Source organism: Chrysemys picta, chromosome 7 (assembly GCF_011386835.1).
Source record: "Chrysemys picta bellii isolate R12L10 chromosome 7, ASM1138683v2, whole genome shotgun sequence".
NCBI classification, from domain to species: Eukaryota; Metazoa; Chordata; order Testudines; family Emydidae; genus Chrysemys; species Chrysemys picta.
Window position 1 is genome coordinate 61,695,558 of NC_088797.1, and position 66,124 is coordinate 61,761,681.

Sequence of the window (66,124 nt, forward strand, 5' to 3'; positions counted from 1 at the left end):
TGACATTTTAGGTCTCAACATGACACATAGAGTGACAATCCTGGAATCTTAGGCTCTACACTACCACTTTTGTAAGTAGAACTTATGTTGCTCAGTGGTGTGAAAAAAAACCCACCCCTGAGCGAGGTAAGTTACACCAACAGAAGCGCCAATGGGGACAGCGCTATGTCTGCAGGAGAGCTTCTCCCGCCGACATAGCTACCGCCGCTCGTTGAGGGTGGTTTAATTATGTTGACAGGAGAGCTCTATCCCATCAGCATAGAGAGGCTACATGAGAGATCTTACAGTGGCACAGCTGCATTGATACAGCAAGGTGGCTGTAAACTCGCTAGTATAAACATGGCCTAATTATATACATAGCTAAGGAGGCAGATACACAGAGGACAAGATAATCCTACTGGGCAATTTTCAGCAGACAGAATGTGCTAATGAAAGTTCTGCCCTGGAGATTTGACACTCTGTGGAGTCAGCATGATCTGATGAACAGGACATAGCGCTAGAAGTTAAGGAGATCTGGATGCTAGTCCTGGTTTTGCCATAGGCGCATTGTGTGATCTTGGGAGAATGACTTAACTGCTCGGAATCTTAGGACTTGTCTGCACAAGAAAGTTCCATCTATTTAACTAGAGGTGTTATTTTACATCGACTGAGTTCAACTAGCACAGCCTCTCTGTGGATGCTCTTACTTCAGCCGAAGAGTGCCTTATTTCAGTTGTGGCTGAAGTTGATTCCTAACTGATTTAAGCTAAATCAAAATAAAACTATTGTAGATCTTAGATTTTACAATCTCCAATTTTAATTGCTAATTTAAGGGCTTGGTTAGTAGGGTGCTGGTCACTATAGAAAATGCTAAAATAGGGTATATTATAAACTCATGTGTGTGTAAGAGATATTACAAACTAAAATAGCTTAAGTGCTAAACAAATGGGGCATGTGGTCTGAAAGCTGGAATATTTTGTGGAAGAGGTGAGTTTTCAGACGATGCTTGAAGGAGAGTGTGAGGGTTTGATGAACATTAGCTTTGAGGTTGACTCAACAGAAGTGGTAGAACTGTAGAAAATGCAAAGCTGGATGTGAGTCAGGATACTGGAATTAATATCTCCTGCAAAAAGTGCCTTGATTAGAGTGGTGTAAGATTTCTACAAATATTTGAAGTCAAAAGCAAATTTCAGTTTGAGTGTGTTTGCAGTTCTTTCACGATTACATTCCATGAGCATTTGAGTACTCAAGCTTAGTGGCTCAGCGACTAAAACAAAGTGAATTTTCAGCTTCAATACTGGCAAGTGAATTTTTAATTGTGCATTTGACAGTAAAATTCACAATTCACACGCAGTTGGCTAGTTACATGCATCACCTTGTATTGATTCCAGATTAAATGAAATACGTAACTAACCAATGCAGAGCATATTGAGATTTATGAATATTTACAACTGAATATACAATCTGAAATTCACACTTTCCGTTAGATAAAGAGAAACTGCTGACTTAATAAATCACTCGGCTGTCTGAAAATGTTTTACCTCTTGTTGTTACAGTTCTTGTTAAATTACTTCATCTGAAAGCAGGGTGGATAAAAATCATGGTTTAAAACCCCCTGGTCTTTACAATTTAAATCTTGATTTTTTTCATTTAAATTGATTTTTATCTATATGTTGCTAGTTCTTTACTTTCTTGCCATTTTATAGTCTTAAATTGCTAAAGTGAAACTTTTGTAATTGTTTCTATAATTAGTTTCCTGTTAGTAGAATTTCTGATTTTACAGAGCAATTTTTTTCTATGATGAAATTTCACACTTACAATGCTCATCCATACTGACAAAGACAAGCCCAGGGCCTCATTAGCGTCCTTATTGTGGGAACAACACAAACCAAACTAAAACACTGACCTGATGAGCAAATAGGGCCTCACCAGCTCCTGTTGAAGTTTATGGGAGTGTTTCCATTGACTTTAATGGGAACTGGACCAGGCCAATAGTCCATGCTCTATTTGCAACCAATATCACAGTCCAGTATATTGAACTTCCACAAGTCAAGAAAGCTGAAATGCTTTGACAGGCTATACTCTTCATCTGGTTTTGCATTTTGAGGTCAGTGGGACTTATGGTCCTACACCACATACGGAGCTGCTTTTGAAAATCCCATCCTTAGGTGCATTCTTCTTCTTTCATATGGAAGTAGCAACACAGACAAGTTAATAGAAAGGTTTGAAATCCTTAGGAGAGCTTCAGGAGATGCAGAGTGCACCTTTGCAATATCTCCTGTAAATGAAAAGATGGGGCACACGTTCACAAAGTGTCCGATGGTTTAGAGATCTCTACATTTGCATTGTGGCAAATCCTGGATTCTCCATTTGTGTATCAGGTACATGGATCTTCCACGGTCATCTCCATTCTTCAGCAGAGCAAGAAACCTCGGGGCTCTGATGGTGGGATCATCTATGAGGTGCTTGTTGTTTACATCAGAACCTGCCCACTGCATCTGCCAGGTGTCTTCTGGGTTGAAGTTGGAGTACAGAAGAGTTTTTCCAGCCTCCCAGAATGCAGGATTTAAGGTGAGTGAGTGTAAGGTAGGTGAACAAGGTTGTCATGGAGCAGAAGCTTTTGGTTAGTGAGAACTTTCTTGTACTCGCACAAGGTAGCCATCTCCCGCCCAATGGTTGGAAGGAGAATGTTTGTGAGGACCCGAAGCCAAGGCAACAAAGCAGATTTCAGGATGCCAGTTACAAGTCTCACAGTCACATTTAAAGCGGATATCAATTAGGTCTGTTTGCAAGCTTCTTCCCCGGGTAGGTGCATAGTACTTGGCCGGAAAATAAACTAAAGCCAGTGTTGAGATGGGGAACAATGATGGCAACCTTCCTATGACCCTCTCTATTAAGTACACTTTATTGTATCTGTATGAACTAATGTCACCACTTTGGAGACCGAAGATCATTCATCGACCTCACGGTCAAAATAGCAACTTTCCAAGAAAGGCTCCTTTCAGAGCCATGCTAATCGATTAATAGGCCCGTCAGTTCATCTATGCCAATTTAAATGTTGAGGGCCTATCTCGTTCGAAGGCTTAGGTGCATAAATATGGGTTTAGGAAGCTCACTTTAGGCTCCTGTTTTTGAAAATGTTGGTGTCTGTGAGTAAAAAGTTCACAGTAACTTTGTTAATATATTGAAGTATAAATCGTGTTCCATTGTTTACACCACTGCAATTTTATTTTGTAGTGAGAAATGTTTTATGCCACTAAAAGTTTTTAACACGAATACAGGTGTAGCCCAAGGCCTTGCAAACACAAAAGCACATGCTTAACTTTAAGCACATGCAGAGTCCCCGTGAAGTCACTGATATTATTCATGTGAGTAAAAATATGTACCTGCTTCAAGGCCCAATTCCACAAACACTTCTGCACATGCTCAACTTTGTTACTATGAGTAATCCTGTGGAAGTCAATGTGATTACTCACAATAATAAAAGTAAGCACATCAGTGTTTATAGGATCAGGGCCTTCATTTGCAATATTTTGTTAATAGCTATTTTGTAAAATTCAAGTAAAAATCCTACCAGTCGTGGTATTAAAAAAAAACACCCTAGCATTTATAATTTAGTTCATTATAATTTTAATCAAAAGTTTCAATAAAACATATTTTCAAATTAGTTTTACAGAGCCCCAAATTTTTAAATCTTTTTTTTAAGTCAAGTGATTTCAATGAATGATTTAAATCATCTCAGGTGAAATTGCACAGCCCTGACTGCAAGAGATTAGAGGAAAACGGTGCTGTAGGGGGAGGTTTTCAGTGTTTTTACTTTGGCCATCCTAGACTATTGCATATAGTCAATGTCACTGTTTTCCCTGCATAGGCCCATGAGTCACTTTACTCACCAGAGTAGTCCCTGATTACTGGGAGCTCTTTAATTTAAGGAACTGAGACTTAATAATGGGGTACATAAATGATGAGCTTCATTGCGGATGCCTGTACTGCATGAGTATCCACACAGCACCAATTCACCTAGCAAAGTCCAGCTCCAGAAAAATGTGGACAGTCTCTTTTCTGTCTGCTCCAAAATCCTGGTCTGGATTCCAAACCAGATTGTCTGTAGGACAACAGCACTAGGTCTGCCTTTACAAACCCAGTTTCACATTGGCCTGTGATCAGGCCAATTTCCTTCTTTGGTAGCAACATACATTTCTATTTCCTGTCTTTTACGCAGCTGTACCTTTCTCTTCCTCCATTCTGTTCTTTCCTCCCAAGATTAATTATTGAATAATTTCCTTCTTCAGGGAAGTGAACGTGCTATCTTTCAGACCAGGTTTTCAGATGTGCTGTGCCCTTCTGTGTTTGGCTCAATTGATCTCATTAGTTGCTGATAATCTCCGTACCCTGCCATCCGTATGCTTGTTAATCTTGCATTCATGGCATTCAAATAACGGCTGTACAACAAAATGAATTTTAAAAAGGTGGGGTTCTACATTGCATTTCCTTTGGCACTGCTTCCTGGTTGACTGGATGGCAAATTCAGATTGTTTAGTGTTCTCACTGTATCATTTTGCAAAGATGCAACAAATCTTGGTTTCTCACTATTGACGCGCTATGTTTAACATTTTGCATTTCACTCTGCTAAGAGGGTGGACATAGGCTCATCAGTTTCATTTTCTGCTTCTCAGGCAGTAGCACTCATTTTTCTGGCTCTGCAGTGCATGGTATGTAGGTGTGACACTGGCATATCAGGTGCCAGCTCATGCCAAGGTCCCCATGCCTCAACTGAATCCCGACAAATTCATAGCTGGAATCAGTCTGGCTCACCTGTGTGTTATAATTCTAATACCCATTTTAACAATACTAAGAATATGTTTAGTATTTAGACTTTCTGGAATACTTGTAAATTGCTGTTCATCTCACTTACCATATCTCTATCAAATAAGGTAATATTTGAGCAGTTGTATTGTGAGCCTCTGTAACTGTGTAAATCGCCAGATGGGAGAGAGACATCAGCATTTCACACTAGTTAGTCTCCACGGGAAGGTGTTATGACCTGCCCAACAGGGAAGACCCATCAACACTAGAGAAACTATTGTGGAACATTAAAGAGGACAAAAACCGTTGTTGATTGCTCTCCCCCACCACCATGAAGAGGAGACGTGCAAGTGGATTCATCCCATCAGCTGAGCTCGGAGCTTCGAGCACAAAGGAGGAAGGGAATAAAAAACCCTAGCAAGCAGGAACTGTATCTTTATGCTGCTTGGACTCCGAGGGACAAGGATTACTAGGCATGAGCAAAAGCTCTCCAGTGCATAGCCTGGGTTAGCTCTAAAGGACATACAAAGCTTGCAGATTATAGAAGCTTCTATTACTTTTTTGAAACTTAAGATTGAAACTCATTTGTGGGTATCTATGTTTACCTGCTTTAACCTTGTAAATAAGTCTCTTGTTTCCTTTTCCTAGTTAAGCAATCAAAATGGAATTGTCCTCTGGTCAGCTCTACTCAGCAGTTACCACTTCACAACCCACAGTAAGATCCCAAGGCAAATCACAGGGTGAAAAACTGCTAAATTCAAGCAAGCTGTCCACTATTTAACAGCTCTAGTGTCTTATAATTCCCCTCCTGACTCCTACAGTGCCTTAGTGCTCTAAAGTATGCATTGCATCTGCTACGCACTGAAATGCAGCCACCTCTGGAGTGGAACTCAGCAGCTGTACAGCAACACTACACAACAGTTTGGGAGAGGGAGTGTATCTGATGAAGGGAGAATTTAGTTAACCCAATTAGATATGTGCTTCTGATGTAAAGATTGTATCAGTGGTTTTGTGGGTTAGGGGCTGAACTGTAACTCAGAAGACAGAAGTGCATGTCACTCAGTCTCTCCACTCCTCAGTTCTCCAGCAGTGAAAAACAGCAACAAACATACTTCCTCTGTCTGGTAAGACTTTGCTGTGGGACTCTCTCTGACTATGACTGTGGTCAGTGCCTAGCACAATGGAGCCCCAGTTTTGATTGGGGCTTGTAGTTCCAATAAATAAATAAATTATTATTAATTATGTATTGTTATTAATTATTAATTATTATTGTTAAGTTTTGAGCTTTTCCCAACTTTGGGGGTGTTTGGCTCTGGGAAGATAGCATCAGATCCATCTCTAAAACAAACTGGAATCTGGTGCACATGACCGGGTTATTGGCCTCGTGAAAGATGCCATGGAATCTTTAATGCCATCTGATCCTACGTGTTGTGTAAAATTCAAAGTACTGCCTGAAATGTTGAGTGAGGTGGTGATGGGAAGCAGGAACACAAAGTGCCCTGGCTGGCTCACCTTGTCTGTTGTGGAATAATACAGTGCAAAGTATTCCGAGAGAGACCATGTGACACAGCCAAGTTGACTAGCCTTCTAGCATGCTGGGCTTTCAAAACAATCTCTCATATGATTCCCTAAAAATAGTGCCTTATGTTTCCCATCACCGATGTCCAACTATTTTAATTAGCCCATAGTCTCCCCTTCTGCTCTTGCTTTGTAGTTTGTAAAGAGGAAATACTGGTTTTATACCAATAATGCTGCATTCCTCATGTCTCTTTTCCAAAATGAGGGTTTATAAAAATGCCTGGTCAAGCTGATGTTTGTAACATTTCTGGCACACTTGTTTTAACATTGGTAAATGTCACTGTCTTGTACTTAATACTTTAAAGCCTAATAACGTCTCCTAACTAATTTGGAGCGCTCACACACAGTTATTTATTTCTTATCAGATTCAGCTGTCACGTGAATGTGCCCGCTGCCTTGATTTTGAATAGAGATGCAAACTTAGTATACTATCAGGAAGCGTGATTGTGGCACATGTTAACATACCTGAGCCAGCTTTGATCTAGCTAGCTCAAGTAACAATAGCAGTGAAGCCATGGCAACACAGGCGGTCACCATTCTAATATGGACTGGGATGGGTGGATGGAACTAGCCTGTGCAGATTAAAACTAGATCGGCTATGTCTTAATTTGCTGCAGTGCAGACGTCTTTAGTGCCTGATCTTGTGAGAGGCTGTTCATTTTGTGCAAAGCGGTGAATGCCTTCAATGGCCTCTGTCTTCACTGGCAATTCAGGATGGTCAGGAGGGGCCAGGTTTTTCAAGGGTATTTAGGCCCCTAACAATGCAGATGTGCCTTTGTAAATCTGGCCTGAGGAGCTTAGCACCGCACAGTATTGCGCCTCCTTGTTGTGTGATGCAGAGAAGGAGCCCAGCTTGAGTTTCAGATCCCAGGAAGAGTTTGCGAGGCTTGAAGCTAAAGGAATCACCTCTGATTTGTGTACTTGAGCCAGTTGCATTTGGATGCTGCTGAACAAGCAGGAGTAGCTGAATCAGGCCATGTAGCAATACGTTTTACTCTAACTTATGGTGAAATCCTCCTTGGTGTGGAACCCAACACGACTAGTACCACATAAACCCCACAGTGTGGCTGTGTGGAGGGGTGGCAGCTTCTAGCAGGGGGTGTGGGCTCCACACCTGCTCTAAATAGGGTGATGAGGCATGATAGCACCAAGAAAAAGGCCACAGGATCTGAGAGTAGCCATGTCCACGTACCCAAAGCCCTGCATAACAGGTGTGGAGGAGCAACGTCCTTTCAGGCTGGGAGAGCGGCTGTGACCCAGAGTTGGCGCACTACCTACAGGCTGCATTCTGTCTCCACCCTCATCTGCTTTGTTCCCCTGTTTGTTTTGTTTAAGGAAGGGTGGATTTTGGCCAAGCAATGGATGGGTTTATTTTCTTGACTTAGTTGATTGCTTTTGTGGGGTATGCTCAGCTGAGATTGGTGCTGCTGTGTCCAGCTATTGCTCCTCACTGCTCAGGCTGCTGGTCAGGCACCCCTTATATGGAATAATTGTGCTGATTTAAGTAGCAGAGCTCAGGCTTTTTTGTTTGTTCTTTTCTTCAAGATAACCGCAAATCAAAAGGACAGCCAAGCTTCCTGGAATGTAGGCTCCCTTCCCTTGTTTACCCAGCGCTCTGCAGTGACTCCTCTCCATCACATTTCTCTTTCAGCGCATCTGCTCCCAGTTTCACAGTCCCAGTGCAACAGAATCCTTGTGTTTCTTTGTTACCCTTACCGGTTGGGGCTTATCTACTAATGAAATTAAGGCCTGATCCCCACAGACTCCTGTGTGGATAGCCTGACTCAGGAGAGGTTGGGGCTCCTTACCTGACAAGTTCGCCATGTGTATAAGTGTGAAGAGAGGTGTGGGACTTGATTTTGTGCCATGCCTCTCACAGCCCAGGACTGAAGGCTGCTCCAGGGCTTAATGTAGGCCTGGCATTTGTTAGAGCAGTGGTTTTCAAACTGAGGGTTGCGACCCAGTACTGGGTTGTGGAATGGAAGGCACTGAGTCATGGCGGCTCTGGTCAGCACCACTGACCGGGCCGTTAAAAGTCCCATTGGGAGTGCTGCCCCGGCTAAAACAGGCTAGTCCCTACCTGTTCTGACACTGCGGTGTGCCCCGGAAGCAGCCAGCAGCAGGTCTGGCTTCTAGGCAGGGGGGCCACGAGACTCTGTGCGCTGCCCCTGCCCCAAGCACCAGCTCCACGCTCCCATTGGCTGGGAATTGGCCAATGGGAGCTGGGGGGGGGGCGGGAAACAGTGCTTGCATGCATCTGCCGAGGAGCTGGACCTGCTGCTGGCCGCTTCCAGGTGCAGCACAGTCCACAGTGCCAGGACAGGCAGGAAACCTGCCTTAGCACCCCTGCTGCACCACTGACCGGGAGCCGCCCGAGGTAAGCCTATGCCCCAACCCTGCACCGCAATCCCCTACCCCAGCCCTGAGCGCCCCCGAAACCTGGAGCACCCTCCTGCACCCCAAACCCCTCATCCCTGGCCCCACCCCAGAGCCTGAACCCCCAGCCCAGAGCCCTGACCCCCTCCTACTACACCCCAAACCCTTCATCTCCAGCTCCGTTGGGTCGCGGGCATCAACGTGTTTCTTCAACTGGGTCGCCAGAAAGAAAGTTTGAAAACCACTGAGAAAGTCACAGGGACTGTTCTAATTTATGTCAGCCATATCTGCGCTGCTCTGCCAGCCATAATTGCTGGAGTCCGATCTCTGCTCCACCCCTAAAACAGCCCACTGCCAGTGGCTGCAAGGAAGTGCAGCACAGGGTCACAGATGCATATTCCCCCAGGGGGAGCTGCAGCCACTCTAATGTTACCAAAGCAGTGCAAAGGGGTTGCAGCAGTGCCCAAAATCTGACCCCTTGTCTTCCCTTTGCTCTGTAAAGCACCTAGCTTGCTTTGGGCTATGTAAACCTAAATAAATAATGCATCATACTACTATGATGTGAGAACCAAGCCTACATTACTCTACTTGATTGTGCAAAGAGATATTGTACAGATAAACAAAACTCAATATGATATTTTTAAAAAATGCTTGACTCTGTTACCATGTAGCCCCTTTGTTTATTAACACAGACAGAATTGTAAATCCTCTATGTTACCTCTCACAATGGAGGCTGTTTGTTTAATTTTTGCATTTCACTTACAGTAGAACCTCAGAGTTACGAACACCAGCGTTACGAACTGACCGGTCAACCGCACACCTCATTTGGAACTGGAAGTATGCAATCAGGCAGCAGCAGAGACCAAAAAGACAAAAAGCAAATACTGTACAGTAGTGTGTTTAATGTAAATTACATAAAAAGATTAAGGAAAAGCAGCATTTTCCTTCTGCACAGTTTCAAAGCTGTATTAAGTCAGTTGTAAACTTTTGAAAGAACAACCATAACATTTTGTTTCGAGTTATGAATATTTCAGAGTATGAATAACCTCCATTCCTGAGGTGTTCCTAACTCTGAGGTTCTACGCTAGTTTGCCTGGTGAAAAAAGACTGGTCAGTTTCCCTTTCTGTTTATAATCAGTTTCACTTCCTGGTTTCCAAGCACTGGCCCAGGGCAGTTGTGTCTAGATGCTCAACACTGTGGAGGAAGAGCTAAATAATCTAATCTAGCTATATATTATTTTAATTGAAATATTTTTATAAACTATAATAAGCTTTTATGTAACTTGAATGTGTTAGTGCAAGATCCAGTCTAACTAAATTCTCATTGCACTTTTAAAGGGATCTGTTATTGAGCCACCATCCAGTGAAATCAGCAGGAATTTTTGCCACTGATTTGTGTGCCACTGTATTGTGTTTGCTGTGTGCTGTTAAGCTGTTTCAGCCCAGAGGTGGCTTCATTTTAGCAACAGGAAAAGTTATCTCTCGATTTAGTTTATGTATTAACGTTTGTAAATGTATCTATTCATTATCCATTCATTTGCACAAATAGAATGATTAGAGCTTGGGACGAGTTTTCAGGATCTTTAGTCTGGAAAGCACATATAATCGGGGGGGGTGAGTTGTATGGACCCGTGGTGCCCAGGCTCCAGCAATATTCAGGGCCCGGGGGCCCAGCTCCACCAATGTTTGGGGCCGGGTCTCTCCCCCGGCCCCACCTGCCACCCCCACACACCTCCCCCAAGTGTCCCCCGGCCCCCACTTGCTGCCCCTATGCACCTCACCCGGACCCCAGAGCATCCCTGCCTCTCCCCTGCAGCTCCACCCTGACTCCGCTTTGCTGGCTCCTGGCATCAACTGTTGCCACAGAGTCCTAGTGCCCCCCATCCACTAGTGGCAGGGCAGGCTGCCATTACCCTGCCCTTCTGTGTCGGACCTTTCCCCTCCACCAGCACAGGGGCCCCTGCTGCCCCAGTCACCGCTCCTGCCCCATGCTGGGCAAGGGGCAGCCCCATCTCTCACCCCCAGTGAGGCTACAGTGAGGGGCAGCAGCAGGGGAGGAGGCACACATGTGATGGCAAACCCCCCCGCCTGGCACCCACCACAGGGAAGGTGAGGGGGCTTCCTGGATCTGAGAGGGGCCCTAGGAGCACGTGCAGTGACAGTGGTGCGGGGTGAGTGTGCTGCCAGGGAGAAGAGGGGGGCCCCTCCCCCCGAGCTCACCGCTGCCGGTGGGGAGAGGGCTGGGGGGAGTCCTCCTCTCTGGCCCCAGCCCCGGGGCAGCCTTCCTACATCCCAAACTCACCCCCAGCCCTGCCCCACCCCAGAGCCCGCACCCCCAGCCAGATCCCTCACCCCCCTGCACCCCAACCCTCTGCCCTAGCCCTGAGCCTCTCCAACACCCCAAACCCCTCATCCCCAGCCCCAGACAGAGCTCTCAGCCCCCCCCACACACCCATACCCTCTGTCCTAGCCCTGAGCCCCTCCCACACCCCAAACCCCTCATCCCCAGCCCCAACCAGAGCCCTCATCCCCCTGTACCCTAAACCTTTGCCCCAGCCCTGAGCCCCCTCTTGCATCATGAACCCCTCATCCCCACCCCACAGCCCTCACCCCACACCCCAGCCCTCCGTCCTAGAGCCTGCACCCCCACCCCCTTCCCACACCCCCTCTCCTGCCCCCAAACTCCCTCCCAGAGCCTGCACCACAGTCCTCCGCACCCCCTCCCAGAGCCTGCACCCCTCACCCCCTCCTGAACTCTCACCCGCTGCCCCAGCCCAGAGCCTGCACCCAGCACCCAAACTCCATCCCAGAGCCTGCACCCCAGGCCCCCTCCCCCACCCAAACTCCCTCCCAGAGCCTGCACCCTGCACCGCAATCCCCTGTCCCAGCCCAAGGCCTGCACCCCAGACCTTCCCCCCCCCAAACTCCTCCCAGAGCCTTAGGCAGGTAGGGTGGAGTTTGCGGGGCGGGGGCGGTACATGTTCTGGGCACCACCAAAATTTCTACAAAGCTGCCACTCCTGCATATAATATTTTTATTAGTCCACAGTAATTTGACAGTGCCTTTTTCAGATAACAGGCCATCCTGGGTTTTTCCTGCTTTTCTTCCCAATAATGCACTGCACTTGAACAACATGCCATCCCCTTTGCATAAAACAATCAGCTGCTCCTTCCAGCACTCGAAGGCCATGGTTAATTTCCACAGGGACCTTTTCAGCTGTGATTCAGTCACCTATACAGAGGGGTCACCAGCAGTTGGCAGAGACTAGGCTGTACCTGACTCTCTGCACAGACAGTGTGACTCTTCTATCTCTAGCAGAGACATTGCAGAGCTTTTCAGAGCTGTGCGTGAAAGAGACAGTTTCCCCTTCATCAGTGTCTGTGGGTGCCTAAAGGTCACCTGGCTGCCTTTCATTTTCACCCCAGATCTGAGGGGAAGATCTCCTTTTCACCCTCATTCTGCAACAAGCATGAATTCTCACAAGGTGAGGGTGTTTCCATACTCCAGTTCTCATGGTGTATGTGATCAGGGGCTGGGGTGCAACTAGCACTTGGAAATATGAGCAATATCAGGCCACATGTTGGCATCACAAGGGGGAAATGCCATGGAGTTAAATAGGACCTGGAATTGGCCCGTAATCTACAAAGAAGACATGGTTTAGTTCAGGGGTCAGCAACCTTTCAGAAGTGGAGTGCCGAGTCTTCATTTATTCACTCTAATTTAAGGTTTCGCGTGCCAGTCATACATTTTAACATTTTTAGGTCTCTTTCTAGAAGTCTATAATATATAACTAAACTATTGTTGCATGTAAAATAAATAAGGTTTTTAAAATGTTTGAGAAGCTTCATTTAAAATTAAATTAAAATGCAGAGCCCCCCGGACCGGTGGCCAGGACCCAGGCAGTGTGAGTGCCACTGAAAATCAGCTCACGTGCCGCCTTCGGCACACGTGCCATAGGTTGCCTACCCCTTGTCTAGTGGTTAAAGCACAGACCTGGCACTACTAGAGACTCTGGGTGAATCATTTCGTTGACTAAAGTTGGGTATCCGTAAGTAAAGGCCACCTTTGAAAACATGAGTCTTGGCTAATCCGTGCCTCAGTTTCTCCATGGGTTAAATGGAAGTAATGATTCTGACCTACTGCATGGTAAGGATTAGTTCATTAATGCCTGCAGAGTGTTTTGAGTTCCTCAGACAGAGGGTGCTATATTACTATGATTATTATTCACCTTGCCGTGACTTGTTAATTTCATCTGTAGCTAAAACCTTTTTATAATGCAAACAAGCCCAGGGCCCAGTCCCACTCCCAGCAAAGTCAGTGAGAGCTTTGCCATTGACCTCAGTGGGAGCAGGCGTGTAATCAAGAAGGTTCTGCCTCTTATTTTTGCTACAGTAAGTGTGCCAAGTCCAGATTGCTGCTGAGCAGCCACCGCTCCCAGTGACTTCAGCGGGGAGCTGGGCAGACTCAGCGCTGCTCAGAATACATCCCGTTGTTTATATTTCTGAGACCAAAACTTAGCTTGCTGACTTCCTGGCGTATTCCCCCTATTATTTAATACCCTATTGCAATTCTCTTCATGAACAACCTGACAGCGCCCCTCTCACGATGGCTGCTCATGCCAATGACAGCAAAGCAGGGTCTTTACACTAAGAATGCAGGATACATTTGGCCAGGCCTGATGATGAAATGACTAATGAGCTATTTCGGAACTGGCATATTGGAACAATCATGTGTTACTCATGAGCTCATGTTTTAGATATTGTCTTTAATGATCACTGTAATGAACATTTTCACCCACCACCTAGAGACCTAAAAATGCAATGCTTTAAGGTTTGAATCATTGGCAGCGGCCGGCCAATCACATTACATTTTCTGCCAAGTATCTCTGAAGCATTACCACTGGCAATGTAAAAATAGCTGATGAGTGAGTATGTCTGTTACTTGACACCGCATGGTTATTCTAATACGTATGTTTGCTTCTTCCCCAGCATGAACTCCATTTGGTTTCCCCTTGCCTGATATCTATTTAAGTACATTTTAGTAACTTTGAATTTCTTGCTCACTTCATTTCACCTGACTAGGCAGGTCTGTGAGGGCTCAGAGCTTGGTCTCCTCTACTTTTTTTTGTTTTGTTTTCAATTCTTATTCCGATTAAAGAGTCATGTTAAAAAGGGTATCCTGGAGCATATAAATAATGGGAAGTGTTAGCAGTAAGCTAACTGTTCTATACAGTGGGGTAAGGTTTTGGCTTAACTGAAGAAAGCACAATGCTGTACTATTTCTGATCAGGAAACTGGATCACAGAAGGTAAGGGGCAAAATTACATGGACTGTTTAAAATAGGGAAATGTTGATGCTGTGTGTGTGTGTGTGTATATGAGCGCGTGCGCACTTGAATATCAGCTGTGAAACTGATCAGACGAGAAACATTAAGCAGCATTTATATTTTTTCCTACAGTAATTAGAGGTGAAAAGACTCTTTGGTTACCCTTGTCCATCTCCTCCCACTCTGGAGAATGCAAGATTGTCCTTAGAGTCTCCAGACGGAAAGTTGTTGGGTTTTTGTTATTTTTTATGGGCATAATGTTTATGCAATAAAATGTAATGTTATATGGAAAATTAGCTCGATCCTTTAAAAAGATTACTAAGTTGTTATGAATGTCTCTTTCAGTGTGTTGTTTAACTGTATATTGTGCTGTAAACAACTTTAAGCAATACAAATAGATTTTGTTTTCCAGCTGGTTACTGCATAAACAAAAGAGTTCTAAAACTCGGGGGGGGGGGGGAGGGATATGTGTACGGTTTGGGGGGAGATTTTTCCTTTTTTTGACAAATGGAAAAATTCTATGCAATGAGCGTGCTATGAGTTCATGAAAAAGCAAAGTAGTTCAAATGTGTAGGCAATGCAAAGGGGCTGATATAAATGACCAGGACTATGACATGTATCCAATTGTAATCGCTGGAAAATTTCTTAAATGACATGAGCTTTTGGAGGGCAGTTGTTGCAGGAATGTCTCAATCTGCCAACGTAGGGAACCGTGTTTTATTATCCCAGCTGCAAAGCTCATCAGCAAAAAAAAATAAAGAAAAGTCCAAATAATTCAAATGGATCTTGAGAGTCCAGACTGATTATGCTTAGTTCATTGGTCTATAATTAGACAGCCCTTTAAGAGAGCTGAGGAGGAAAGAGGATTCAAACCCTGGGCCTATGGAAGCTGAATTTACCATTGAGATGTTTAATTTTGTACTGGTATTGGTCAGAGGGACACTGCACTCGTTTACCACCATTGCCAAGACACAGGCTGGAAAGAGAGAATGGGGGAAATAGAGAAGGGGTGTAAAGGAATAGAAAAGAAGTAGTAATCATGAGGTCAAACGCTGAAGCCCATATACTTTTTTTCTTAGTCCTGACTGAGTCAATGGGATTTTTATCTGCACAAAGACCAAAACTCCTGAGTAAGGACCTGAAGGTTTAGCCTACAGAAAATACCGATAGGTAAAATTGATCCCGTTGTATTTTGGACTACACACAATTAAATCTATCTATCCACCATGTTTGTCGCTGTGGTATCCGAGTGTTTTCAAATTATGTACACACGTTATGCCTCCCATTCCCAACTTGGTTCGCAAACTATTTGTAACAGGGGCTTATCTACTGAATTTGAAGGCCACAACAAAGAGTGGTTGGTTTCAGAGTAGCAGCCGTGTTAGTCTGTATCTGCAAAAAGAACAGGAGTACTTGTGGCATGTTAGAGACTAACAAATTTATTTCAGCATAAGCTTTCGTGGGCTAAAACCCACTTCATCGGATGCATGCAGTGGAAAATACAGTAGGAAGGTGTGTGTATATATACACACAGAGAACATGAACAATGGGTGTTACCATACACACTATAACGAGAGTGATCAGTTAAGGTGAGCTATTACCAGCAGGAGAGTGGGTAAGAAATAGCTATATCCCTGCAGTGTGAGCCAGAAATTGATTACCTTAATCCTTCATTCCCACCCATTGCTCTGAACTGTTTGCCTTGTCTGCTCTCGGGATTTGATTTTCTGTGCTGGTGTTACCAGAGCTGAGCAAGGGTGCAGATTAAAAAGAAATCAGAGCCAGAACCAGAGAAATTCCACTTGCCTGAAATGCAGTTTTGTTTGTTCACGTTATACAGGTTTATTGATACATTGGGAGTTGCTTGATCAGGCAAATGCAGCTGCTGGGTTTTTTTGATCTATTTAGGATTTTGTTCTCTGCATATAATGCAGTGGAGTGTCGCATGCAAGATGACACGTGAAGTTTTGTGTATCTTACATGTCCTCTATGTATGCCATTGTGAGAGGTGTTTGAGGAAGCTGTGGGTTTCCAGGGTTTGTGTGTTGCGCCGTGAGGTGGTGTGTGTTTCAGGATCCGGGTGTGTGAAATATTTACCAGACACAGATGGCATATGTAACCGAGAGCATGTATCTTGGGGTGTGAGTGTGTGAGCTGTGCACTGGTGGTGGACAAACTTTGCCCAGAGGCAAGTGGTTGTAACTCCACTTACTTCAGTGAAGTTGTGCCATCTGCATTTGGCCCAAGTTGGTTGTATGCCATGAACTGGCTTGTGCAAACTGTGTGATTTGGTGCACATTTGTCAGGATTTGTATCTAGGTACGATGAGATCAGATGGTGAGTGTTGTGCCATTTGTCAGGTTCATGTGCGCTGCTTGCGTGTCCATGTGTTTTGGGGGTGATTGCCACTTGCATAAAGTTCTGGCCCTGTATGAAGTGAGTGGTTCAGATCTTTACTTCCTTCCAGAATCCATTTGAATCCATTCGTTAGATCATCAGAGGGTGCCCTCTCCCCTTAGACTTAGAATAATGGCTTCCCCTTCTCTCAGAATCCCCTTGCTGTCCTCCCACATGGTCATGGTTGGACATGGGGTGTGTTTCTTTAATTGAGTTCCCTGTTGCCTGTCTCCTGGGCTTGCTAATAGTGATGTATGCAGAGGCACTAATTGGGAGTGATTAATCTAAATTATGCAGTGATGGAATCCAAGTAATCTAGCCACAAATAGAAGAGGCCGGGTGGTGGTGCAGACTCATTTCCAAGTCTCTCACCTAGCTACATCCCAGCAGCGCTTCCTTTACATCACCCCCTCCCCCCCGTCCTTTTCCTTGCCTTGTGTGTGCTCTCAAGTGTTACTTCTGGAGCTATTTGGAACAATGTACTAGAGATTTGGATCAGAACAATGCTTGCAAACTTCATATCTTATGTTCTGCACTTAGATGGGGGGAAAAGCCCTTTAATTTGTTAGAAAAGTCTCTAAAGAAGCTTAACAAGATTAACTCTGGCCATGCATCAAATTAATGTGTGGAGTCAGCAAAGAGCAGAATCTGCCAGTTCACAGCTACTGTAGATCCTGCCTCTCCAGCTCTGCCTCTGTCATCAGCTTTAGTTGGATCACACATGGGTTGCCATACCTGACAGTCAGTTCTGCTTTGGTATCAGCTTTATTTTAGATTGCATCCAAATTAGCTCATTTTGATGTCCCACTTTGCCCTGGCCATGGTATATTTCAGCTGTGGGCCATGCCCTTGTTTTTTTCCCCACTGTACAAGACATCGTGTTCCAATGCACGATCTAGGAAGAAATGCCACACAACATGATGTAGCATCCACACAAAGTAGCGTACATATGTATACTGCATCATGCCAAGGGAAAACATAGAACTGATCCTGCACCTATGGAAAATAATGGGAGTTTTGCTATTGATTTTTGTTAGGGGAGGCTTGGGATTTTAGTGGAGAATGGATCAGCTCCTGTAACTGTTATCCGGGCAAATCTGTCAATCCTTTTGTTTGAGCCATTGTGGAATGATTTAGGATTTATGGGATGTTTCTACAAAACGGTTGGATTGAGAAGTAATTTCATTTATCTACGTGGTCTGAGTTCTTGAGTGTGCCTTTGAATTGCATGTAGAGATGTGCACATAGGTAGTAGAGTGGGCCTTTGGGGCCCAGCAACTCCTGGGCCCAAAAGGGTCCTGATTGGAGGGCGACCCTCTGCTCAGCAGGACCGTGGAGTCTGCTGCTGCCTGTTTGCACTGGGCGGTGCTGTTAGCAACACACAGTGTCCAGCAGTTAGTCAAGCACACCTCTGGGAAACAACCTGGTTTAAGGCCTTTTCCATCCTCTCAGCCAGGCAGGTAGGAGAGCAAGGAGTGAGGAGATCTGGGAAATAGGGAAGGAGGATAAAATGAGAGAATGAGTATCTTACATTAATGTCTTGCTGGGGAGCTCCAAAAGTCCACGTTTGACCCTGGATTTCTGGAACCTCTCCAGTGAGCAAAACACCTGCTGTGGCAACGGATGCACAGAGAAGGAATTGGCCTTACCGAGGCGACAGCGAGTTATGCGGTATACAGGATGGGTGACAACAAACTCATCTATGAGCAGGACTAGATTCTGGATAGAACTAGATGCTTGTCATTTTTCTTTGTTGTTATAATAAATCTCTATAATCATAAGCAACCGACTGTCAAGGTCTCAGAGCGCTGCCTTAAAACAGAGCACAGAAACTAGGACATAGGCACAACAGTGCTGAGAACAAATAATCAAATCTGGTTCCCAAAGCGGAACAGTAAATCCTAGGAGCCCATCAACCATCACCCAGAAAGAGGCCCACGTCAAACGCAGCCAAAGAGGAAACAGGTCATACAGAAGTGGGCCGCCAGTGGGTTGCTCATTAAGAGGAAGAGAATCCAAGATCACAGATCCCTCAAGAAAGAGACAATAAAAGAGAGAGAGAAAGAGAAAAGGCCCTGTGTTCTGTCCTCTGAAGGTTATTTCATGGATGAGCACCTGTTCCACACACATCTCCAGTGCTATGTAGGCAGATGGGGCCCTGTCCTCCACTAGACTGGTTCTGTACTCATTTCATATGATTACAGAAGAGGCAGGGGACAAATTCTGAGAAGCAGGATATAATCATAGGGAAGATATTATTATGTCAAATTGATTCCTTTGTATTTTGGATCACACACACTGGCATGTATATGAAGCTTTAGTTCCTTCCCCACCCTCCCCCCACTTGGTTGGCAAAACACTTGTGACAGGGACTAATCTACTGAGCTTTGATGGCTACAGCAGGGAGTCAGTATGAAATAGCTGTATTCCTGCAGCATGCGCAAGAAACCTTGGAAATTGAATCTCCCAGCCATGTATCCCTATCGGGTCTGAGCTGTTTGCCCTGCCAGCTCTCAGCTCAGCTCTCGGTCTAATCTCAGTTGTTGGGCTAGTGTGTGGGTGCAGGGTGGTGTCGGTGGCCTGTGATAGACAGGAGGTCAGACTGGATGATATGATTGTCCCGTCTGGCCTTAAGTTCTATGATTATGTCTGTACTGGTGTTAACTAGCGCTGAGCATGGGGTGCATGGAAATGCAGAATCACTGGAGAACAAGAAATAGTGAGTTGGATCCAGACTAACCGTAAAAGGCCTAAAGTTTAGTTGCTTTTTTCTGACACTGGTTATTAGTAATGACTCAAATCCCAAGGCCTCTACTCAGGCTCAAATTCTGCTCCCACGTACCTTGCTGTGACTCTGCCATAACTCCAGTGGAGTTGATGAAATTACACAGGTGTGAATCTACAATAAAGGAAGAATTTGGCCCTCAGTTTCTGTCAGGCCTTACCCTGGGTTTGAGTAATAACTGAGTCTCTATCCCGTAAGTGCATAAAGAGGGGCAGGATTTGGGGAAACTGGTTCTTGGTTTTTATCTGCTTATGGCCTAATTCTCCACGGATTTATATTCCCCTGAGCCCAATGAAGTTGCAGGGGATGCAGGTCAAGCTAGAATCTGACCTGGTGTGTAGGACGTGGCCTGGAAGTGCTGCGCCTGGTGCCTGTTTAAGAAGGATGTTCGATGGTTTATGATCGTGCTGCTGAGACATTTTCTGATGCATCACTCACACCTGTCTGACAAGCCAGACTTCCTATTTGCAGATAGGGTATGTTTTTCCAGGATGCATTTTGTATGAAGCCTCTGAATTGCATTCAGTGATGGAGGATCAGGAACGGGTCCTCAATAAGTAAAAGTGTTACACTGTTTTCGATAAAAACTGAAACTCAAGCGTCAAACCTTGATGTCCATTTTGTGTGTGAAGGAGTTTGGTTTAATAAACCCTGCGATGTTCTGGATTTCACAGGATCTTTAGAAAGTTCTGTATGGTTCACAAATCATCCTAGACTCATCCAAAATGTTTCCTTGGAAATACTAGACACAGCCCTGCAGTAGGAGCTAAATGTACTTAGAAATGTATTGGCTGCACTCAACACCTTAGAGGATCCAGAAATATGATTTTTCCTCTCCCCAAGAAAAATAAGGGCAATAAAGTACCCTACTTCAACAATCAAAAAGTGCAAAGTAGGGACAAAGAGGGGGAGCCAGCAAAAACCAAGTGATTGCAGCACATGTCTGGTCAATGGTGCCAATTCAGATATTTCTGAGTGAGGGTAGCAAATTCTGGTCCCAACCCCCACCAGCACAGACGCTGTTCTAGTTCCTGCTTGCCCCCCGCAGGGACCCTGGGTCTTTCTTGACTAGGCAGTCTCCTCTCTCTCTTACCACACAGTCATGAGCCGGGGTGGCCGGGAGTCAAGTTCTCAGAAGATGCCCCCGTATTCTGACATACTGGAACAGACTCCCCAGGCCGCACACCATTGGGCAATTTGGTCTGGACAGAGTGGTGGCTGGGCCAAAATTCAGTAGCGTTGTGACCACCACAGCAGGAGTGATGCTCTGGCCTGCTTGGGCAGCAGTTGTACTGATTTAGTACAGGACCACAGCTTAACAGCGGTCGGGCAATGGTGGTTGGGCCCTAACTCCATGGCCTACGAAACTTTGAGCAAGAGCAAAAACCTCAAGGGGGGCCACATTCACCCTCCCCAGTGCTTCCCTCGACTGACGCCACTGCATCTTGTTAGTTCCTCAGGGTGTGTTTGTGCGTGGGTGGGTCTGAACTTCCTTCCGGGGTGGACTGGAGTTCAGACACTTCAGTGACCTAAGGATGGACTTGAAGGAGGAGAGGGCGGAGGTGTATGCGGTCAGGCTCAGGTGGATGTCAGTCTTATATTCCCCGCCCAGGATGGATAAATCTACCAAGGTCAGATGATTGCTGCAGATACTCTTGTGTAAGCGACAGGGGAAAGTGCCACAGGGTCCCCGTCCTCTGCTTCTCATTTTCCAGAGTTCAATAGCATTGCAGTCTCCCCATGACTGCAGCTGCCACTATGCCTGTCTGAGTCTCTCCTTCCAGGGCCTTCTCTATCTCTGCTTCTTGGCCTCTATCTACCTTTGCTTCCAAGCCCTATTTCTTTCTTTTGTCACTTCCCTCTCCGTGGGAACTTGTTTTCCACTCGTGTCTAGCTCCAGCGCCTTCTGCTGTGGGTTTTGTGTCTTTTGACCTACTGCAGACCATGCTAGCACTCTGCTCTGGGATCTTTTGCTTTCCTCCGTTCTTTCTCTGGGAAATTTCATCCTTTTCCTTTTACGGAAGAGGGGAAGACAGGAGATGAAAACCTGCTTCTTCAGCCTAAATTTTGTCACTAGAAAGGAGGTTTGAACCCACGCATCTGACTCTGGGGAAGCTCTTCCACAGGCTTGAGGGTGGAGCATGAATCTGCTGTTTCAGAGAGGGACAGAACTGAGGGGAATCCTCAACTTACCCAGGGTGGTGGTGGATTCTCAATCATGGACAATTTGTAAATCATAGTTGGATTTTTTTCCTGTTCTAGGAATTATTGGGGGGCAGTTCTCTAGTCTGGGTTATACAGGAGGTCAGACTAGATGATCCCAGTGGCCCCTCCTGGCCTGGGAATCTACGAATCCTGGTCTCTGTGGGATCATCCCCCTGCAGAGCCAAAAGGATTTCTCTATACAAGATAATACTGGCCTTTGGATTTCTAATCTGTGCTGTTAACTCTGATCCTAGGGATCACATGGAACTCAGTGGCTCTCCATTACCCTATGCCACTGCAGAGATCCACCATGGCATACCCCTCCTCCAGTTAGTTATTTAATAGCAAGAAATGCCCTGCTCTTCAGTCTCTAATGCTTAAATATCATTTGCTTGTGTCAGTCACAGAGCAGTGCACACAGCCCCTGTCCTGTGGTTCTGTAGGACCCTGATGCTCTGCTCTCTGCCTTTCTGCTCTGTACCTTGCCATGTTCCCCACACTGGTTTTGCCACTTCATTTTTGCACTTCATAGGATCTTACTTGCTTCAAAGGCGATGGGCAGGGCACCGGTTCTGGGCTGGCATAAACAGAAGGAGCAAAAAAGCTTTCCCTGTAACATGCATTGTGTTGCAAGCAAATCTTTTCCTCCTTCCGAACGAAACAGGCCACTTGCTAGGATTTCCTTCATTGAGGGACATTCAGGGGGTGCTAAATACAATGTGGCACCAACCTCTACCACTTGGGCTAAATAGCCTGGCTCAATAGCATGGGGCTGTATAGACCCACCTCCTCTGTGGATCAGGTGCCACAGGAGACATATAACACACACAATGAGAATTATGCTTATCTTTCACGTCACACTCAAACTTCCTCATAAGCAGTGTTGCCATCTCTCTTGAATTTATCCTGAGTAATGGGACTTTGGCCACTGCTGGTGGCAGTCTTGTGATGATGTGAAAAGCTGCAGCCTTCACGTGCATTTTGGGAAACGAAACCAGGGTGCAGCACTTCCCATCACAATGCCCTGTGGGCTACAGAGCATGCACCGATCTCCAGCCATGACTTCCAGTGCTAACTTTTCTTCTGACCGCTGTCAATATTTCTGGGCCCGTATTATTAGTCAACATTTTATATTTTGAGGGGAATTTATACAGCAGATTCACAGCTGAGACAAAGGAGGACGTGCACAAGATCACTTCGGGCAGAGCTGGGAGTTGAAACCATGTTTTTAATAAAACAGATCTAACTCTCATCCACTTTGCAGTCTTTCAAAAGGAGCATGTCAGACAGATTAGGTGTGTGTATAACTCATGCTACTACAACCACTAGACCACATTCTACTCCAAGAGCCAGGAATAGAAACCAAAAATCCCAATGCCCAGTGTTTTACTTATGTCTCACAAATACTTGTGTAACCCACTGGCAATGCATGTGTTGCATCTCCCTGTATGGGCCCATCCAGGCAGAGAATAACACAGTAGTCACTGCTGTAGTTGAAGCAGATGAGGTCTGTACAGTGACTGGGAAGCTTTTGTATTTAGAAAAGTGGGTTTGGATCTTGTGCTAACAGTTTGTTTTACTGTCGCATTTTTATTATTTGCATTTGACGCTCAGGAGCGGTCCCTTTCTGAATAGAGTGTGGCAGACTTAGCATGCACTTGCCCCCTTAATCCATGCTAACTTTCGAGTGCAGAGAAGCCCTAAGAACAGCGTGTGAGATTTTTGTCTGTCGGGGCAGAGAATGGCACGCCCTGGGGGTGTCAGCTCCAATGGTCAGAACTTGATGTAATAAACCTTTCTTTCCAGAAAGCAGCCTCAGTCCCAACAGTGTCAGCTTATTATTGAGTTATTAATGAGTACTGAACGCTTGCACCCGTAGATCACCTGTTCGGAGCCTGCCCAGCTCAGCAGGGATCAAAAGCCATTCCCATCTAATGGAGGTTTGGTGGCCCCTATATAACAGTAGTTTAGTAAATCCCAGCTGCAGATCCCATATCACAAACTTCCCCCCGCCCCTCCCAGGCTTTGCACTAAGCTCTTAGGGTGTGTCTACACTGCAGCTGGAAGCAAGTGTCCCCACCTGTGCAGACAGGCTTGTGGTAGTGGGGTTTAAGCTACTGCGTTAAAAAGAGCTGTGTGGCTGTTACAGCAGTGGCAGAGACTCAGCTAGCCACTGGAGCTTGGATCCCAGGGGTAGGGTGGACTTGAGCTCGGTGGCTAGCCTTAGCCTCTGCCAGTGCCCAATGTCCACACAGCTATCTTCAGTGCACTAGGGCCAGCCCTGCTACCACAAGTCTGTCTACCCAGGCTGGGAGGCTCAGTCCCATTTGCGATGTAGACCTGCCCTGAAGGGCGGGAACCGTTTCTTATTATGTGCGGGGCCAGTCCCTAGTGTAATGGTGCCCTGCTCTCAGTAAGTGCTCCTGCGTGGGGGAGCAAAGTCGCCTTACTCACTATAAACCTGCAAGAACTGGCAACATAAATTGTCACAGACGATTGGTAAGGAGAGTTGTTAAAAATCAGAAGAGTGACCAAAAAGCATGATTTAATTATTTCTTTTTAAAGCTCATGATTTTGGTGGGGGTCTGACTCATGATTTTAAAATTCTGGGGTTTAGCAATACTGGACAGATTTAAAATCCCTCGGCTTGATATGTTAGTCACAACACCACATCGTGGCTATGTTCCCCCTACAAGGAAGTTGAACTTTACTATGTTACAATCACAGTTACTTAGCCAGTCCCCTTCACATAACACAAGAACAAGAGGTCACCCAATGGAATTAATAGGCAGCAGGACGCACAGTCAACCTGTGGAACTTGTTGCCAAGAGATATTGTGAAGACCACAAGAATAACTGGTTCAAAAGGAATTAGATAAGTTTATGGAGACGGGTGTATCAATGGCTATTAGCCAAGATGGGCAGGGATGCAACCCCATGCTCCGGGTGTCCCTAACCCTGCAACTGCCAGAAGCTGGGACTGGGCGACAGGGGATGAATCACTCAAAATTGCCCTGTCCTATTCATTCCATCTGAAGCACCTGGCAGTGGCCACGGTCAGAAACAGGACATTAGGCTAGATGGACCATTGGTCTGACCCAGTCTGGCTGTTCTCACGTTCTTATGAGTAACACACGGGAGTTGGCCGTGGAGGTAAATGTAGTTTGAGTCACACTGGGCCAAATTCTGCTCTCAGTTACACTAATGTAAATCCAAAATAACTTTTCTAATGTCAGTATAGTTACTCTAGATTTATACCAGTTTAACTGATAAGAGAAGTTGGCTTGAAGTCAAGAAGAGCCTCTGCTACAGTCCAGAGCAAGCTGTCGAAGATACTGTTGTTGGAGCAGATCTTCAGCTGACATGGAGCTACATCCATTTATACCAGTTGAGGATTTGGCCCAGGATTTTTCCAAATCATCTCCCACTGCAACATTCAACCACACTATACTTGGGTAGTTGGAAGGCGCCCGGGCTAGTTCTTACATCGCCGTTGCCGCCCTGATCAATCTCTGCATTCACAATCATTGTTCTGGTCTGGAGGGAATCACTGAAATACCTCAGACCTGATTCTCCATGGTCTTGCACCTTGTGTAGTCATACATACCTCAGCAATGTCGGTGCAACATGCTAACTCCCTCCCATCCCCAGATTGGAGAAATCCAATTGGTTCCCATTGACAACCACTTTGTGCTCACTTTGCATAACTGAAAATGACCCCACAGGGGGCGGGACAGGGTACAGGCCTGCTCACATATTGCGCCTTATGGTCATCTCCACCCAGAAATTCTCTCTCTGCAGAGCCGATGGAATCCTGTCTATGTGGCACCCACCCTTCCGCCATGCCTCGGCCTGTCATTGCTGGAGATGTCAGAGCTAGGAAATACACCCCACCCCATGCCCTGTGGTTATTATCTGATCCCAGCTTACTTCAAAACACTTCTGAGGCAGTTTTAAGTTACACTGTGGGCTGACCCAGTCCCCAGCCAGCCCAGGCATTGGGAAGCACAAAGATGGCTTTTGATTCCCTACTCTCTGTTGCGGTGAGCAGCGCTCTGATTGAGCTGAGGCTGTGGCCCGTTATGTTCAGGGGGGTCTCTTCATTCCAACAAGCATCCCAGCTCTCCCACTGTTGGGTTGAGACTTCCCACGCCAGAGTAGAGGTGTCTGTGATTTTCTATGTACAGAAACTTTGGGTTCTTGTCTCAACCCTTGGCAGTGACTCACTGGGTGACCTTTAGCAAGTCACTGAAGCATCTTTGGCCCAGATCCTCAAAAGGTATTTAGATGCCTGACTCCCACTAAAATCAATGGGGGCTAGGTGCCTAAACAGCTTTCAGGAGCTGGGCCCACATGCCTCAGTTTCCCAATCTGCAAAATGAAGATGATGATACTGTAATAAATGACTGACCACACAGGACTTCCTAGTGGTCACCATGCTGAATAGCATGGCCATGTGGAATTATCCCTGCAGTTGCCAGGAAGAACTCTGATCCTCCTGCTCCAAAGAAACAGGCCACTGGTACTTGAGCCAAAAGAGAACAGCCATTAGCTGTAAGCAATGGAAACCTCTGACACATGGGGGAGCAGTTCTGCTCCCACCCAACGGAGGGTTGCGGTGCAGGTGTCTGCACAAGCAATGGCCAGTTCATTAGAGACTGATCTGCTTCACCCGGGTGTGTGAGAATTAATTGCTACTTGCAAAGAACTTAGGAATCCTCTGATGAGAGGCTCTGGGGAAGTAGTAAGTGCAAGCAAAGCACTCCCTTAAATAAACCTTGCCCAGTATTCACCCTGTGGATGCACATTTTGGGATTCTTTGCAGACTAATATCATACAGCAAGTGCCACATGGAAAAATCATCACATAAAAATAAAAAGATACCCACCCCCCCAGGGCAAGGCTGGGTTGATGACTACAGGCTGCAATGTAACACACAGAGTCCCTGCCAAAATGCCACAGTGATGCATCATGGTGCGACATTTCAACCAAACGCCGACCCTAAGGAGAAAAATAAAAACCTGTCTTCACAGATTGCAGCAACGGTGACATCACAAGCCTTCAGTCAAGTATACTGCTTACCTAGCCCCTGCCCAAAAGCTGACATTCAATCCCTGCCAGAACAGGAATAGCCTGCGTAACCTTATCTCCTAATCGCAACGGGCTAGGCATGGAAGAGCTCCACTGAAAACCTGTGATAAGTCCGTTAGGAAAGAAACTCATCCTTTTTTTCAGTTAGCTCCCTTAAATATTCACATTTATACAAGGGCTTTAATTATTTCAGATCAGAGACGAGCCTACACTGAAAACTCAGTGCTTTAGAGTATTGCCAATCCACCTCCAAACTTTATCCCTTGCCGCAGCCTCTATCATAGGCCAAACGCAAAGTCCCTTGAATGGAACAATTTGAATTCTGATCCACGCCTGAATTTTACAGCTATTTCAAATGTAATTCCAGGGCCTCACTGGGTGCAGCTGGCTGCCATGTATGTCCGAAAGGGTAGAGGAATGTGGCTTCACCAGGTTACTCAGTGGGTTATAAACAGCTTCTTTGTCCAATATTTCAGCTGTTGTATCATGCTGGTGGCTTTGGGTTGCTGACATTCTGTTCCTCTAATACTGTATTCTTAAAATGCTTAACCCTTTATTTCAGTTTTGCCGCTTTAGAGGGCTTTCAGTTACATTGCAATGATGATTGAGCCAGTGTGAACACTCGGTTGCTACCGCTGTTACTACTTCACTTCTGTATAGAGAGCACCCCACATTTGACACCACCTGTGCGCCCACTTAAAGTGTGTTTCACGGCAACCAAAAGGCAGCTTGGCCCCAAAAAACAGCAGATCAGGTATTTAGTCCACCCCAGCCATACAGGACTCAGTCTAGAGGTCCTTATACATGCAACATTCCCACTGAAGTCAGTGGGAGTTTTCCCTGAGTCAAGATTAAATTGATGCTCCCCTTAAAATGAAACTACAAAGGAGGAAAACACCTTGCACCTCACCGAGCAGCAACTTTGGGGTGCTGCATTGTAGGTTCACTTGCTGGTGAAGCTCATCATCACATCGATGAAGAGCCTTTCTAGAGTTTCTAGGGTTCAGCATTGGTAAATTCCCCAAAAGTGAGGCTAGTTTTGTTTTGAGGAGAGTGTGTATCCATGGTCAGGGAGAGTCTATCAGGTAGAGCCCACATAAAGGTTTTCTGAGCCTGTTTTAGTCTAGTTGCTAGGTTCTTCATCCCAGTGCCAGGCCTGCTAATGGTTAAATCCAGTTTCGGTGCTTTTTCTAACAGTAGTTAGCTGCTGTTCTTTCCAGGTAGACGGCTTACTCTCTGAAAGGTCTTAAAATGTCAAGACTTTCTCTTCTGTTGCTTGTGCATTGGTAATGAATATTGTCTTTTTTGCCAAAGCCAACAGTGGCAAAAAAGCACATGAGCCAAACCAGGCAGGTAGATACTGAATAGATACGTGCCTGAAATCAAAGCACCAGATCCGGACCTGGCTGAACTTGGGTGAAGGTTGGATCTAGATCCAGATCCAAACTTCCCAGTTGGTCCCATCTCTATAATGGGCTGAACCAAAACCCTGGATCTGAATGCTCTGGGAATGTGCAGATCTGGATTCGCTATCTGAGGCTTGACCCCCAACTCTAATACGGAATCTGTACTGTTTTCTCTTTCTGATCTTTGCTTATCCTTTCTGGTGAATATTAATCCATGTTGGAAAGTTCAGTCTGTTTGTATTTAACTAAAACGTGCCTGAAATTCTCTGGGTTCTCTACAGCAGAGGGGCAGCACTGGAAACAGCAGCATGTTTTCCCCATACATCACTCCTCTTTTAAGTGTCTTGGCTCTAGGCACAAAGGACCACCCTTTGGAGAGGGAGGAGCACTCAGTTACCACAGCTCATTCAGTCACTGCTCTCTGCTTCAACTGCCACGTAGGGTCCGTCTACACTGCAATTAGACACCCTTGGATGGCCCATGCCAGCTGACGTGGGCTCTCAGGGATGGGGCAGTGTAGATATTTGGGCCACAGCTCAAGCTCTGGGACCCTCCAACCTCGCAGGGTCCTACAGCCTGGGTTCCAGCCCAAGCCTGAACGTCTACACCACAATCAAACAGGCCCTTAGCCCAAGCCCCGTGAGCCCGAGTCAACTGGCATGGGCCAGCCAAGGGTGTCTAATTGTAGTGTAGACATACCCTGAGTGTAGAAGGGTGGAACTGGACTAACCCTCATCTATTCATAGACTACCAAAATGCCAAGCACACGGTAACAATTCCTGGCTTTCATCAACTTGGGCTGCCATCAGATGAGCAGCCTAAAGATGAAAGGCTCCCTACCCTACTACCCTGAGGTGTTGAACCCGGCCCTCAGTAGCTTTCCTGGTGTCTGTTTTAAAAAAAATAAGCTTGTAGTGCACGTTCATAGCCCTCAACATTTTTCCCCTGCAGTTTCCTTTTTGTCAGCTGTCTGGGCGAATACCAGATTCTCCTGGCAAAAATACATGAAATACTGTTGTGTTTTAAAATTAACTAAATTTGGCTGTATGCAGTGTTGTTGTAGCTGTGTTGGTCCCAGGATGTTAGAAAGACAAGGTGGATGAGGTAATATCTTTTATTGGACCAACTTTTCTCAGTGAAATAAAGATCCAGTAAAAGATATTACCTCACCCACCTTGTCTCTCTAAATTTGGCTGGACAGACATAATTTACTTTAATTCTTCTGCATTTAATATCTGGCTAATTTCCAAGGATTTTTCTCATGAGTTGGAGAGTACAGGGCTGGGGAGAAGTAGTTTCTTGCTGCTGGGAGACTGAGAGGATTGGTACTAGCTCCCTGCCTTCCTGTTGAATAAAACATCTCTCCCCTTCGATTAGGCTGCCAATATGACCTACCTCCCCAACTGGTGCACTGGGCCAAGAACCAGCAAGGGAAAGCAGACTACACTGGGGTGTTAAGCTGAGGGCACAGAGGAACCAGTATGGAATAATTAAGCCTGTTGTCTTGAGTGCATTAAGGATTAAGGTCCAGATCCTCAAAAGGCACTTAGGTAACTTCCACTGAGAGCTGAAAAAGTGAGCAAAGAGAAATTATTGCAGCGCAGAGTTCATTGCAAATTGTGCAGATTATGGATAAAACTGAGCTAAATTGAGAATTACAGAGCAGCAGTGACAGTCTGCAATTGGCCACTAAAATGGTTATTACAGGGTGAATGTATGAATGAATAGCTCCAATACATGAGCCAGTCATACCTAATTCAGCTCACACAAACAAATGAATTTGTTTTTGAATTGCAGAGTTCACTAGAGGCCAAAAATGCTGAAGGTCGAAAACATATTACGACACCACTTCTGCCAAATCTACTTCATTGAACTATTTTTAACTCCTCACTAAAGATGGGCAGCAATGAGGCCAAATGCAAGCATGAGAGGAAGTTCTAAATACACCCAAGCACGGATGACAAAATTACACAAGAGGTTTGTGCCTGCAGTATCCACTCTCATAACAGGTAAGAGCCCCAGCAAGAATGGGATGGAATGTCATTTATGCTCTCTTTGTTTTGGCTGAACATAATTTATGCTGGGATAGGAAGGTTAAGCCATGTCAGAAAAATCCTAGACAGAGGGAAATGGAGTATCAGTAAGTATTGGGCCTGAGTGTGGGCTTATTCTGGAGTAAATCAGGAGTAGCTCCAGACAGAATCAGGTTCCACTATAGCCAGGTGAGTCTGGGAAAAGGTTGGCTGAGTTTTTAATGTGAGAAGAAAGGTAAGAAGTGTTAAATCCGAAGAAAGAACTAAATCTGAATAACCCATCTGAGCAAGACTGTTCCCTCAAATATCCCTGATATGGGCCACCCCGAGCCGTGTTTGGGGAGTTTACTGAAATCTCAGCATCCAGCTGTCAAGACATTTCTACGGGAGACCTCCTTACAGGAGAGATGGGCCAAACAGGAACCCTGAATCAAAACATAGGGGGAGTTCAGATCTGGATCCAGATTTCATATCTCAGGTCTATGATGGGCATTTTATTCAACAGCCTGGCTCATGCTATTGAATATATATACAGGGAGAATCAAAAATAGTTTAGGGCTGTACTGTGCCTATAAAACTCAGCTCTGCATTGGAAGTAGAGTGGAGCCACACCAGCCCGCCACCGGGTCCAGCATACTCCCCAACGAGCCCTGGTCCATCCCAGCAGGCTGCTGTAGAGGGGCCAAAAGCTGTTACAATGTGGCCCTTAACTTGCATAATGCCAGTGGATTAATGGGAGGCCCAGACATCCTCTGACTGAACTATTAACAATTATTGCCTTTTGTTATTGTCCCTTCTGGAAATTGAGAACAACTGTTGCTTGTGCTCCTTTAGTGGGTCTAATGGTATCCCCCTAGGCTGTCCTGCCTTCTGCTGGCTATGCTGATATTAGCAGTCTCCTCAATTTCAAGATACCAGATCCACTGCGTTCTAACATACTTGGTGAAAATATGTTGTGGCAAGAGCATTTGCCTGGGATTTGTTAATACACAATGGACTAAATTTATCTCTGGTGTAACTCTGCTTACTCAAGTGGATTTATGCTCGGGATAAATACATCCTAAAAGACCAAGTGTGATCTTGGTGAGAGCAGGTGCAACTCTATTGATGTCATTTACCAGAGGGCTGAGCTGGTACAAGAACCTGAATAGAATAGAGATAAGGTAGGTGAGGGAATATCTTTTATTGGTCTAACTTCTGTTCGTGGAAGGTACAAGCTTTTGAGCTACAGAAAGCTCTACTTCAGGGCTGGGGAAGGAAGCAGAGTGAGAACTGAAGAAGGGCTCTGTGTAGCTTGAAACCCTGAACCTTCATGTTTAAGCACCTAAATAAGTGGTCAAATGATCAAATAAACCCCTGAAATCAATGGGAATGGTTGGGTGCTCAGTTCTTTTGAAAATCTAGCCATTTAATAATAATAATAATATCCCATTTCCTAGAACTGGAAGGGACCTTGAAAGGTCATTGAGTCCAGCCCCCTGCCTTCATTAGCAGGACCAAGTACTGATTTTTGCCCCAGATCCCCAAGTGGCCCCCTCAAGAATTGAACTCACAACCCTGGGTTTAGCAGGCCAATGCTCAAACCACTGAGCTATCCCTCCCCCCATTTTAGGATTTATTAGGATCCTAACTATGGGATCACATTTTTTGAAATCTCGGCCTAATAACATCTAGATTTTACTCAATCTTTGATTATTACAGGTCTCTATAGGGTGTGTTCACTGTAGGAAAAATTAATAGTCTTACCATGTATTATTTAATATTTGTTAACTAACAAGTGGTAAAATCCTACTGAAGACAAAGCAGTTTGTAGCTTTCATACCAGTTAGGGGTGAGTAGAGATTACTTCAGTCTGCTTACATGTGTTAAACCTACAACTGTCTCTTTTCTTCTCATGTAAAAACATTGGCCCCTGTTCAGCAAAGCACTTAAGCACATGCTTAACTTTAAGTATGTGCTTAAGTCCCATTTAAATCAATGGGTTTTAAGTGCTTTGCTGAATCGAAACCCCGTCTTTCTTACGAACTCAATGGCACCTTCCAGTGATTGAATTATCCAGCGATACTCATTTAAGGTGACCAACATAAGAGTATTTTTAAATACTAATTATTTGATTCCTGATATTTTGATTTGATTAAATATAGGATCAAGTTAATGGAAGATGCTGTATGTAGAACAGGATGATTGTACAGTGTACGCTCATTTGTATTTTCATGTCTTTTGGTTTTGCAGAGGAGAAACTCCCGTTTTGTGATTCCATAAGGTGAATTAATGTAAAGCAATACGTTCTGGAAGAAGAATTCTAGGAGAAAACATTGCAAACGGTTGGGAATATCCAACAGAATCTTCTACCTATTTGACATATGCAATTAATGCTTGGGATAATTTATTCATGACTCACAAGGACAATGCAGGGAAATAAGAAACACATGGATGGACTTAGTGACTCCTCTAGTATAGGGAGCCTCCTGGATGACACAGACAGAGAGGTATGTAGCCTCACAGACCGAGCATTCAAGAGTTTGTGCGTGGCAGAACTTGAAGCATCTGACAAGGAATTGGAGCTTGTCATTTCACCGGAAATCACCCACCAATTCTCTAGTAAAATTCACCAAGGAACACTAAACCATGCCATCAAGAAAAGTAATATCTGCAATAAGTTATCATCGAAAAACAACGAGCATACAACACGGGCTTCAACATTCCAGCAGTTACCAAAACGTGTTCAAGAAGAGAAAAAAGTTGCTAAAAACAGCACCGTGGAAAGGAAAAAGCCAAATTTGCCAGTATCTGGTCCAAGGAAAAACAAACATGCCTCCAAAGTGTCCTGTTTGATTAAGACATTTGATAAGACTGAAAACCAATGCCCTGAAGGTTCCCTGGGAGCAGTCAAACAGCCAGTTAAAAATAGTTCTCAAAAATGCAAATTAATTCATGGAAATGACATGGCTTTCTGGGATGACACAGCAATTTTAAATATCCAAAGGGAACTTTCCCACTTTTCTGATGTGTGTCGAGATAACCACTGGCTCAGTGACAAACACGAGGTCCAGAAAAGACATAATAAAACTGATGGGGGCTATTGTGGTCCGGATGGTTATCATCCTGCATGGATGGACACTTCAAACATATTTAAGGCAAATCTCACCAGCTGTTCTAAAAAGACAGTCAAAAACAGGCGTGGGAAAGTTAAAGAGCCAGCCAAAAAGGGCAATTTTCTTCACAGCGAGAACAGTGCTTTTGAATCATGGAATGACCATCATAATAAACTGAGTGAAAAAGAGGAATTTGCAGATCTTATACCAAAAAAGGAGGATATTACAAGCTTTGAAGAAACACCATTGGTTAAACAATCCTACACATCTGAACATAAACCACCACCCAGAATGGTCATAGGTGCTAGAATTCAGGAAAAGGATTTTCTAATGGATCTATTTCCCCCTACAACTGAATTCCAGGACCATGTCCCACCAGCAACTGTACCTCAGGTCCTTGGCCCACTAATACCTGTACACCCTGTCCCTCCAGCAGCTGAGTTTCAGGTTCCTATTCCACCAGCACCTGTACCCCAGGTCTCTGGCCCATCAACATCTGTACCCCAGGTCTCTGGTCTACCCCTAGCACCCATATCCCTGACCCCTGCTCCCCCCACATCACCTGTATCCAAGCCCCCTGCTCCACCACCGTCTGTGTCCCAAGTCACTTGCACTCAGAAGAAGGCAACCAAGCCTGAATTGGACTATATCTGTCCACCGTGGAGGAAACAGAGGAATATAAAAGGGGTAGCGGCAAAAGCACAGGAGAGTTCAAATGAAAAGTTACAGCTCATTGGAGAAGAATTCTCTTTTTATAAAAAGCCATCTGGTGTTGAACCTTTTGCTGACACAACTGCAGTAGATAACCAAGTAAACTCCCCTGAATCCATTAGCCCCTCTTTCAACATCACAAAACTTTTAACACCAATTATACCATTAAAACAAGAGACAGAAAATCAACCAGTGCTGGTGACACCACCAACACCTGACATTGCAGCAACAAAAGAACATGAGGGAAGTGGATTTAGTGATTATCAATCTCGGGATAATTACAAGTCTAAAGCACCAAGTTTATTATTCAACCTGAAAGATGTTCGAAAACGTGTTAAAAGCACGTACAGTCCCTCTCCTCTCTTAAAAGAGAAAAATAAGACTAAGGAAAACATGAAACAAGAAAGTGTAAAAATGAAAGCTACAGTGTCCACTTTTCTAGAAGAAAGTAGCTTAGAGCTTGCAGAGAGAGATGAATTAAGCCATGGACCTTTTGTACAAACTGACAGTATCCAGGAAAAGGACAATAAAACTGATTTAGAGGGACACTTCACAGATAATTACCTATCTTTAAGTTCACCCCAAGTAACAGTAGATACTTCGTTTTACCAAAATCAGGACAATTTGCAACAGGATGATTCAAAAAACAAAGATCTATTGAAAGACACTGAGAACAGTGAAAATGTGTCTATCTCTGGACACCAGTCAAACAAACACGGTTTAAGGAAAAGTCGACATTATCCTTCACTGAAAGGCTACAGTAGAGACAATGCAGATGCAAAATCTGTGCAGCAAATGCAAATCTATAATTCCAGTGTACAAGGCCACGAAAGTGAGAGAGATGCTGAAAGCCGGAATGGAAATGATGACCCTAAAATACCCCCAAAACTTCTTTCACCAGCAGAAGATGGTGCGCCTTACAATGCAAATCAAACCAGTGTAAGAAGTAGCAATGAAAATAAAGGCAAAAGCAGCAGTAGTTCTTCTGAATACTCTTTTGTGACCACAGTAGATCAGCCGTTTCAGGAGGAGCCCTTTTCACTGATTCAGCTGTTTCAGAAAGCATGTCTTGAGGAAAGTCAGAGGAGTAGGAGTAAAATGAATGTAGATGACAAGCAAAGTAGTAAAGGGAAAGGGAAACCAGTAGGGAAAGAGGAGTTGCAGTATTATGCTTTTAGTAACTGTGACACTAGCACAGAAGAAAAGCGTGAGGGAAAGGTGGCACAGGGTGAGAGCGAGAGCATGGCAGAAGAGAGATTGATGAGTGAGAAGAAGGAAGAGGTCAGTAGTATGAATTCTGCAGCAGAAGGCAACAAGGATGCTTCCATCTCCCAGTCAGAAGAACCAGCATCACCACTTTCTTCAAATTCATTCAAACCCAGTCTGTTTCTGATTAAAGACAACACATTCAAATCATCTCCTGTGATAAAGGCAGTCAAGCTGCCTCTGCTTAGGTCCCTGTCCTCAGAAGACACAGTCAGTATTAGTTACAGGGAGACAGAAAGCAGATTGGAAGCTACTGTAGACAAGGACAAACAGCTTTACAGGCAGGGCCAAGATACACCTAGCATTCAAGAGATTGACCGGTCATTATCAGGAAACATAAAAGAACAGGATGCAAGAGAAGATGCACTAATCAGAAATGAGGATGCCAATGCACTGGGATCTATTCCAGCTGGCATGGGCTTTCAAGGGGCAGATAACACCAAACTAATATGGAAGCCCACCCTTTCAGAAGATGTAGAGAGTTTTTCATTACGGGCATCAAGGGAAGACAATGAAGTGACTCCTACTTTATTAAATGAAGTTGGGAAAAGTAATGAGGAAAGTGTTCACCGCAGCAAAGAGAAGCCCACGGTTGGAAAGGTGAAGCACTACTTAGCACGGTCAAAATCAGCTTTAGGAGTTAGCTCAGCACAAAACAAATTGGGCTCCCCTTCAGAAGAGAAGACAAATTATTTTAAGAATTATCTTTTGTCTAATCGGAGAGGTGGATCATGTGCGAAAAAAATAATCACTAGGGAGATAAATTCTCCAGCAATAAGCTCGATATTAGAGAACTACGTGTATTGTCCTGTAACCAGTGACATTTCAAGAGACATCAGACACTTGGAAGAAACACCTGCTGTGTTAGACGATCTTGCATGTACCATTGTAACGAGCCCAAGGTCAGACAGCATTACGTGCTCAGCTGTTACTAGTCCATTGTCAGAGAAAATTGCCAGTTCCAGTGTAACGAAGGCAGAGGATATTACAAATTCCACTTTGTTGAATTTGGTAACAAAGAACAATGCTGATATTTCGGAAGAGGAAATACTCGATTCAACGCAGAGGAGCCTGCTCGCTGAGGACACCAGCGATTCTAGAATGACAAATGAGAGAGCACAGAGTTGTATGGAGAAACCGCTGGGCAAGCCACCTGCTGTGCCACCAAAAAGCGAAAAGGCCCTGCGGCGAGCAAAAAAGCTGGCAAACAAGAGAAAAAAGATAGAGGCACAGAAGAAGAACCTTCAAACAGAGCACACAGATACTGTTGTGAGAAAGCTGTCCCATTCTGGACAGATTCCATTATCCCCCTTAACCCTGATCCATTCTCCACCATCTCCTGTGTCCCATTCGCCTTTCCCTCCTACAGAATCTAGCATGGTGAGACTCAAAGGTGCCCAGTCAGTAAGCCCCACACCCTTTTTACCTGCAACTCAGCGTAAACTCCTTCAAGATCCTGACTCAGGGCAGTACTTCGTTGTCGATCTATCCGGTCAAGTTCATTTCAAGACCTTTTATGAGCCAGAAACTGGCAAATACATCCAAGTACCTATCCGTTCCTCAGAAAGGGGCTTACACCGAACCACCTCTTTGGAAAATTTAAATTCTCCTTGTGTATTGTACCCTAGTGTACTACCTTTACCTGTGACAACTATGAGATCAGTTTCCCCACTCTCTGAACCTCTTTCACTAATGCAGAAAGTACCAGGAGCACCAGCAGAAGCAGCTGAAGACTGGCAGCAAGACGGCAGAGATGCTCAATCGCCAGAGAGTCAACCCTATATTGAACCTGTATCTGACTCTTACAGTCAACAAGCTGAGGAAATTCAGTGTAATTGTACAAAAGACACGAGTCCAGCTACAAACATGGACATCATTTCAATCAGTGATTTAGAGGATTTTGCTGTCGAAGGGATATCTTAAGAACTGAAATGATAAATTATTTGAAATATAAATATATTCAGACACAGACTCACATTTGATATTTGTAAACACTAAAAGTCTGAATCTTGTTGTGGCTTGGTTTGGGTGAGAGAGAAAATGAAGGCTTGTATCTTCAAAGGGGAGAGGTGTCACTGTGAAGAAATTTGCTGTTGGGGTGAGCCCCCGGCTTATCAATAAAACAAAGGGGCAATGCTGGCAAAATCCAAATCTGATGGTAGGAAACCACCCACTGCTGCTGCTACCGCTGTTGCTTTGCCACTAGGGTTGCAAAGATGGCAAAATTGGAGGTGATCTTGTCCAGTGCTTGGAATGGTACTGTGTGACAGGTGACAGAGAGTAAGAGTGCTGAGTAGAACAGTCTCAGAACAGAACAGATGGCAACTCTAGTTAAGACTCTTCACTATTACTCTATTGGGCTGTGAATATCAGATATACTTGATAGAGAGTCACCTTTTTTGTGCACACTGAAAAGCCAGAATTTAATGACTACATTATTGTATATTGGATATACAAAACAGCACCTGAATTGAAAGCAAATCAAAACACTGAAAAGTAAAAGCAGCAGCTCTACTCTTCTGATATACCTGTGGATGCCCGCTAAAGTGCTGCTAGCATTTTAAGATTGACGAATATTTCCATATATTCACCCACCGTCTCAGGAGTTACTACAGATTGAAACTTGGCCTGGAAATAGTCCACCAAGGAGCAAAACTGAAAGAGATGCAGTTGCAATATGTTTTGTTAGAATGGGAAAACTTTAGATCATTGTATTTCAGATGCTTTTCTTTTTCTTACCAAGCTCTAGTGAAACACAAAGTGAACTTTAAAAAAAGTGAGAAATGTTTAGTTGTGCTTTATTTTGGACTGGTGCATTCTGTGATTTAAAAAAATGACAAGGAACAGCCAAGTTAGTACTTTCTAGGAAGTGCAGTAAGCAAGCAACTTATTTTGATCATCACTTTTTTTGAAAGATCTGTATCAAATTTGTACCACCCTTTTTTAAGCTCCTTTTTTTTCATCATATACTGGATGATACCTTGTCAAAGATCTGCATAATCAGAAATGCATGGGGACAAGATGGCACAAGTATAATACACAGCAATATGTCTGCTTATAAATGTCTCTATTCTGTGCACTGGTTTCTTTTGTTATCCTTCGCCCTTTCATTTTGTCCTCCCCAAAGGAAATGTAAAAGTAAAAGCTCTATGGAAGAATAACTTCAGGCCTGATTCTCCTCTTACACCAGAATAACTCAGTTGTTTCCAGTAGACTTTCTCTTGATTTACAATTGAGTAAGCAAGAGGAGAATCAGGACTTTTGTCTATAGTTGAAGAAAAACAGACAAAAAGTTGAATTATAAACAATAAGTCTGACAGAGGTTGTTCTTGGCGTAACCTAACTGGCCCCAGGAAATTCTGGATTTCTCATGAGAGAGCTTGTTCTCACGACATAGACCAAAGGGGTTTGATTAAACTTCACTTTTTGGATATTTCCCCAAACTGAGCATGGATTTCAAACCATCTGAGGTTCACCCATCGCTGACACACACCTGTACATTCAGAACCTATACTAGCCAACAAATGCCTCCATTCATCGCACCCATTCTATGATACAGTTCCCTTAGAGTCAATGGTCTATGGGAATCATTCTGTTTATTTCAGTGGGCTTTGGATTGGGCCCTAAATTATTTTTTCATGCATATTTTAATGGTTGTGCAGAAGTATGCAAAACTGATGCAATTTTGTGACTTGGGGGCCAGTTTCCACCTCTCAGATTTAAGTTTTCAATGAAATTCAACAAAATGTCTAAATATAAGCAAATATTCTGTGACAATTCAAATTTCTATGCAATCTTTGACTTGGAGTGGGCTCATTTTACCTCAGAAAAATGCATTCCAGTTTCCCCTGGAAAAGGGGCTCATTTTTGAGCACAAGCATTTGTAAAACATGAGTGTTTCAGGAACAAATATCTCTTCTCAAATTGGTATGGTAAGACACGAGTCCAGTGTTGAACGCTTTTCTCTTTTATTACCAATATTTTGCAAACTTCTAACATGGTACCATCCACATTAGAATCATAGGACTGGAAGGGACCTTAAGAGGTCATCTAGTCCAGTCCCTTGCCCTCAAGGCATTATACTTTCCTGTCTGCTGTGCCAACCTTTATACAACACAATAGCTTATTATGCACAAAACAAGTATGAAGTATGTATATAAATATTTCTAGGCTTGGAATGATTAGATTATTATTGGTAAATGTTGATTTCACTGAACACACACAAACTATCGAAAAAATATTTCTATCAATAATAATCAAAAATTATACATAGGCAAAGAAAGAAAAATGCTGCTTGAGAACTTATTAGAATTTGATTTAAGGATACTTTCTTTGTATATTTTGACATGTGATGTTGATAATTTGTGTTTTTGCAGTTATAAAGCTTTAGTTTTTTGAATCTCAAAGTCTACTATCATTAAATAATTATTGCTTGACCCCCCCTTATTGTCTGATTCCCCATAATTTTGTGCAACTGAAAATTTAAACAAAACAAATGCTTAAAAATAAATATCAATATTATCTGTCAAAATTATAAAAAAAAAATTGAATTCTGCCATGTCTCAATATTTGGTATAAAATATTCAGTTGCATAGACAAAGATGTTGCAATTTGCTTTTTGCTCATGCAAATGGATATTCTGCATGATTTATTTGCTTTGCACATGTAGCTGTATATTTTGTGTGCCTACACTCAACAGCCTGGCTCACGCTATTGGAAATGAGTGTGCTGGCACAACTGGGCAAGTCTTAACAAAATAAAGGCTTATATATTCAATATTCAACAACAGTACATACAGTCATCCATTCCTTCCTCCCCTGAAACACTACTAAAGTCACTGAGAACTTTGGGTGTGCAAGGAATGAAGGAGCAGGTCCTAAATAGACTGCCATGCAAGACTTCTTTTTACTCATTTCTGCAGTTAAACAAAGCTATTTAATAGCTGACTGAGTCTCTAAAATAGTAGATACCGGAGAGGGAGACATTCCTTAGAGCATCTATAGAAAGAAGAGAAAAACACATACATAGAGAGTTTTGAAAACAAATCTGAAAATGATTCCTGTTATATGTCTGGCGTTTTCCTTAGGATCCTTCTCAGGGGGAGGGGGAAAGGATGCAGCTTTACTGCCCAGTATCCCAGTCCCGCAATGACTCTGCATGAGTGAGCAATGACTTCATCCACCTGTATGGAGCTCATTGTGGGGTCAGACTCCTAGTGGGCACAAACACTGTTTACTTGGAATTCTAGGTTAGGTTCAGAAAAAAAAAATATTTTCAGATTAGATTTATTAATAGTAACTAAAAATGCTTGGTGCTTATGTTTCATGTGACTACATCTTAAAAGCAAAAGATATCTAATGAGCAAATGAGCAATAGTTTGTTATAGTATGGCACTTTAGTAAAGCTAAATATGTGAAGCAAATATGGTTAATATTCTTAAAAATAGGGGGCCAGATACTCAGCTGGTGAAAAACAGTGCAAATTCATTGCCTTCAATGGAAGTGCACCCATTTACATCTGCTGGAGATCTTGGTATAGGACAAACTTCATATAATTCTTTCCATCCATTTTTGAAATGCAGTTGTTTTAGATTTTTATAAGCAAACTGCGTATAGGCAACACAATGATTGTAGCATTACTGTCAGTTTTCTATTTTTACCTATTAATATCACTTGGCATCAATGGTTTTTGTTACTAACATCAAATGTGTGTGCACCAGAGGAAAATCAAGTGATATCAAATGTCAACTGCTTTAGATTTTTTACATCACTGCACTTAGAAGGTTTGTGATGCACAGTCCATCTTCTATGATCACAATGCAAAAGTACTAATTGTAGCTCTGATTTGTGTGGGGAATGTGCAATATTCATAAAAAATAATGAGCAATCATTGGGTTGGGAGTCTAACTTCCAAAGAATAATGCTGACTTTAAATAGAAGTGTGAAGCCAGTTCTAGACTAATGAATCTAGAACAAAGCAGGGTTTCATCCTTTCCAGAAGAGAAATGATAGGATTATCGAAAACAATAGACTTTTTGAATGCAAAGAGGTACAACAGATTGAATACCGTTTATGAACCCTGATTTCACAAAAGCCTCCTTTTGTCTTACAAATGGCCTCCTTTGCATGCTGCATTTCTCGGTGCTCCGGGGCTTTTTCATGGTGGTTCTTCCTCAAAGGGCATGGCTTGTTCAAAAGCTGAACCAGAGAAGGACCTGAGATGTCATAGTCATTTGTTTTGGGCACCAGCTTTTTCTCCCTTTGAAACTCACTCCTCTCACCTTTCTAGATAGCCACAACTCCTTCTCCTCCAAATGCCACTTCTCAGACTGAGGCCGAGCATCCACACCGCCAGTTGCTGCCTCGCCGCCCCAAGAGCTCGAGTGGCATTTTCTCCCTCATGAATGTTGGATTTGTTTTGATGAATGCAGTTTGATTTAACTGGCCCACATGTATGGATTTATAAACAACTCCCTGATTGTTCAGTCTCTGACTGGATCATCTGTTCCCGAAATATCTGTGGCTGGCATATTTTACAGATTAAACTGTACTTACAAAGTAATAATTAATAAAATAAATGGGACTTATTTTACAAGGCTGTTACCCAGCATTTTCTCTTTAATTACATTTCAATTGTTAATTGTGCAAAAGAAGTCAAAAGACAATGAACCGGGGAACCAGCTGGCTCAAGGGGCAATAAGGACCTAGAGTAGGGATTGATTGAAAGAAACACACACATGCCTGGACCCCATCTGCTAGGGTTGCCACTTCTTAGGTACAAAAAAACTGGGACATCCAGGATGATTCTGAGCCCATAAAACTGGACAGCGGTCAGTGTATACTGAGCACCCAGACAGATTTCCTAGGACAGCTTCCTCAAAAAGAGAAAACCTGGTAGGGGGCAACCCCACCGCACACCTAAAGAAAGGGAGCAGCAGACTGAGGAGAAAGGCCCCAGCCATAGTGAAGGCCAGGATAGCAGGCCCCCTGCCTGCTAGATCAGCAGAGGGCCCTTGTGTGGGAAGGCTTGGTGCGGCAGAGCTCGGGGGAGGGGGGGGGTGGGGAGGGGGGCTCTGTCTGACAGCCTGGTGGGCCTACATCTGATGGCCTCAAGCTGAAGGCTGTCTGCTCCTCCTGGACTCCAGGCTGTGTAGGATATGACATTATCCCATACATAATGTCATCCCAGGGCCAGGGGCCTATTGTGCCTAGTGGTTAATCCAGCCCTGCTGGTAAATGTGGTGTCACATGGACATCTCTGGAGAGTGATCTTCTCTTTTTGGCCACAGAATATCCCCCACACTGTGCCTCAACCCTGACCTGGAAAGACAACCTCTAGGGCTGAGTGGGTGCGCTCTCCATGGCCTATTCAGTCCTGGGCCTAAGCTAGGGTGACCAGATGTCCTGATTTTATAGGGACAGTCCCGATATTTGGGGCTTTTTCTTATATAGGCTCCTATTACTCCCCACCCCTGACCCGATTTTTCACACTTGCTGTCTGGTCACCCTAGCCTGTGCTGAGATTGCCAACTCAGTTCCAATTGTGATGGGGGAAATTTTGGTTATATGGACACACAATCTACTAGTATCAGGAATGAGACCTCCAATTTATTTGACCAACACACGATATACTTATGCAACATGATATATATGTTTCTGAAGCAGGAACTTCATGCACTTAAGTATCTGCAACCAAATGCATTGCATTCTATTTGTTTTTTTAAATCCTTTTTTATAAACACATCAGTGGTATAGTGAAGGATTAGCTGAATGTATTCTATCCCCCTACATACGCAGATCCTTGGGTCACCCAATAACTACAAGTATTATGTAATGAAATATTCTATGTTTACCTTAGCAGATAATTCTTGACTTTGTACTTATTTGATCTCAATCAGTGCACGTTCTTTGTTTCAGTTTTATGCTACTGTCTTTTACATTATTGAACATATTCAAGTTGTTTTTCAAAGCAATTTTTAGATGAGATCCCAATCTGCCCTGACAGTGGCTTGCACCTAGACCTTTTCTTGCTTTGATGCTACTGCACCTGGCCTTGTAACTGAGTGTCCTTTGGTGGCAATGAAAGCATTATTGTGTTTTGAACACATAGCAAAGCACAAATGGAGAAAGAGACTAGTTACACGTTTACTGGATGTAATTTTCATATGTGCATTTGGGGGAAATATTTTCAACTTTTGTTTCTTGTGTGAATAAACGAAAATTCCGAAGCTAGATCCTCTGCTTCTGAGTCAAAAACAGCATCAGGGGCTGAATATATTGTACATGATGGGTTACAAAGGTTCCAGTGAATAAATACAAATGGGTAATTTGGAGCAATTTAAGTACATCAGTCATTTTTATTGAGGAAATTCTGCTTCAGAGCCATTGAGGACATAGAAAGAACATGGAGTACTTGAGTAAATTGAGCCTTAATGTTTTTGTAAGCTGTCCATTATATCAGGAGGGGTCAATGATTTATTTATTTTGAAGTATGAACTGTTCTTCACCATGATTATTCTGGATCTTCTGCCAGTGTATACTACTGGAATGCAAGGGTATAGGTACCATGGGAATAAAATAGGCAGGAAAAGGGTTAAAGGTGACCTATAAAAAAGTGGGGGAGATGGGCCCTTATCCTGGTTTTCTTTCTTTATGATATATAAAGAAGTGCTGAAAGGATGGTGTCTTTTTTGTTTTCCTTCTCACTGTTTGTTACACTACATATTCAGGTCTTATCTACCCTGCAAGACTCTATGGGCAACTAGAGAACTGGTTCTATTGTGATTTCACAAATATTAAAGAAGTTGAACTTCTATAACTGAGAATAAAAGTAATTAATAGTCCAACTATTTAAAGCTCTATGCTTTTGTTAAAACCTGTTTAACTCAAACACTTGGATAAAAGCTCATTTTGTTAAGAATTCAGTACTTTCACTCTGAGTTAAGGACTAAGAAACATGTCTAAGTCCTTCAGCAAGGACTGGGAAGACAAGATTTACTTTGAGGGGGTCAACAAGCATGTGGACAAGGGGATCCAGTGGATATAGTGTACTTAGATTTTCAGAAAGCCTTTGACAAGGTCCCTCACCAAAGGCTCTTAAGGAAAGTAAGCAGTCATGGGATAAGAGGGAAGGTCCTCTCGTGGATTGGTAACTGGTTAAAAGATAGGAAACAAAGTGTAGGAATAAATTGTCAGTTTTCAGAATGGAGAGAGGTAAATAGTGGTGTTCCCCAGGGTCTGTACTGGGACCAGTCGTATTCAACATATTAATAAATGATCTGGAAAAGGGAGTAAATAGAGAGGTACCAAAATTTGCAGATGATACAAAACTACTCAAGACAGTTAAGTGCTAAGCAGACTGTGAAGAGCTACAAAAGGATCTCACAAAACTGGGTGACTGGACAACAAAATGGCAGATGAAATTCAATGGTGATAAATGCAAAGTAATGCACATTGGAAAACATAATCCCAACTATACCAGGATGGGTAGGGATGGTGTCCCTAGCCTCTGTTTGTCAGAAGCTGGGAATGGGCAACAGAGGATGGATCAGTTGATGATTACCTGTTTTGTTCATTCCCTCTGGGGCACCTGGCATTGGCCACTATCGGAAGGCAGGATACTGGGCTAGATGGACCTTTGTTCTGACCCAGTATGGCCGCTTTTATGTTATTATGTTCTTACGTTTCAGGTATTTCTAAGGGGGACGGGGGTGGAATCCAAGCAGAAAAAAAACAACACTTTAAAAAACACTTTCAGGTAATTTTTATTCTTCATAAAAAGAAAAATGTTGCAATTGAAGAAGTACTCAAAAATCAGGACACCCGCAAGTTAAGTTTGCCCAGACAACCTTCACGTTCTCCTCTTGTGTGTATTTGTCACAGTACTGGCTCAGGTTCTCCCATTCTTTACACCCCTCAGGAAGTGGTAGAATCAGGCCCTAACTGGCCAGCTGAGAATTCCCTCAGTTTATGTGAGCTCTTGGCTAGCACAAAGCGGCAGAGACAGCTCCTATGCCACCTCCCCGCACTAACCCCCATCCCCGCACACATTCTGGCATAGGGAGCAGGAGGGGCTGTGTTGGAGGTGGGGCACAGGGTATCTGCTATGCCAAGTCACAACTGGGGTAAGGTTTCTAGCCAGTTGGTATAAGTCAGAGCACCTTGCGGGCTACCCTAAACTATATTAATGGGCCAGGGCTGGTACAGATGAACCCTGAGAAGCAGGGAGGTACAGTTTGCTCCCTGGGCCCTCTCTCCCCCTACACCAAGCAGATCTTAGTGCAGGAGAGAATATAGGCCACTGTCTTTAATCACATGATCACATACCCAGACCTGTAGCCAGCCAATCAAAACTGAGATGGCTGGAGGAAGCTTTGGGGAGGCTAAGAAAAAGGAGGTTCGGGGGGGGGGTCAACGTCAGAAAATTCTCAGGTCAATGGTGTACTTTCCCAGTGTTTATCTCTATATCTGCATTTGTCTAACTTGTCATCATGCCAAACCTTGTTCCAATACAATGTCAACAAACATACCCTAAAAGCACTGTGCCCTACATGCCCTCTTGCATTTCCTACTGGCTGCACAAGAAACATACAGAAAAGATATTCAAAAGCCAGCCATGTTTTTGTGGAGAAAAAACCAAGCCTGAGAGTCCAAAACTCATCACCCAGTCCTTAAAAAAGCATGAAATTAAAATAAATAAAGAAATGTGGGGGTTCTTTTTTTTTGCCTTCTGACTTTTGAGCCTTTAGTTTGCACTTGGGTCACATTTTCAAGCTTTCCTACGCAATCGGGAGGGCTGGAAACATACTTATTGTTTTAAATAAATGCTGAGATGGTTTCCGGGAGTTGGGGCTTTAATTAAACCATCCAATATGCAAGACTCACAATAAAATAACACTCACAACACCGCAAAAACAAACATAAAGCTAAAAGCTGTTGCCTCTTCCCATACACAGAGCTACGGAGCTTCCATATTCATAGGAGCGCCGCCAGCTTTTCTGCCGCCCTAGGCGGCGGAAGGTCCCGCCCCAAAATGCCGCCTCCCACAGAGGTGGCGGAAGGTCCGCCACCGAAATACCGCCGCGGTCGTCACCCCCCAAATTATAGTGCCCTAGGCGACCGCCTAGGTCACCTAATGGGTTGCGCTGGCCCTGCATATTCACTTTCTACCCACAATCAGGTCACTCCAATCTCCTTGTTTGTTCACATTCACACAGCCTGAAAGGTTCCTGCTGTATAAATCTGATCAAAACAGCAGGGTCCTGATCCGACAGCCAGATCCATGCAGAGGACCCCTGTGCAAGCACCCAGGGTAAGGGGCTACTTGTGTGGATTAGCTTGCAGGATCGGGGCCTAGCTGTACAGTTTTAGGCAACGTTTTGGCACCAAGTTGTCTAATAAAAAATTAATAAATAAAAACGATCCAAACAGAATGCCACATGCTCCACTTTCTATTCCAGTCATGCCAGCTTTCACTGCTGCCTGCTCCCTTTCATTGGCATAGTGTGTATTTTATTTAGACCATAACCTCTTCAGGGCAGGCCCTGCCTGATGTATCAAGTGCCATGCAGATTGCCATATAATTAGTAAATGACAAAGGGAACTCACTGGGTCTCCCTGTATTTCTCTCCTGCTCCCTCCACAGTTTTCAGTCCCATCTCGCTCTTCTGTCTCCATCTTTTGCAGTTTAATTTTCTGCTCTTCTGTCTTTCTTCCCTTTCCCTCTCTGTCTCAACACTTTCCCCCTGGCTTGGCCCACTCATTTGTTCCCCCCAGTAGAGGTTTCTCTCCCCATTCCTCCTGGGATCTCTCTGCTCATGTCGTGTCCCCCTGGGGCTCACTCCAAATTCCTCTCTCCACCAAGTCAGGGGTTGCTAGTTTCTCTGTCCTGCCCCTTACTCGGGGTGGGGGTGTCCCTGCTTCTCCTTGAGAGTCTCTAGCCCCCCCTCAAGGGGGCACTGACTTCCCCTGTGCTCCTCATCTGGGCTATCCCCACCCCCTTTGTTGGGAGGGAGATGTATATGTGTCTTTGCTCCTTACCGTCTTTCATTGGGAGAGGTTACTAGATCCCCTCACCCACCCCAAGTCTCCCTCATGTTCACACCCAGCTTCCTCAGGGTGGTGGGGGCTAGCTGTCCCTCAGCTCTGCCCTGCAGAGAGGCATGCTGAGTTGGAGGGGAAGCAGCAGCCATCAAACCCAAGGCAGAAGCAGCACCACAGCAAGAGGCCAGGCAGGGCTGTGAAGAATGAGGGAGGGATCCCCCCAGCCATAGTTAACATACCCCCTAGCAACCACCTCCCCTAACAACAGGACTGGTGCTAACACCCACCTTAGCAATAGTACCAGCCTCCACTCCTGTGATGAGTTGGCCATGACAGCTCTGCTGTGGTCTTGGGAAGCAGCTTCTCTGGATGCCTGTTACTCACAGGTGCTGCTGTGGTCGTTTTGCTGTTAACTCTGGGTGTGGGGAGCTGTTGCTCTCACTAGTTGTAAGTGGTCTCAGGTAGCAGAGGCCTGTGGCTTTAGAACTAAAGGACTAGGGTTCTAGTCCCAGTTCCCTCAGTGGGAATCCCACACACAGTAATGGTGCGTGTACTCTGTGGCCCAAGGATACCCTGCAAGGAGATACCAGATTGCCCTACCCAACAGGCCATGTGACTCAGAGTTGTTGATTCTCAAGCTTCTCATCTGTAAACCCACAGGAGGGCCTTGTTTACAAAAAAACCTCAGGTAAACTGGTGTGGATGCTCTTATTTTGGTTTATCTCAAACTGGATGTCAGTCGACTTAAGCTAAACCAAAATAAGCCACACTGCAGCTTGAACCGAAATGAGTGACCACACAGAGATTTGCATCAGTTTGATTATGTTGACGTTAATTCACACTGTTAACTAAAAGATACTACTTTCTGTTTAGACAAGCTCTAAGACTTGCTCTCATATGGGGCTCAGTAAGTAGTAATTCCCACAGAGTGACAGGGTACCTTCAACCCCGCACACCTTGTCTGTTTTGGCAGTGCATGTCCAAAGGGCCAGGGACAGACATTTCTCCCAGTGAAGTCAATGCCAACTCTCCCATGGACTTGGATGGCAGTTGGAGCAGGCCCAACAATAACTACAGAACTAAACCACGATTCTTCCTTCTCACAGAAATGCAGGGCTGGAAGGGATCTCAGCAGGTCATCTAGTCCAGCCTCAGCCCTGAGGCAGGATTAAGTAAACCTACACCATCCCTGAGAGGTGTTTGTCCTGCCTGTTCTTAAAAACCTCCAGTGACGGTGATTCCACAATCTTCTTTGGAAGCCTGTTCCAGGTCTTAACTAACCATATAGTTAGAAAATTTTTCCCCAATATCAAACTTAAATCTCCCTTGATGCAGATTAAGGCCATTACTTCTTGTCTTACCTTCAGCGGACATGGAGATCAATTGATCACCACCCTCTTTATAATAGCCCTTCACATATTTGAAGACTGGTCTTAGGTCCCTGTCCCCCCTACCCACAGTCTTCTTTTCTCAGAAAAAAAACATGCCCAATTTTTTAAACCTTTCTTATAGGTCAGGTTTTCTAAACCTTTTATAATTTTTGTTGTTCTCCTCTGGACTTTCTCCAGTTTAACCACATCTTTCCTAAAGTGTGGTGCCTAGTGGACACAGTACAGTGGAAGCCTCACCAGTTCTGGGTAGAGGGGGACAATTACCTCCCGTGTTTTACATACAACACTCCTGGTAATAAACCCCAGAATGCGATTAACCTTTTTTGCAACTGCATCACATTGCTGACTCATATTCAATTTGCGAGCTGCTATAACTCCCAGGTCCTTTTCAGTCGTATGACCACCTAGCCAATTATTCTTCATTTTGTAATTGTGCATTTGAATTTTCCTTTCTAAATGAAGTACTGTGCACCTGTCTTTATTAAATTTCAGTTTGTTGATTTCAGACCAATTCTCTCATTTGTCAAATTTGTCTGAATGCTAATCCTGTCCTCCAAAGTGCTTGCAATCCTTCCCAGCTTGGTCTCATCCACAAATTTTACAAGCATACTCTCCACTCCATTATCCAAGTCATTAATAAAAATATTGAATATTACTGGACCCAGAACAGATCCTTGTGGGACCCTCACCAGATTTGTCCCCCGAGTTTGACAGCAAACCATTGGTAACTACTCTTTGAGTACAGTCTTTCATTCAGTTGTGCAACGTACCTTATAGTAATTTTATCTATATCACTTTTCCCTAGTGTGCTTATGAAAATGGCATTTGTATCAAAAGCCTCATTAAAACTGGGATACATTGCGTCTTCTACTTCCCCCCATCTACTAACTAGGCCAGTAACTGATTAACAAGGTGGGTGAGGTAATATCTTTTATTGGACCAGAAAGATATTACCTCACCTACCTTCTCTCTCTAATATCCTGGTACCGACAAGGCTACAGCTACACTGCACATAACATACTGATAGTCCTGATGATTAACATACTACATTTTTAAATTATAATGGATGCTTGTTCTCTCTCTGCTTCCTCCCTTCCTAATTCCTCCCACTCTTGCCTCTCAATTTGCCAAATCCAAATGAGAGAGACAGTGTGAGTTGAAGGTGCAAAGTGACGACATAAAAAACTAACGGCATAAGGAGCTTTTATCACTGTCTGATTAATTTATTTGTTGTAAATAACACGGTCTAGAACTCCAGCTTCATGATTCCACATCTTTGATGGCAGGATAACATAGAAGTGGAAACAAGACAGCACAAGAGCAGCATGGGACAGAGGCAAACTAGGGGTCTAAAGTGGGTGACATCCCTTCTACTGAGGGACAGTTGCAAGACATGCACCTAGCAGGGCCAATTCAGCCATGCCAAACACAAGTCTGTCTATTCTGGCTCATATTCCAGTGCTACATGGGGTGCAGCAGGAGAGGCATCACACGGACTGAGTACACTGAACTGATAGTCACTTGGCAAATCAGGATGTCTCCCTGTGGCTGAGACATAGTGCAGACTGCTCTCAGCTCCTGTTTAACATGAATCCCTCATCCTGATCCCTCTAACTGCTGCCACTAACCCACACCCCAGTCCTGAGCCTCCTCCCAATCTGGCATTACACAGACATTGGGTGGAGGTAGGCACAAAAGGTTGCACAATGACCCTTGGGCCTTGTAGCAAGTCAAATGGCTTTGCAGGGCACCCCAAGTTGGCTTGAAGCAGTCAACTGATTTATTTAACATGCAGTTCCTCAACTCTGTTGATAAGGGAACCCCAAGAGGACTGCATCTGTGGTTTGGTTTGTATAATTACCCAAAGAGTTGATTACACAGCTGAATATCATCCAAGCAATCTATCTGAACCTTGAGTCTGCAAAAACAGAGCTGGAGTGCTCTGGGGAAGAGGCTCACAATAGAAATACTCCAAGAACTAGACTTTTTCTGGGGGGATTATGGAACCTTCCCTTCTGATCCTGGCTGGCAAGTGGAAGTGGAGGATTTCAGAACCTTCAGAGCAATTCCACGTGAGTTCTGCTCCAGCCAGGAGTAATGGTCTGAAGGAAAGATGGCATTTACTGTTTTCTTCTGAAAATCTTCCTTTCCCACTGTCCTTCGTGCAGCTGGAGCCTGCCCACCATCAATTATTTTTACTCCAGAGAAACATTTCATTTAAAAAGCCAACCACTCCCCATCCCTCATTTCAGGCTGATACCAACTGGCAGCACCAGCACGGAACCTAAGGAGCCAAGCAACTGTGTTCTTTGTCACATTTTGGGGAGGTCTACACTTACAGTGCTGCACCGGTGCAGCTGTGCCACTGTAGTGCTTCAGCGAAAATGCTACTATGCCAACAGGAGAGCTTTTCTTGTCAGCATAGTTAATCCATCTCCGCAAGAGGCGATAGCGATGTCGACGGGTGAAGCTCTCTCATATACATAGCACTGTCTACACCAGAGGTTAGGCTAGTACAACTGCATCTCTCAGGGGTAGGGATTTTTCACACCCCAGAAGGACGTAGTTATACTGATGTAGACCATGCCTTAGAAACCTGATCCATTCACTCAGCATGATGGTGCCAGAATCTGCGCCCACTCTGTGCATGGCCGGCTTTAGGAACTGCAGGGCCCGATTCGGCAGCGGTCCAGGTCTTCTGAGGTGGGTCCTACTCGCTCCGGGTCTTCTGTGGCACTGAAGGACCCGCCGCTGAAGACCCGGAGCAAGCGAAGGACCCACCGCCAAAGTGCCAACAAAGACCAAGCCCGCCGCCGGGTGAGTAAAAATTAAAAAGTTAGGCGCTCTTCCTTAGGGCGGGGGGCCCTCTTAGGCACGGGCGCGGGGCCCGATTCGGGGGAAATCGGCCTAAAACCGGCCCTAACTCGGTGGGTGCTCCCACAGAAAAAAATTAGTGGATGCTTCGCACCCACTGACAGCCAGCTCCCCCACAGCGCCTCCCATCTGCCGAAAGCCCCACTGATCAGTTCCTCCCCCCTCCCCCCAAGTGCCTCCTGCCTGCCACAGAACGACTGATTGCGGTGGGTGGGAGGCGCTGGGGGTGGGAGGAGCAGGGATGGGGTGTGCTTGGGGGAGGAGGTGGAATTGGGTAAGAAGAGGCAGGGATGGGGCGGAGTGAGGGTGGGAAGAGGCAGGGCAGAGGGGTGGAGTGGGGGAGGGGCCTGGGGCTGAGCAGAAGTTGAGCACCCCCAGGCAAAGGAAAAAGCAAGTGCCTGTGGGTGCCAGAGTGATCTGGATACGATACCAACAGGCAAAATGTATGATCCCGAGGCATCTTTGCAGAGTTGGACTCTCTCATTAAAGGCGGCTTTGGAACTCATTTGACACACCAACTCTTGCACATGCAGATCTAAAAAAGCTGTGTGCATTTAAAAAAAAAATCCTCAGGCTCTACCTTGCCTATGGGAGGACTAATAAATTTGCTGTTGTAGCAAGTGTTAGTCTCGGGGGGAAATACTGGATGCTGAAGTTTAATAAAGGATAATTCTTAAGCAGAAGAACTGAAAGGGGAACCAGTTCCGATGACAAAGCAAATACAATTTAATTAGCAAAGAAAGTTCTGCACACATAAAACAAGAAAAGCACGGCAGTAAAAACAGTCACTACCCATTTGCACCTGTGGGAATTATAAAACCATCTATTACCAATGTATAGTCAGTCTGAGGCTTCTCATTATCAGTGATATCAGCTCTATGGTCAATTCTGATACCATTGCCCTCTGTTGTGTATATTGTTATGCTGGAAGGTGTTAATGGCTGCCACCAAGCAGGTCTTTGATCTATAGAAAATCACAGGCCAGAGTAAAGCTAAGGGGTGTGCTAAGCACCCTTATTTCAAGCTAAATGCAAGAGCAATTAAGCCCTTTTATGTAGTGATAGCTGGAAACAATGGGAGGCTATCAGCCAAGGCACAGGGCTGCATGGCAAAATATGACCAGAGCAAAGTCTTGTGGTCTGAGTGGTTTCAGCAGAAGCTAGAAGACAGAGGCCTTGGCTACACTTGCGAGTTACAGCGCTGTAAAGCCACCCCCAGCACTGTAACTCACTCCCCATTCACACTGGCAAGGTATTTGCAGCGCTGTATCTCCGTGGTTGCAGCGCTGCATGTACTCCACGTCCCTGAGAGGAATAGCATGTATTGCGCTGCCGCTTCAGCGCTGTGGTGCCAGTGTGGCCGCCCAATGCGCTGTGACTGACCTCCAGAAGTATTCGGCAGTATCCCACAATGCCTGTTCTAGCCATTCTGGTCATCAGTTCAAACTCTGCTGCCCTGGCCTCAGGTAACCAACCATGTGACTCACCCTTTACATTCCCTGGGAATTTTAAAAATCCCCTTCCTATTTGCTCAGCCCAGCATGGTGTGGAGTGCTATCAGCGAATCTTTCCAGGTGACCCAGGCCCCCACGCGCCAAGCGAGCCCCTGCATGGAGCAATGGCGAGTTGCTGGACCTCATCAGTGTTTGGGGGGAGGAAGCTGTACAGTCCCAGCTGCGCTCCAGCTGTAGGAATTACGATACCTTCGGGAAGGTATCAAAGGAAATGATGGAAAGGGGCCATGACCGGGACGCCCTGCAGTACACGATTAAAGTGAAGGAGCTGCGGTGTGCCTACCACAAAGCCCGCGATGCAAACGGCCACTTGGGTGCTCCCCCCACGACCTGCCGATTCTACAAAGAGCTGGATGCGATACTTGGGGTTAACCCCACCTCCACTCCGAGCACCACCATGGACACTTCAGAGCCGGGGGGGGGGGAGGAGGAGGAGGAGGAAAACAGGAGTGATGGTGGTGGGCCGGATGGAGACACCCCGGAATCCCTGGAGCCGTGCAGCCAGTAGCTCTTCTCGAGCCAGGAGGAAGGTAGCCAGTCGCAGCGGTCGGTACTTGATGGAGGACAAACAGAAGAGCAGGTTCCCGGTAAGCGTTTTTTTTTTTTTCGGGAAGGAATTTTTTCGGTGCGGGCTCTTTGAGAGAGGAGGGTTAGGCATGCATGCCTAGATGCGGAATAGTGCATTGATGTGGTTTATCACATCACGGTAATCGGCCTCGGTAATCTCCTCGAATGTCTCATCCAGAACGTGTGCAATGCGCTTGTGCAGGTTTATCGGGAGAGCCACCGTGGTCCTTGTCCCAGCCAGGCTAACGTGTCCGCGCCACTGTGCCGCGAGGGGCGGGGGGCCATTGCTGCACACAGGCAAGCTGCATATGGGCTAGGGCGGAAGCCACATTGCAGTAGAAGACCCTCCCTTGCTTCCCAGGTCACTCTCAGCAGCGAGATATCATCCAGGACGAACTCCTGTGGAAAATGTTGGGACAGTGTTCAGTGTAGGTGCCCCCTGAAGCTGTTGGCTCTCCCCAAGGCACAGAAACCCAGAGGACAGTGCAGCCCTGAAACAATCAATCCCCCTTACTCACCATTTTGAGGCTCCCGCGGGAAATGTGTGCTACCCCCCCCCCACAGCCCTTGTCCCAGAACTCTTTCCGTTGTGCCCCACTGTCACCTCCAACCCACTTTCCCCAACTTCCGTGTTCTTCACGCCACCTGCTGCCTCCAACACCAGCATCTTCACCACCCAGCCCTGAAAACCACAACCCTTACCCTCTGCACTCAACCCCCATCACTATGCAGTATAGCTATCCTGAAGTGCTGCACACACACTCACTGCACAGCACACCAGACAGGACATACGCAAATCTGTGATTGTACCATTCCCCACTCCACCCCCTTGGTTTTTTTTCTTTTCAATAAATGGATTTTTTGGCTTTGAAAACATTCTTTATTATTGCATAAAGTAAAAGACTCCTTAGCCCAGGAAATAAACAGGCACTGCAAGTCTGCTTGTCTTCTTAGCAAATACTGATTCCCAAAGATTGGAACTACTGCACTTCACTCCCGTGCAGGGTACCAGATATCACTGCAGTTTTCAGCCTCAAATTGCTCCCTCAAGGCATCCCTAATCTTTGCAGCCCCGCGCTGGGCCCCTGTAATAGCCCTGCTCTCTGGCTGTGCAAATTCAGCCTCCAGGTGTTGAACCTCGGAGGTCCATGCCGAGTGAAGCTTTCACCCTTCCCTTCACAAATATTATGGAGGGCACAGCACGCGGATATAACCGCGGGGATGCTGTTTTCGGCCAAGTCCAGCTTCCCATACAGAGATCGCCAGCGGCCCTTTAAACGGCCAAAGGCACACTCCACAGTCATTCGGCACCGGCTCAGCCTGTAGTTGAACCGTTCCTTGCTGCTGTCAAGGCTCCCTGTGTAGGGTTTCATGAGCCACGGCATTAACGGGTAAGCGGGATCTTCAAAGATCACAATGGACATTTCAACTTCCCCTACCGTGATCTTCCGCTCTGGGAAAAAAGTCCCGGCCTGCAACTTCCAGAACAGCCAAGTGTTCCGAAAGATGCGTGCATCATGCACCTTTCCGGGCCAACCTGTGTTAATGTCAATAAAATGCCCACGGTGATCCACAAGCGCCTGGAGAACCATAGAGAAATACCCCTTCTGATTAACGTACTCGGATCCTAGGTGGGGTGGTGCCAGAATAGGAATGTGTGTCCCATCTATTGCCCCTCCACAGTTAGGGAACCCCATTTGTGCAAAGCCATCCACTATGTCCTCCACATTACCCAGAGTCACGGTTCTTCTAAGTAGGATGCGATTAATGGCCCTGCAAACGTACCTCAACACAATTCCAACGGTCGACTTTTCCACTCCAAACTGGTTTGCGACCGACCGGTAGATGTCTGGAGTTGCCAGCTTCCAGATTGCAATAGCCACCCGCTTCTCCACTGACAGGTCAGCTCTCAATCTCGTGTCCTTGCGCCACAGGGTGGGGGCAAGCTCCTCACACAGTCCCATGAAAGTGGCTTTTCTCATCCGAAAGTTCTGCAGCCACTGCTCGTCATCCCAGACTTCCATGACGATGTGATCCCACCACGGTGCTGAGCATGTCCATGAATGCCACAAGCAATTTCGTGTCATACGCGTTACGCGGCTCGATAGCATCCCCGGACTCCTCATTCTCACTATCACTTTAGATCTTAAGGAATAGTTCGACAGCCAAATGTCACATGCTGGCGAGATAAGTCAGCATACGCCTCAGCAGTTTGGGCTCCATTTCCCGCAGACAGATTGCACTGCACAGAAACCGTTGAAAGATGGCGCCAAAGGTGGATGGAAACAAAGGGATTTCTGGGATGCGAAGCGATGCATCATGGGGCGTTGGGACAGGACCCAGAATGTCCCGCACTCACACCCCCTTCCCACAACCCACGGCTCCAGAATGGGAAGAGATGCTTTGTGGGATAGCTGCCCATAATGCACCACTCCCAATAATGCTGTAATTGCCGCAAATGTGGCCATGACAGTGCGCTGGGCAGCTGTCAGTGTGGACAGACTGCAGCGCTTTCTCTACTCAGCTGCACGAAGTCAGGTTTAACTCACAGCGCTGTACATCTGCAAGTGTAGCCAAGGCCAGAGCTTCTTGGGCACAGAACTTGCTGGAGAGGCAGGCTTGAGGATTTCTGAACACGGAAACCAGCTATTGTTGTTTGTGTTCAGGGGAAGCAGCCTTTTTCTGTACAGTCTTCATAAATAAACTGCCTCACGCCAAAGTTATATCTGATTCATATCCATTTCTTCAGGCCCTGAATACTGGCTAACAGCTCGGGCAGAGGGACAAAATAAGCTGGAATTAAAGACCAGCAGATCCTGGCTCCCTGTCCTGTGCTCTAACCGCTAGCTAGACCAAGACTCTCTGTGTGTGGTTCCAGAACAATGCTTTGAAAAAAGAGCTCATATATCTTTAGAAGATAATTCTATTCCTTTCCGTAGAGGCTTAAAACCGCATGGTAAAGATGGAGACTGATTCTAAACTAAGATTCAGTCTTTACCTCAATATATCTTATCCTGGTAAAATACTTCAGCTTAAAATATTCAGCTCTGCAGAATGAGCCAAAACAGCATAATTTTGGTCACGTCTTGATTCTCCCTTCATGTCTGATCTCTGCATCCTGGTTGTTTATCACTTAATTTCCTATGCCTTGACTGGTAGCTCTGACATTGATGATTTACACTAGATGTCTCATATGCTCTTTCCTGTCCCTTCCCTTTATTTCTGTGGTCACCCATATTGCTAATTTCTTCCTGCCCAGCGATTTCTCAGGGGCATGCTTTTTCCTTGTGCTCATCTAATTAAACTCTGATCGCTATCCCTTTCTCATCAGAGTCATTTCTGCTCCAGATTTCTCCTCGGTGAAGATGAACATCTTTGTCCATGCAGAGTTGAGGCAAGCCTGGCCTTTATATAGGAGCTACCTGGCCTCTGATTGCTGCTTCCTACATGTTCCCCTGTTTTGGGGGATCAAATTGCAGGGAAACCAGGGAACATCTTCTTGTTAAAATTAGAGATGAGCTAAATTCACATCTAAATTCACACTTTCCCAGTGCTCAGGCAGCTCAGAGTCAGGATTTTGTTTTGACCCTTTCTAGAGAAAAGGCCTGAACCAAAGTCTGGATCTAGATAGAGATCTCCATCATACTGCCTGGAGTGGGGCAGACAGTCAAAAGAAGGGCAGACACCCCAAACTGGTGGTATGTTCTATAATTAGATTTCACTAACACAATAATAAGTGTAAACTCCTGGATCACTAACAGCCTTACCCTGTAAAAAGCAACAGAGGGTCCTGTGGCACCTTTAAGACTAACAGAAGTATTGGGAGCATAAGCTTTCGTGGGTAAGAACCTCACTTCTTCAGATGCAAGAGCCTTACCCTGGAGTCACAGACAGTTCCCTTGGGCTCTCCAGTCTATCTTAACAGAACATAAGAACGGCCATACTGCGTCAGACAAAAGGTACCTCTAGCCCAGTATCCTCTCTTCCAACAATGGCCAATGCCAGGTGCCCCAGAGGGAATGAACAGAACAGGTAATCATTAACTGATCCATCCTCTGTTGCCCATTCCCAGCTTCTGGCAAACAGAGGCTAGGGACACCATCCCTGCCCATCCTGGCTAATAGCCATTGATGGACCTATCCTCCATGAATTTATCTAATTCTTTTTTGGACCCTGTTGTAGTCTTGGCCTTCACAACATCCTCTGGCAAAGAGTTCCACAGGTTGACTGTGCATTGTTTGAAGAAATACTTCCTTTTGTTTGTTTTAAACCTTCTGACTATTAATTTCACTTGGTGACCCCTAGTTCTTGTGTTATGAAAAGGAGTAAATTAAATTACACTTCCTTATTTACTTTCTCCACACCAGTCATGATTTTATAGATCTCTATCATATTGCACCCTTAGTTGTCTCTTTTCCAAGCTGAAAAGTCCCAGTCTTATTAATCTCTCCTCATATGGCAGCTGTTCCATACCCCTAATCATTTTTGTTGCCCTTTTGTGAACTTTTTCTAATTCCAATATATCTTTTTTAAGATAGGGCGACCACATCTGCACGCAGTATTCAAGATGTGAGTGTACCATGGATTTATGGAGAGGCAATATGATATTTTCTGTTTTATTATCTGTCCCTTTCTTAATGTTTCCCAACATTCTGTTCGCTTTTTTTACTGCCACTGCACACTGAATGGATGTTTTCAGGAACTATCCACAATGATTCCAAGGTCTCTTTCTTGAGTGGTAACAGCTAATTTAGACCCCGCCATTTTATATATATAGTTGGGATTATGTTTTCCAATGTGCATTACTTTGCATTTATCACCATTGAATTTCATCTGCCATTTTGTTGCCAGTCACCCAATTTTATGAGATCCTTTTGTAGCTTTTTCCTACAGGCAAGCTGGACGTAGTGATAAATGGTCAGTTACACACACACACACACACACACACACACACACACACACATCACAAAAAATTCAGGTTGCTTCTGGTCCCAAGAGACCAGTCACTTACCCTAGATCAATTTTTACCTTAGATTTCACACTAAAAGCACCACCTGCAGCCAATCCTGTAATAAACTAACTAAAGGTTTATTAACTAGGAAAAAGAAAAGAGTTATTTACACATGAAAGCAAGCAAGCATACATACACAAATGAGTTTCAGTCTGTCATTCACAAGGTGACAGACTTGTAGTAATCTGTCAGTTCAAAGTGTCTTTCAGGGCTATCCCATGCCAAATAACATGGGGACCTCTTTGCTTATGTTTAGGAATCTTTGCTCCTCTGAGTCCAGACCATGTGAAAGAGATTCAGTTTCTCCTTGACGGGGATTTTTATCCCCCCCACTCCAGAGTCCAAACTGATGGGATGAGTTCATGCGTAGGTCTCTCCTTCCTGGAGGGAGTTAGGAATCCAATCAACAAAGTCTCTATCCTTTGATGTTACATAATACGTCATTTGCCTTCAATGAGCCATGGACGAGCACTTTGCCTTAATCAATGCTTCTTATCCTGTTTGGTGAGTTACACAAGTACCAAGGTTTCAGAGTAGCAGCCGTGTTAGTCTGTATCCGCAAAAAGAAGAACAGGAGGACTTGTGGCACCTTAGAGACTAACAAATTTATTAGAGCATAAGCTTTCGTGGACTATAGCCCACTTGAAGTGGGCTATAGTCCACGAAAGCTTATGCTCTAATAAATTTGTTAGTCTCTAAGGTGCCACAAGTCCTCCTGTTCTTCTTTTTACAAGTACCAAGGTTTACAATGCAAACACGCAATATAACTTTATACCATGGGCTATAGAGGTGATAAGTGAGATCAATACACGCAGCATCCTACAAGCATATCATAATGTCTAAACACTAGCCACATACTTATCAACCTCACATCTAATATCTATTTTAATAATGCTAACACACAGGTAAGCAAAACTGGTTTCTAGCTGCATATTTGTAAGTGTTCAGTGAGGCCTGGGGCCTTGGTATGAGCTGGCACCTGGTCTGCCAGCATTGCAGGCTGGATCCTGATTTCCCCAAAGGTCTGGGGATGTTTGCTCCAGGTCCGGCTCCAGGCACCAGCTAAGGAAGCAGGTGCTTGGGGCAGCCAATACAAAGGGGCGGCACTCCGTCTGCTATTGGGGCGGCACGTCCGGGTCTTCAGCGGGAATTCGGCGGCGGGTCCCTCAGTCCCTCTCTTCCTCTTTGAGCTGCTGCCGAAGTGCCGCCGAAGAGGAAGAGAAGGAGTGAAGGACCCGCTGCTGAACTGCCGCCAAAGAATGGAGCTGCGCGATCGGCTTTTTTTTTTTTCCCCGCCGCTTGGGGTGGCAGAAAACCTGGAGCTGGCCCTGGTTTGCTCCATGACCAATCTTGTGCTAAGATAAATCGCCTACTATAATATCAACAAGAAGAGTTTGAAGGCAAGAGACAGAAGTCCCCTTGTTACATATTTACCAATGCTCTGTAATAAAGGGTGGTCCTATTGGGCTGCCCCATTCACATCACCATGCCTTATATGTTCTTCCCCCATAGTACACTACAACATGCATCCTAATTAGTTACCCGTCTCAGGACTGCTGTTTCAATCGCCATAGGCCCTTTAGATACTGCCTCTCATCTCCTCATGCTTTGCCCACGCAAATGTGCATGGTCTGTCGTACAGAGAGCATTACTTGAAATGGGGCAGACCCATCAGGGTTTTACAACATCCCTGGGAACCTGTCCTCATTTGGTGTTCGACCCTTTTGATGGATGTTCACTGCTTGTTGCTCCTGCCCCTTCCCAAGGTGCCTTCCCTTTTCCTGTGCCCAGTGACGGTGCTTACCTACTTGCCTGAGATCCTCAAAGAGCAGCCAGAGGATAACTGTTTCAAAGATTCCCCTGTCTGGCACTTGTCTAGCTCAGCAGCTCTGACTGTGTGTGCAATAGCAATGCGAAACATCGACAGGCAACCACAGTGACTTGCTTCTTATTACTTAGCACTTCCTTAGAGCTCCCACAGCACTGGCTGTAAACATGGCCTTGGCCTGGGTTTGAATACGTCAGATGCTTGGGTCACCCGTTGGGAGGCTGAAGCATCATCTCATGTGTTTCAGTGCAGGACTCTTCCATTCCTATATCAGCACCGGAGATAGTTTTTTCCTCACAGCCTTGGAAACAAATGACTCCTATGGATTTCTGTGGACTCCTCACTGGTGCTGAGGCAAATCCAACTTCCTCTTATACCAGAGTGCTGATCAGTTCCCCAGGGTGGTTACCAGCCTTCAGAGAGGGTTTCAACTTAGCAGCCAGCGCCCTACTGAACATTTAATTACACTGTGGCACTATTGTGGTGGATTGCAGTAACCCCAGAGGCTCTCATGGTATCTTCTGATGGGTCAGAGCACAGGACAAATTTAAACCTGTATAAATATCTGCCTAGAGGGTCCCACTTGATGGCACGTTATCTGGGCAGGGTGGGGATGGAAGGGGAATAGCAAGAGATATGAAGAGCAGAAACATAAAGATAAATAAAGTATGCACCTTCAGGCTCAGAGGTTAAAGTATGGGAGTGGTGGGTATATGGCTTCCCCTTGTTTAAAGCAGAGGAAGATCTCACCCTCTTCTCTCGCCAGAGTTTTGAAAGCTCTTCCTTAATCGACTTTAACCATTGTTCAGACCTCACTATCTAGATACTGTGGGCCTGATTCTCCTTGAGCAGTTATTTATACCATATTGGGAGTAAGATGCACTCATTGCACTGGTGTGAACACTACAGAGTGCAGGGCAATGGAGAATCCGGCCTTTTCTTTCTCTAACTAGCTAGGTCACTAACTGCATGGTGACCTGGCATCAGAAGTGGCCAAGCCACTCCATGAGGATCTAGCTAAATATGTGGTGACCCTCCAGTTGTGCTGTCTTGTATAGTGGCCCCTAGAAAGGGTCATACTGTGATCCCCAGGGCACTCCAGTCTAGCTCTATGCAGAGGTGTCCATGTAGCAGGCAGAGAACCAGCAAGAAGCCACCATGTGGACTAATATTTGACTTCAATGGGCTTTGAGGAGCAGGACTAGACCGTGGTCATTATGTGGCAACTGAACTTTGCGGCTAGCTAGTGGTACAAAGATTATAAGAGGCACCCAAAGGTTTGTGAGCTAATGGTCTATCCCAGTGACAAATTATTACCTCCCATGCCATACTGGTTCAGCTCTCCTGGCTGGGACATTGGGGACTGGATCCAAAGCTTCACCTACTCCCTGCTCCTGTAGTGGTAGTAGCAGGTACATAGTGCCTTTTCCCCCTGCCCGCCCACGCACCTATCTGCTGCTAGGCCAGGTAGTTCTCAGGCTTTCATCCAGAGGCAGGGATGCAAGCGGCACAAACGCCCAATGGTAATAATGCCCCTGGGCAGTAGAGCTGCAAGAGTCCAGCTTTGAGATGAGCTCTGAAATTCCCAAGTTGCTTTCTTTCTAAACAGACACCCCTTTTTCTTTTTATTATTCATTAACATTTGTATCAAAGCCTCATTCCTCAGTAATCAGAAAGCTTTAGTAACCATTTTGACATTTTCCATGAAAAATGTCATGAAAATTTTCACAAACAAGAAAAATACTGACAAAGTCAACCGCTTTTCACAAAAAACCCCAATAAAACAACAAAAACAACGAGGAGTCCGGTGGCACCTTAAAGACTAAAGGATTTATTTTGGCATAAGCTTTCATGGGTAAAAAACCCACTTCTTCAGATGCATGGAGTCACTAAACCAAAAATATCGCCTTTGAAATAATTCAGCCATGTTCACAGGGATGCCTGTAGGTACTGTTCACGGGGCCTCCACCTCCAAGAGCAGGGACTGCTCTTATTTGAGGTAATGACCTGCATCCTGCTGGACCTTTAGTAGCAGACTCATAGCCGCTTCCTGTACTTTAGCCACTAGAGGGGGACAAAGATCCACACTGTATTATGGTAGATCACACAGAGACGCAGTCCAGGCACAATCTAGTTCTTAGTTATGGTCCTTATTTACTAATAATTCAGCAGCTTAGCCTATAGTTTAGGCGTGCTCTTGGATTCCTCACTGATGCTAAGCTCTTTCATAGCAGCAGCCACAAGTAACATTTTCTATCATCTCTGGTTGGCTAGGAAAGTCATTCCCATCCCAGCAGGTGCCTGGCTCAGTTATTTGCTCCTTTGTCACCTCTCAGTGGAACTACAGAAATGTGACACAGCTGGGCATGAAGGCATCCTCCCTTAGGAAACATTAACTAGCACAGACTGCTGCAGAACATCTCCTCAGCAACGCAGACAACCACTAGCACATCAAAACTGGCTTCTGCGCTCTGCACTGGCTTCCCATGGACTAGAGAGTCTAGTTCAAAAGTCTCAGTCCATATCTTCGAGGAACTCCACGCCCTGAACTCAGGGTATTTAAAAGAGCTTAAAGCTGTGGGATGGGTCCCATGGTCAAGAACTGCCCTCATCAGGCCCAGTGGAACTATCCACCTCAGGGCGTGGGCCAAGGCTGTGGAACAAACTCAGTTAGGAACTAAGCACACCTTCCTCTCCATGTGCCTGGCGCACTTCTCCAACCTGCCTTCACTTCACTAGTAGAAACACAGGGCAGTACAGCCATTAAAACAAACACCACCACCACCCCCCAACTCAAAACAGAGCCCTACCAAAACAAAACACTCACTGCACACACAATTCTCCCCCTGGAGAGAGGATGAGGAGACTGAATCACACCCGACAGATGTTAGTCACATTGCTTAATGCACTACTGGCTGGAGCTCAGATACTAGAGTATGGTTTAAGAGACTTGATAGAATAACTTATTTTCCCAGTATGTGAGGCTGACTGTGACAATATTTTCCCTTGAGAGCTCACTTACTCTTATAGCTATTTCTGCTCATTTCTCTTCTCTCTCCCACCCCACATCCTCTTTTCTCAGTTTCTCTGTCTCTCACCTGCCTGACTCTTCTGTTCTTCCTGCATTTCTTGCCCTGCAGCAACTTCCAAATTCCACCATGTCAGCTTCACTCCCACCCACTCAGTCCCCCAGCTGCTGAAATGATTGCCAATGATGTACTTAATGCTGACAATTACTAACCCAATTACATTCATGGGGCGTGATAAGTGTTCACACCTCTCAGAGCTATTGTTTCAGGCTGTCTGCAGACTCTGGCAAATGTCACTGTCATTTATGCTTGGGTCATATACAGAAGCTTTTCTTTGCAATAAAGAGGGCTAGAAGTTTACTTTTTAGATGAGAGAAAGCAGAGATTATGCAGAATCTGAATGTGTCATGCAGGCCACATAAGTACATCAAACAGGTCAGATCTGCCAGGGGTTTGACACCGATTACTTCTTGTATTTGTTTTTATTTATGATTAGGTTTATCACAAGGTTGTTTTTTTTTAAATGTCTCGTGGAGCCATTTATGGGGCTGAAATAGCATGAGATCTGGTCTCCTCTCAGCTTTTCAGCTGAGGTAACCCATGATCAGACCTCATGTTATTTCATGTGGTAAAACAATCCAATGAAAAACAAACTCAAACCATCCACACTTGGTTTTGTAGGAGTTCCCACTGCATCTGCCTCTGATTAAACTGAAAAGATCCTCTGCCCACCAACACTTGTACCAAACTCAACCACTCAAGCCTCTCTGGAACACGAACCCAAACAATCAGACCCGCAGCAAGCTCATTTCAAAATCAGGATGAAAACTGATGGGATATTCTTTGAATTTCACCCCCATCTCCGAGAAAGACACAGACAAATGAACCAAGACCATTCAATATTATAATCCGACTTTCAGTGGCCATTTGTCCTCCTCTCTTCACGGGATATTTCTTCCACACATTTCACTCTATACTGGATCCTACTGTTTCCCATGTAGTTACCCAGGAGACAGAATGAGCCAAGGGGACACACTCAGGCACTCCTGAGGGAGCTTGTATTTGTGCTGGTTTCTCGGAAAATTCATTAAGCCAGCTGAGGTGAGGATTTTAAAAACCAATGTTCTTCACCTGTCATGATGGCACCCTGTGGCTGACAGACATACCAGAAGCCAAAGGAACCACAGAACAGTGAACCTTATGTTGTGATCTTATCAGGTCTCTCACACTAACCAGGCTTGGTCCTGATCGGGGCTGGGCTGGGAAACTTCCAAGACAAGCCAGATGCTGCAGAGGGTGGGATGGTTACTTCAGCAGGTGATGCTATTCCCTCCAGTCAGTCCTGAACCAGTCCCCCAGCAGGGTGCTCGGGAGCACTCTCTATCCAGATACTTACATGGCCCTCGTCGCCATAGTAACTAAGCACCTCAGGACCATGAAGGGATTTATCCTGGTTAGTGTGAGAGACCTGTGAGGTGGGGCTGTATTAACCCCATTGGGCAGATGGGGAACTGAGGCACAGGGCAGATGAAGTGACTTTCCCAAGATTTCTGTGGCTGAGCTGGGAAGTGAATCCAGATCTCCTGAGTCCCCAACCACTAGACCATCCTTCCTCACCTGCTGCTGCTACAGGAGTTGTTTTTCACACGAAACGCACCACTGAAGTCCCCCGACCACTCTGAGCTCCGAGGCCATAGGTGTTAATTCTGCCCCAGGGGAACATTTATATGCTGCCTCCTTGGCATACCCCGTCTTTTCCATCGGGTACTGGCCTTTGATCTCCTCTCCCTTCCCAGGGATGCAGCCCCTAGGCTTCTTCAAAAGGAGTGATGTCATAAAGAGCATAGCACCCTGGCAACTAAGGCCCTCCCTCTGACTGCCAGACATCCTCTTATCACACACACACACACACACACACACACACACACACACACACACACACTCTCTGCCTGACTCCCATTGGCCTGCTTTCCAAGCACACTGTAAACCAGCTGTGTGCTGTTTAAGGACCAGACCGTGAAGGCCCCTTCCTGGCCACCGAAGGAGACACCATGGCTGGGCCCTCAGTACAAGGAGAAAGAGGAAAGCCAGCACAACCTACAACACAGGTCAATGAGGAGTCTGGTGGCACCTTAAAGACTAACAGATTTATTTGGGCATAAGCTTTCATGGGTAAAAAGCCCCAAAGAAGTGGGGCTTTTTACCCATGAAAGCTTATGCCCAAATAAATCTGTTAGTCTTTAAGGTGCCATCGGACTCCTCATTGTTGTTTGTGGATACAGACTAACATGGCTACCTCTCTGATACTTAGAACACAGGTGCCACTCTTCCTCCCAAATGCCAGTTAGGGCTGTCAGAGCGATTTGTGACATTTTATGCAAATAAATTTAGTGAGCTCACCTGCATGTTTTGCAACAAGTTTGCATATAACCATAAACAATCTAACTAAGGTACTTCAGTGGCCCCTCCATCCATCACCTGAGCATCTCACCATCTTCAATGGCTGTTATCCCCATTTTACAGATGGGGGAAACTGAGGCACAGAGGAACTAAGTGACTTACCCAAGGTTGCACAGGGAGTCTGTGGCAGCACAGAGACTTGAACCCATATCTCTGTCTAGCGCCCTAACATCTGGATCATTCTTCCTCTGCCAGATTTAAAAATGCAAGTTTAAAAAAAATAGTGCTTATACTCAGAGCTAGTGAAAGGCAGGGACCAGAGAGCCCTCGCCAATGAAGCCTTCAATTTATCTACAGGGCAGCAGCAGGACAAGCTTCCCAGACATGCTGCTCTGCCAGCAGGCATTTGGTGCTCCTC

The 66,124-nt window shown here is 45.1% G+C and overlaps 1 protein-coding gene across 5 annotated transcripts; it reads left to right on the forward strand.

Moving 5' to 3' along the window:
- The first annotated feature begins 13,510 nt into the window (after nt 1-13,510).
- Nucleotides 13,511-41,643, forward strand: C7H10orf71 (chromosome 7 C10orf71 homolog). Of its 5 annotated transcripts, none has more exons than XM_005307325.5 (3): nt 13,511-13,663; nt 29,745-29,956; nt 32,213-41,643. In XM_005307325.5, the coding sequence occupies exon 3, from the start codon at nt 32,389-32,391 to the stop codon at nt 36,973-36,975; it is 4,587 nt and encodes a 1,528-aa protein (XP_005307382.2). In that variant the 5' UTR covers nt 13,511-13,663; nt 29,745-29,956; nt 32,213-32,388; the 3' UTR covers nt 36,976-41,643. The 5 variants fall into 5 exon arrangements, with proteins under 5 accessions (XP_005307382.2, XP_042712048.2, XP_005307381.2 ...); XM_042856114.2 differs by having other exon boundaries at nt 13,532-13,667; XM_005307324.5 differs by lacking the exon at nt 13,511-13,663 and adding an exon at nt 13,703-14,046.
- Nucleotides 41,644-66,124: the final 24,481 nt, after the last annotated feature.

Bases quoted from the DNA above. Each gene is read 5' to 3' on its own strand.
- C7H10orf71 (XM_005307325.5), top strand. From the start codon at position 32,389: ATGCAGGGAAATAAGAAACACATGGATGGACTTAGTGACTCCTCTAGT.